General features: G+C 39.9%; 2 protein-coding genes across 2 annotated transcripts; both read left to right on the top strand.

Annotated features, from left to right (window-relative positions):
• The first annotated feature begins 2,671 nt into the window (after positions 1-2,671).
• Positions 2,672-19,168, top strand: LOC118222885 (norrin-like). Its single transcript, XM_035408795.1, has 3 exons — positions 2,672-2,934; positions 9,723-10,096; positions 17,500-19,168. The coding sequence occupies exons 2-3, from the start codon at positions 9,905-9,907 to the stop codon at positions 17,722-17,724; spliced, it is 417 nt and encodes a 138-aa protein (XP_035264686.1). The 5' UTR covers positions 2,672-2,934; positions 9,723-9,904; the 3' UTR covers positions 17,725-19,168.
• An 8,518-nt stretch (positions 19,169-27,686) lies between these two features.
• Positions 27,687-67,357, top strand: LOC118222203 (amine oxidase [flavin-containing]-like). The gene is made up of 15 exons (XM_035407601.1): positions 27,687-27,966; positions 48,136-48,230; positions 48,707-48,844; positions 53,308-53,412; positions 56,411-56,502; positions 56,808-56,949; positions 59,606-59,755; positions 59,973-60,132; positions 61,705-61,801; positions 61,935-61,988; positions 62,877-62,934; positions 63,533-63,630; positions 64,171-64,282; positions 64,691-64,753; positions 65,169-67,357. The coding sequence occupies exons 1-15, from the start codon at positions 27,918-27,920 to the stop codon at positions 65,322-65,324; spliced, it is 1,569 nt and encodes a 522-aa protein (XP_035263492.1). The 5' UTR covers positions 27,687-27,917; the 3' UTR covers positions 65,325-67,357.
• The last annotated feature ends 4,732 nt before the right edge of the window (positions 67,358-72,089 follow it).

Below are 72,089 nucleotides of genomic sequence, written 5' to 3'. Positions count from 1 at the left end.
TTTTCATGACTACTTTCAATTACATAATATTAATATGTCCCAAACATTATAGTGCCCTGAAATAGGGGGCAATGCATAAAAATTGCTGTAATTTATACACAGTGAAACCAAGGTTTATAAATAATATCCATAAAATAAAAGCTGAGAGTGTGCACTTTAACCACATGTGAATTTTGTGATTATAAACTTAAAATTGCGGACTACAGACCTAAATATTTTTTATTTGGAACCTCACAAATAATAAAATAATGACCCATAACCCTTTGGAGTGGAACACATGTCAGAAAGGAAGTACTTTCAGGAAATATGTATTAAAATGAAACTGAATACTAATTCAATTAAACTGTATTTGCTTGATCCCTCCACTGTTGGGTGGTTAGAAACATTTTGTGGTTTTCAGATATATATCTAACTACCTGAAACATGCCCGCTTGACTCAACTATAGGATTGATATTACAATTACAATGGGAGGGGGGGGGTGTTTAGACATGTACAGTCTCAAAGTTGTGTGCCAATCCCTTTCCCAACTCACAATTCATATATAGTATTAAGATAAACATCGCAAGGTTTAAAAAATAGTTTCAATGATTCATTATAATTTTTTATTTGTGCAATATCCATTTATAAAGTTGTATTCATATGTGGTATTATAGCTCAAAGGAAAATAAAATGTTAATCCTCATGTTGAGTCATGTATTATTTTGTTAAACAGTAGTTTTAACTTTTAGAATAGAACATTCTAAAAGACAGAGAATTTACAGTTTGTGCTTTCCACTGTTTCACTGCTGTTTGCTGTAAATCTTACTGTCAGAAGATTGAGCAATGGGAGGTGTAAAGCAAAAGGTCAGACTAGGCCTTTCTGGTAATTGCATCAGGTAAACTTTTGACCCATCTAAGGTCAAGCTCATCCTTTATTTCCCAGATGATTTAATACCCCTGGCTTACTTAAAAAAAAATATTATCCGATTCTGCCACCGGGAAACACACATTATGAGACATTATGAGAAAATATCTGAAGGGCTGTGCATCCATAGTCCCTGTAAATGTCCCTGTAGATTTTATATCCCGTTCAGCCTTTTTTTGGATGATTATCAGTTGGCTGTGCATAGGGAAATGAAGTGCTATCAAAGCATGAAGTAGTGAGGGAAGAGTGAGGTTCACAAGCCCTATATTGGATGGAGCTACTGTACAATGAGCTGCCACTTGCTGACTTTTCATATGCAATCAATCAAAACGTTGTTCCCCATATTAAATTAAAATAATTGTTTAAAATCATTTGGTTAAACTTAGTTAAAATCAGTGTCATCCATTCATTATTGGTTTCTTAAACCCTCACACCCATCACTCGTGTTAGGTATTCACTTTAATTTCTATTTAACTTTCCATTAAGTCACCTTGCCATATTATGCAATCTGTGATAGTCAATAATGGCCGAAGCACATTTATTTAAATACATTATTTTGTCACTGAGCTTGCTCAGATATGTCCCACGTTTGTATTTTTGCATTGAAGTGTTGAAACAATGTTTCTCTAAACAGGCCTGGTTTCTAAATGCAGACAAATATGGTGATCGTGTAACCTTAATTTCCACACTTTTGTTGAAAGATTACTCACTTTGCATGGCTGCCAGTATTCCACGGAATTCAATTTTTTTTTTGTTCTGAAACTGACATAAAATGAAAGGCATGTCTTAATTTCAGTCTCATTGACCAAGAATGAATAATGAATTTGTTTCTTGTGAAAAAAAGAAGATATGTTTGTGAGAGGTAAGCTTGAGGATAAGAAACAATTAATAATCTCTCTCTAATAATAAAATATCAGCGACTCCCATTTTTGTGTGCCTCCAGTTAAAGGGCAGTCCACTGGTCTCTATGGCCACTTCCCTTGGCATATTAAAAACAGGGTCAAACAGGGAGGTGGAAAAAATGACTTATCTGCCCTTGCCATCAGTTTGTATGATATGTGCCACACTCTACTCTGTCTTCTGTCAAGCATACTTCATCAAATAATACTCAATTGACTGGGTTTATGGACCATGTTGGTGACTAGGTGACACAAAATGGTGTGTGTTTATCATTTAAATCTTCATGGAATTGTTGGTTCAGAGACAGAATAAGCCAGCGGGGGTGTTGTCACTAGACATTGTGAAGTAACTGAGGAAATCCAGAAACAGCACAGAACCATTTCCTTGTCATGAGTCAGAGAAGCTGTGTGTGTGTGTGTGTGTGTGTGTTTCACCAGTGATATGGACACAATATGGATTTTGACACATGGCTGTTGTTGAGGTAACCCAGTCCCCCATGCCCTCCACCCCAAAGAGGGTCCTGATGTTGGGGTGACCTATAACAGGAAGGTCAAGGAGCCAGTTGTTCTTAAATAAACTAATTCCGCTAACAGTTTTATAACTCTGACCTCGTAAAAGAGGGCTGAGCTTTTGTTCAGATAGCATGAGCAGCTCTATGGTTGGAATCCCCATTTGCTTTGGCAGGAGCGTGTCAGTGTGTGTACAGGATCAACTGGTGTGTGTGTGCGTGTGTGCGCATCTCTCCCCTTTAGTGATATATGACTACTGACGTTCCACATCTGACACCGATCCTCAAATGCGCTCAGATCCCAATCCACTCTGTCTTTCTTCTTTTTGCTTGGGATTCCTCCATAAAAGAAGAGGGTGTGTGAATGTCAGGCAAGAGGGGAGGGTAGGAGGGAGAACACAGACAGAGGGAGGGAGTAGAAGCTCACACACACCACCAGTGCGTGTGTGTGAGTGTGTGTGCGTAGATGTGTGCAAGAGAAAGGGGGGGGGAGAGAGAGAGTGAGGGAAAGAGAAAGGCTGAGAGCTGGGGCATAAAGGCAATTGTTGTGGCGGAAACTGCTCTGGTTAATGCTGTAAGGCTCGATAGCGGGATTACTTCAGTTCTACAGCCCAGAAGAAGGTAAGCGTTAACCAAGCTTTAAAGATGACCCAAGTGAACTGTTATTATTTCTCAGAGGATCACCGGCTAGTGCTGAATCAGATTGAATAAGAGAAACTATTGTAGAGGCTTTGTGTTTGAATGGCTTGTGATGTGACACGTGATTTGCCATCACACATAATTTCACGTATTTAGGCAACTTCCATCTTCATCAGGGATAAATACAAGATTAAATCAGGGAGATGATGTCTACGTTTATTTAATTTAATTGAATGTTTGAATAAGTTTATCTGGATCATGTTTAATATCAGAATTATATTTTTTTCATGAATGTACACATATCCGTGTGCAATCTACAATGTAGTTGTCCAATGGGTTTGAGGGCAAAATATTAAACCAAACATTATAGTTAATTGATATTATGAAAAAACATCACATACAGAAATGTATTTATCTCACAAAAAGCCTTTTGGTTAACACTGAGTAATTATAATTTGACACAAACAGACAGATTTTAATCTGAGTGGGTAATATATTTTGGGTTAATGGCATGTACAGATGATGGTGGGTGTGTGGAATGCGTTCTGTGGTAGGTGAAGTTGTGAGGTGGGCGCTAGTTTGTTTCTCACCAGGAAGAATGTCTAGAGTATGCTTTGCTGTAACTGGACCCCCATGAAAAGAATTTTTTGGAATATCATTTAATCATTTGGAGAGGGGAAAGAGGAAGAGACGTAGGGAGAAGAGGGAGGGGTACGATATTCAAGGATGTGACATCTGGTTACCTGTACCCCAGTGAGCAAAAGCCAGAATCTAGACATCTAGAGGGGTGGAATTCTAGGCTGAGAGATGTTTTGACAGAAACAGACTAGGATAAACTGAATATAGCTGGCTACGTCCTAGTCGGCTAGAAAACATTCACTTTATAACCATATTCATCCAGGTTTTCACCCGAATGCCTAAACTATGTTTCACCAAATTTTCACCTCAAAAATGTTGACTGGGACATATCTGTTAATCACTCATCTATGATCTCATCTTTAAGATTGTGCTGTTGGTTATGCAGCGGAGAGAACTTGTCAACAGGAAAATGTCACTCCTTCCCTTTCTAAAACGACCAGCAGCTTTTAAACAGGTTCAGAATGATGTTTAACTTACTGGTGTCAATACGTTTATGTAAAAAGGAAGCACAAAAATAAAAAAATGTTCATCATCAGGAAAAATATTCTGAAGGGGGTTTAAAAAAACAATAACCACATTCTGAAAAGATCCACATTCAACAATTCTAGCTAAAGAAATTCAAATAATCTGGCACACTGCCTTAATCAGTGAGAGGGTGTTTTGTGCTGATGGCAGTCTCACATACCAAATCACATACCTTTCAGTGTACAGGCGTACAGGTGTACCGGCTAATTAGAAGGCATATGCCAATCATGCCAATCAGAAAAAAAAAAACTAAATATTACATTTCTATTAAAAATGTTTTTGAGTGCAGTGGGCATAACGTATTTATAACAACCTCAGAAGAATAAACATAGAAGAAAGTGGAGAAGGATTAAACAGTACAATGAGACAGAATCTACAATCGCCATGGTCCCTGTTATGGCATCTTCGGCCCCCCCAAAGAGAGACAGAAAAACGGAAGGACGGATTGCCCACCGGAGGGGGACCGAATGCCCTCCTCTATCCCTGGAGCGCAAATTGCAAAGCTAACATTAGCTTAGCCCCAGGGCTCTGTGCAGGCAGCTGCCATTGGTCCCCATTGGCTGCCCTCAAATCCCACATGTTAGTCTGAGCTTTATCAGGGGGTGTGGATATATTTAGTGGCAGGCTTAGCCACACTGTGAGGTTTGAGGGGGGGAGGGGATGGGTGGCGTCAAAGTGTAGTGGCAGTGCCCCATTCCGGCATTGGCATGCCGCTCGGAAGTCTGGGGTAGGTGGGAGGAGGGTTGGGGGAACGTGTGGCCCTTGCAGGAATCTGACCTTTGATTTATTAAAAGCTGGTGAAACAATGGGGGGTGGGGGGGGGGTGGTTTAAATGAACAGAAACAATGACATCATACCCCTCATCCCGCCCACCCCCCCTCCACACACACCCACACACACACACAGGACTGGCAGATACATCGGCGTGACAACGGTGATTACATGCCGCCAAAGTGCTGTAAAAATCCCCCTGGCCAGTGGCACTGTTGTCAAGGGATCTGGGCCTAGTTGATGGGACACAGCCTGCAACAACTGGCAAATCAGCTGCCCCCTGGCGAGACAGGCTGCCTCCTTCTAAAGCGGATTGATGTCCCTGCTATAAGAGCTTCAAACAATTGCTCAACACGTAAATATACACAAACGTGCACATACAGTCACATTTACATTTGCACATACACACACACACACACACACACACAGGGAGCAAAAGCCAGAATCTAGATGTCTAGAAGGGTGGGAAGCTAGGATGAGAGATGTTTTGACATAAACAGGCTACGTTAACCCCAATTTAGCTCAGGTTCTACTCAGATATTAATTGGCTATGCACTGGTTGGCTAGAAAACTCTCACTTTTCAACCAAATGTTTCCGAGTATTCACCTGAATGCTTCGATGGCATTTCACCAAATTTTCACTGACTTTTCACCACAAAAATGTTCACTCAGCAGACACATACACCTTCCGGCACACACGCTCATATGCATGCATACACACAAACACACACACACACACAGAAATGTATACACAGGCAAACACGTAAGTACACGCACACACAGACACATGCATGAGCACACACACACACATGCACACAGAGGTACACGTGCATGCATTCTGGGGCCAGGCAGTTTACAGCAGCTTATGTTGTCATTTTAAAGATAGCTTCCATGTCTGTGAAAAGCCTGGGGCGGTGCAGACTGTAAGAGAACAAACATATGTACTTCATAAAGGTCCCGGACATAAGGAATGACAACTCACACACTTACTTTTGATTCTGTGATAGTTTTACTTTTCCATTAAATAAGCACAGCCTTATAGAAATACACTGCAATATATTGTCAATATTTGGAAAAATACAAACATATTTCACAGCAGTGAAATATCTAAAAGTGGTAATAATTTATATATTTGCCCATATATAGTGAACTGTTGCAATATCTTGATTGTTTATATATATATATATACGGTATACATACAATCGATATGCATTCAATTTCTGAAAGAGTAGAGAGAAAGCAGTCTGTAGATGCTCCTAATATGCTACCTTCAAGACAAGGGAAAGTGTAGCTCTGGAAACCTGGAGTTTCTACATTGTATTACATATTAGTATCACAGTGTCACACCTTTGTACTGTAATTATGATTTTTATAAGAGAAACATTTTGGTTGCTCCTATAAAAACATAAAATTAAGTTTATTCATTTTGAAGATGGAAAACACTTGCCTAAACAGCTTTCAATAGTCATAGCTAACAGAGAAATATGTCAACTTGGTTCATACCTGCCCTCAGGTATTGTAATGTGTTTTGACTCAAGTCCAACATTGTTCAGCCAAAGAACTTGGATTGGTTATACTGCTTTGTCAGAACTGGGGAAGTTTGTTGTATTGTGTTGGAGGGAATAAGTCACTGGCATGCTTTACTGGTGTGAAGTCCTCTGTTAATTTGTTTGTATTGGCATTGCTTTTTCCCTTGCCGAATACTGTTTTTTTGTAAAACGGTTACTCATGTCATACTTCATAATTTACACCTCTTGTGATGCTAGGTTAGGAGATCATGTCTTGGATGCAACACCTCTGAGGGCTTTTCAGGGGACACCATGCCGTTGCTGTCCACTTTCTATGAGCTCATCTTGGCCTCTTTCACTTGGCCAGAAGTTCCTTTTGCAGTGGCCCAGCCAGTATGCCTGTGTTTTAGCTTTAGAGCCTTTTGTTGTTTATTCTCTTCATGAAGAAGACCTATTCATGCTAAAAGTGATATTGAATCACCTGAAAGAAAAATGAAAAGAATTCCTTCCCCACTCCAAAAAACCCAGCAGTCTCTGTGCCTGCTGAAGGCATGTGCTGCAGCAGGTTGGGTGTGGGGCGGAGAGCGTTGCACGCTAATCAAAGGCGCAAGGGGGGTGAGGGGGTTGTGCCGGCTGAGGGTGGGGGGGGGGGGGGGGGGGGGGTGAGGGGGGTTTAGGGCAGGGAGCCTTGTGGCTCCAACCTGTAGCTGCTCTTGAATTTCAGGAATTTCGCAATCCTAATGGCGCAGACAGCCAGGCCCCTCTCAGGTCCTCCGCCAGTCTGAGAGGATCAGGCATGCTAAAAAAAAAAGCGCCATGCCACCCGCCATCGTTCATGAGTGCTTCGTTTTCCTGGGCTTGTCTGCTGCATGTCCAGGCCCCCCTCAGGCTGAGGTGCCTATGATTGAGGGACCATGGCCAAGCTGCTCTGGAGGGCTCTGGAACATCCAACACAAACATTGTCACATTCTTTTGGTTGATTATTTGTCAGGCCTTCTAAGCTATGCAGATGGGCAAACTGTGTTTGCACACTGTTGATCTTCAATCAAACATCAAGCAACCTTGGATTTAGAAGGCCTTTATGCCAAATCTCATTTTAATGACACAAGCACAACGAATGAACGATGATGAAGAAACCAATTTCTTAAATGAAGCAAAAGAGGCAAAAAGAAACACTACTTGCTGCATGCTTGGGTTTCAGAAAGTTCCAGCCATGATTGCTTTGGTCAGTGCCAGAGTTTGACTTTGGTTACTGCTATTAAATCACTCTCTGATTCATGACATTTTAATACATTGACTCAAGTTGCGGCATTGCTTGTCTGCAGAATGCCTCCAATTCAATGTAGGTTGATCCATTCCTTGCATGTTGTTTTTGGCCATGGCTGTAATTATAAGACTGCTAATGAAGATTAATTAAGGGAAGCTGAATGGCTGAGTAGCACCCCTCCGCTGGGCTCGGGTTGCATTTGAATTCCATGACAGTGTGCGGTACTACTCAAACGATCCAACAAACAAACCTTTTGTTCAAAAACAAGCCAGCGCAAATCGTACCAGGATTAAGGAAACGAAACAAAGTTGTTGTCTCAGATGTGATACTGATAGAAGAGGCAGCTGCTTTTGTGGCCACAGCAGGCGTTATTAATCTGCAAGGGACTGTGGGATGGGTCTGGAGCCGGCGGTGGGGGTGGGGGGGCTGCTGTAGGCGACAGTGGTCTTCCTGGGCCAACAGCAATTCCACGGGCTCAGCTGACCTCGTTGGCACGCCTGGTTGTGCTGCGATGTCACTCACTGTGATTCTGTGGCACTAGCTGGACCATACTTTGGGATAATGGGACTTGAATTCAATGGTTCTTGAATAAAAAATTTTTTTACAACCCTGTGTTTTTCATGAGGGGGCTATTATACTATTCTCTCATCAGCCAAGACACATTTTAATAATTATTATCTCTATACGACAGTACTGAAACATGAAAGTTAGACAGTATATACACGACTGTATATGTCCCCAGGACATATAAAAGAGAGGCCACAGGACAGTAAATGTCCATTGGTCAATTTACAAAAGGACAACAAAGCAGCCCCTGTTTTTAATGTTTTGCACCCATTGTTACACCACACACGCACTCTAATCTGGTAAAATACTTAAGGGAATATTTATTTTCATAATAAAATGAATACTCTCCTTTCGAGCAAGAGGAATGGCCAGGTTAAATGTTTCCCTCTCATGAAAAACTATAAAGAAATAAACTGGGTGGAAAGGTTTAAATTAACCTTACATATTTGTATTTTCAGGACAAATTGCGAAATTCATGCATTTTTAAAGGAAGAAAAATGAAAGTCAAAGTTGAACAAAATGCAGTATACTTTTTAAAATAAATGATCATTTCCTCTCTTTGAACCCGGTCAGTTCCTGTTCTGGGGTCCAGTTTCACCCAGTCTCAAGACCAAAACTTCTGGCCTTTATTCCCAGTGGTATTAAAAGGTTATTAGCAACGTTGCTTCAGCGGATTCTACTGCTGCATGCAAAATATTTTCTTAACACGGATACCATTGTCAGGAGGAAAATAAAGCTGAATAAAAAATAGAAGAATTATGTAAATAAAAAAATGTGCTCCACCTGGCAGCTGATTCGTTGTCATGAGAGAACTTGTTCAGAGACCTATTCCTTTTTATGAAAAATTAATTCCTGGGGAAATGCTTTGCTCCAGGCTGTTTATTAATGTATTGGATTTCTCCTCAGTGTATTAAAAAACATAGCTTTTTTTGCTTTGAGATTGTTAGAATAACAGCATTGCCAGCATGCCTAATACATCATGGCCCACGTGTTCCTGGTTGAAGACAAGGGAGCCGTCTTCTTGAAGGACTGGCAGCAGTGTAGAGGACTGTCCCAGGTCCTATGCTGCCAATCCTCTCTCTGGAAATAAATTTCTCCTCAAAAAAATACCAGCTGCTATTATAAACCTGTTAGCTAAAGAGGACAAAATGGAATTTATATTATTATTGGTATTAAAATCCCACCTTTTCGTTGGTGCAAGTCAGGCTGTCACACTCCAGACCTTAGAGGCAGTGATTTCTGCTGGTTTTTGGTGTGTTTCAACACTTAAGAGTGTAATTTAAGTCAGCGGTTGGCTAAACAGTCCACATGCTTTAATTCCAAGGTTATTTTATCTGCTGACTGAAAGTAAACCACAAAAAGCAGCAGAAGTCGTGGCCCTCCAGGACTGGGGTTTGAGATCCCTGCTGTAGGTGGGAAGGTGTGAAGAGTTGTCTGTGTTCCCCCCCCTCCCCCCCCACCCCCGTTAACCTGACTTCATTACTCCCCTGCAGAGCCAGAGGAGAGGGATGGAGATTCCCACTGAGGGCACTCAAAACGCCTCCTGGTTTATCAGTCTCACCCACAGACCTGAGAGGAGAGCTCAGCACGACTTCATCTAAAGAAGGAGTACATCTGTGAGTTGTCTGAACCTCCTTTTGGACACTGTCAACCTCCGTTCCATCCAGGGGTCAAAATGAGGAATTGCAGCCCTCTGGGCAAACCTGGAATGGTGCTTTTACTGGTCACCTGCCCCCTGCTGGCCATGCTGCAAGGTGCAACCAGTAAAACTGAGAGTGGCCATCTTGGAGACACTGACCCGGACAGGTGCATGAGGCACCATTTTGTGGAGACCATCACCCACCCCATCTACAAGTGCAACTCTAAGGTACTGTGAGCCACCATCAACACCACTACAACAAGTTGACCTTAACTTATATATCAAACGTTAACTACATCACAGGTGTGCATAAATACTAGAATTGTATTCTAGTTCCACAAACGTTTTGTCTCTATTGATGAGAGTGACAGAAGGATATGCTTTACACACCTGTATCATGGACAATGTTGCCCTTGGAGTATGGCTGTTGTATGGGTAAAAGACAGAGCGTTTGTTTAGTTCGTATCTGTCATTACATGTTTGCATTTCTGTGGTTGCAGCACATTCCAATAGATTCCAGTACAAAACAAACATAAGATCAGGGGATGCTAAAACATTTTGTGCTGTGAACACCAACCCTACCTGCTTAGGTTCAACTCTTCTGTCAACATCCCCGCTGATATGTGGCTTGTTCTAATCCAGAGGAAATAAAGTCCATTTATCTTTTCTCCTAATGCATTCCCATTGAGATTAATTCTCACTCCACACCATGACTGGAACACATGTTCTATGGTTCCCCGAGTATCACTAACATCACAACAATTCTGCAGGACATACCTCACTTACTAGTGAATTACCTCTGAAACAATGCTATGCTCTACCTCAACCTGTCCACTAATGAAATGTTTGCAAAAGACAAGCCAAGTTCTCCAGGCAAATTCCAAGACATATAAAACACATGTTTTTCACGTGTTTACTTTTGTCCATCGATTCTAATGATCACGAGTTCTGCTTCCAGAAACAATTTGGCAGGTCCCACACAGGATGCAACCCAAAATAAGCCCTGCTCTGAAAGTCGAGATGTCTCCATGGCGATCTGGGTTCTCCCAGCTCTCCAAGGTGTGAGCCCAGCTAATTTGTCTCTTTTGTCATTCGAACAATAGCGTGCTTGAATCAGGCTCACTAAAAAAGGGAACGCTTCCAGTTTTGGAGGAGGATGGATGTGTGAACGCTAGCTGGACATAGCCCTGGATCACCAGTAGACCCGTCAGTTTGGGAGACAATTCACAGGCAGTGGCGTTTGTTTTCCAGACTCCTGCTGTCCCACTAGGCAGGAGGCTCATAGTCAAAGAGGACTACTTCTCTCCACACAATGTCATCCCAAAAGGAGTTGACAAAGGATACACCCCCATACTGACAGAACCCATCGCCATTTCACAAGTTCAGCGTCATCTACCCAGTAACATGCATAGCAATGACTGGCTGGGGACACCACGTGCAAAATGTGATGCTGGCTCCCATTGGCTCTTATCATTTAGTAAGAAGAAGCCTAAACTAATAAAGGCTGCGGTCCATTAGTTATGCTTGCACTGTTAAGTATCCACACTAGTTGGAGAAGGACACATGTAGTTTGTCTGGGCTCCTGATAGGGTAAGGTGAGTCGTTTATGCATGAGATACACATGTCCTGCCGACAAAATCCCTCCCTCCCTGTACGATTCTTAGGCCAGCTGTGTTACCCTGCTGTGCTGTCAATCACAATCAGCACTGGTATTGTTCAGATTGGATGCCAGACTGTGGGGCCCATCCACTCAATCTGTTATCACGTTTTTTTAAAGCTCTACCTCTGTGTCCTCTGTCCATGTCGGGAGAGAGTGGACAAAGCACAAGAATTGCAGCCTTACCATGTGTACCATGTGTACTTGTATACATGGCTTGCTGCTTAGATTGCATTGAAACACTGATTTTACGTGAGGTCTGTTACATGCAATATTTGTTGTAGGAACTGTTGGGGGGGCTTCCATGTGAGTTTCCATACACCACCCCGCTATGTGCTCCACCTGCACACAAGTGCTCCCACCTATAAATAGAGCCCCCCAGCTACATCTGCTGCCCAGCTGTTGTTGCCCTGCCATGTTCTCCTGCATCTCCATCTCCCCACCAACCCTGCTGCCACAAGTGAGGGAGGGTAACAGAGAGAGAGAGAGAGAGACAGAGAAGAAAAGAAAGACCCAGATAGCCAGCGACTCCGGGCCAGATCTGCACCGATTCTGGCCCGAAGTCTGCACAGCTGGGCCGGACTCGGCGCAGATCTGGCCTGGAGTCGCTGGCTATGTGGGGAGAAAGGCACAGATACTTATTAACCCCTTCGCGCAAGCCCCCTAGTGGTCGGCATGCCAGCGTGCCCAGATTACTGAACTCAGACATTCAGTGCTACTGCAACCAAAGTACGAGTTAAAAACAGAAACGCGTTGTTTTAGTTTCATAAGTAGACGATACATGACAACTATACCAAATACAGAGTTTCACAGCGTCACCATTGTCGCTCTGGTTTTTCATTTAACACGCCCCCCTCCCTGCAGTCTCGTCTACAACTACACCCCCCACCCATGACATAATCGACAATGTTGTCTTTCTTGGCAATCATAAAAATATTCTTTCACCGCTAAAAAAATTGTATTCCGTCATAGCAGCAAAATAAATCGGACAATAGCCCTAAGATTTGTCAATACAGCAGTGAAAATGCTGCTCACTGAATAACGAAATAAACGAGAAAAAGTTTTTGTTTCTGGACCCTTAGATATTTTAGACCACTGTACTGATGGAAAGCTTGTAATTCCCACTTGAAAATTATGCAACAGTGAGTTTCTTGAGACAAAACAGTTGATTTGCAGTGAAATACGTGAATGTTGTGATATACAGCAATGCATAATTTAGAAATTTTGGATAGATTTGGAGACACTGGGTACACTGCTTAGTTTTTGCTTCAAAAGTCTATAGTAGTTCTACATATCCACCCTTAAATTTTATGAACTTGTGGTCAAGACGTTTTTGATCCAGCACATGTATAGTTTAACCTGCTGTATATATGCAATTTCTCAGTATTTCATTGCAAACTAAAAAAGTGCAAATTAATTTTTGATTTTTTGTCTAGACAATTGAATTTGTGGCACTTCATTGCTTCCGAAATTATGAATATAAGTTAATCTGTGTTAGTATTGTATTGTACATTGTGCTTCATTTAAGCCATTTTTCATGTGCGCTAAGGGGTTAACCTTTATTTATACAGGGATGCATACTCTTTTGCAACAACACCCTGTGATTGCCCCCTGTGATTCAAACCCAGGACCTTCTTGCCGTGAGGTGACAGTGCTATCCAATGCACCACTGTGCTGCCCCAAAAAAGATATAGTGTTATATACCACACACCTCTAAAATGAGCTGTATAGCTATAGCTTTGTGCCTACCTCAGTAAGGCTTTCTAATGAAACAACTGAGAAGCAAATGTTTTTATTGCACTGAACTACATTGAATCCACTTGAGACTGAAAAGGTCATTTAATTGTGAATGGCATAAACTGTGCTGATATTTTTAATAGTCATAATAGTCACGTTTGATTTTTACTATTTTTAAATTGAAAATCCAAAGAAACCTGTTTTTAATTATATCACTTACCAACACTGCCTGCTGATTTTAAAACATTTTTTATAAACTTAAATTGGTAACTACACATAGCTATTTTCATTAATTGATTATTTGATTGATATGGCTTGCTATATTTATTGATTCATTTCATAAAATATGAATTCATACAGGGCATAGCGACAGTCCAAGTTCACCATTTCAACTGTTTAAAATGTGTGTGTGTGTGTGTGTGTGTGTGTGTCAGAGGTGGAAAGTTCAGAGGTCACAAAATATAAGTCCTGCCATGTGTCTCTTTCACCGATGACCTCAGCCAGCTGATTTCACAAATCAGTTCTACCTCCTGGCTGAACAATTAGGTGGAAATTAACAAACCCAGGTGACTGGGACAAAATACTGGGGAGGGCTTTTAGTTTTTGAACCTCTTGTGTTTGTGTGTGTGTGTGTCTGTGCGTGCCCATGTGTGTGAGTGTGTGTGTGTGTGTGTTATGTCTCCAAATATTTTATGATTGTCTATTATGCCTGTGAGCTTATTTGTGCTTTGGCAATGTAAGATTTCTATTGTCATGCCAATAGAGCTATTTTAATTAGAATTTGATGGAGGGGTGTGGGGTAAATGTCTGTAAATGTATTTACATAGTTTATTAGGCCTATAAATACATCTATGTTTTGGAATATAAGATTATGCTTATAATCTACAATACTTTGACATAAAAGAGGGAGAGTAGGAGATAAAGAGAATGAGGGACTGAGAGCGAGAGAGAGAGCTGAGTCACTCTGGGGACCCCACACGTCACAGATGTCACCGTCACCTTGCCTCTTCTCGCGGCGCACGCGTCTGACGTCTGGCTCTCTGGACGCGCCCGGCCCCCTAGTGCCGCTGTCCTGGCCCTCGGGGGATCAGATATGACCCCGCGCCCGCTCCCAGCAGCTGACGGACGCGGCTCATCGCTCCTTTTAACACGGCGCCCCCGGGACGCGGCGCCTGCCGCCTGCCCGTCACAACACCTTCTCATTCAGAGCCGGGGACAAGGCTTTTATCCGCATCTGTCCACCTGGGGAATACTGCACGTGTCCGTCCGCCCACACAGGAATATCTGGCCCGGTGGTCCTCTGAACTGTTCAACAAGATTCCTTTTGACGAGTCGTTTCAACACCTTACACATACTTTGTACTACACGCCTCGCATTATGGGATGATAAGCTTTTAAAATGATCAGAATTGTTTATAGCGTACGTTTTACACACTTTATACTTCTACAATGCAATTCTCCAGCTGAAAGCTTTGATAGTCAGATTATGTTACCATGCCAATTTACACTGGATATTGTTTACATTTATGTGGATATGTAGGCATTTAGCGGGGGGACATCTCCAGAGTGACTGTCATGTTTTTACACATGGCTGGAAACTTTTCTGAAGCAATTCCATTCAAGTACCATGCTCAAGGGTACAAAGGCAGTGACCCTGGGAATCAAACCTGAGTTGCAAGCCCAGCTCCCTAACCCTTTTACTACTTGGCTGACCTTCATCAGCATCCCATGAAAAAATGACAGCGACAACGGCCGACACAAGTTTCCATGACTCAGCTTTCCCCTCCATATCCTAACCTTATAGCCATTATGAGCTTAAAGGCTAAACTGATCCCACACGTAGGTCAGCACTCTTCACTTTATGAATGTGTCTGAAGCTGTAGCCCAGTGAGCTGTCTGTGCTCAAGCCCAGCCTTCCCATCCCATAGCACTGTACATGTGCAAAGTTAGAGTGTGCACCACCCTGAGCTTTCCACCGGAACCTATCTGTTTCATCCGCTGATAAGGCTCACAACGGGGCCACAGGAAGTGCCTTCTCTGCTCACTGTGGGAACTTGCTCTGCGTTGTGCGCACATATCCTCACACAAAAATATTTATCCATGACTAATTTTGGCTACGTATTAACTATGTGTTAACATTTGAATACTTGTGCTTTTATTTGTCAACCCTTGTGTTCTGTTTACTTATTAGCACTTATAAAACTGTTATCCTGGGTCAAATATACCCAGGGCATTATTGGGATTTAAAGGTAGAAATACAATTTCTTTATTACTCAATTCCAAACAGTATAAACAATATATATGATTAATGGTTGCCATTTACCTCCGCTAGATCACACTTAACAATGAAAGTGTCATTCATTTGTGATAACAATGTGATTTATATTTTTAAAATCCTCTATAATGAATGCATGGAGGGCATAAAACATGCTTATCTGTGGAAAATGTAAATGATGAAACACGGTTTTCATGCAATAGATTATATATATTATATATATACTTTTGAAATTATATATTATATTTATGTTTTACTCATTATATTATATTCAAAGAAACCATATAAACAAACAGCCATAAAGCAAAACCCTAGCTGGATAGCTAGAGGTAACGTTACTTACAGGTCCAACAGAAAGTGAGCCAACTCCGCATCACATTTCATTCCCTTGGAGAACTTCAGCTGATGTCACCAAGGAAAAGAAATTCCAAGGTTAACTCCAGTTTGTGAATGAGCCCTATCTGGGCAATTACAGCAGCGAGCTAGCTAGCAACATAGACTCTGCTGATCCCAAACCACAGGCTCTGTAGCCACACATACCCCTTCCCACACAGAATAGAGCGCCATGTCCAGAAGCATCCCAAATAGAATAACAAATACAGATAAAGGTGCCTAAATTCCATTGCTAGTGTATCATAGATATGGTTTTGCATGGTTATTTTAGAATATTTTCACAGTAAAAATCCTGCATAGTATGCCTTTAATTTAGGTATGGGTGCCATGTGTTTGAAAAGTGTAGCTGTAAAAATAATATTTTTAATGTTGCTCATTTATAAAACAATAAATAATATTTATTGTACATCTGTGCTAACAAAGTCAATGCCTTCTTAAAATATGCACAGTAATGATATATTGGATATTTCCTTGCTCTACTCTGATAGCATTTGGATTTTATTTCCCGTTTTGTAAGGGGCTGGGAGCTTATCCCACTATAATTTCTTATCTAGCAGTAATGACAGAAGGCTAAACATCAGATCAGTGTTAATTAAATATTTATTAAATTTGGAATATTTTCACAATAAACTGTTAAATATCTTTGGAAATCGCAATCCCTTTATAATTACCTCAGAACACTGGGGATCAACAATAGTGGATTGCTTTTTCATGCTAGTTGTTTACAAATAATTTACACATAAATTTAAATACTGTACTCCATAATTTACTTATTATATTCTTTGTTTATTGCGGGAAATAATTACACAATGTGCCCAGATCAGTCTTTCAAAATAATGTCCCCCCTCTTGTATTCAGGAGATGTAAAATCTACATTTTAGTGTCTCAAACAACATTTTTAACATTGGCTACAAAATAAATTAGGAATAAGACATCTGTAGAATTTAAATAAATACTCTTATAATTATTATTCAGCATTAACCAAGTTTTATACTTCAAACATGGGTCAGAATGTTCAGATATACATTTGCATAATTAATAGTGCAGCTAGTAGGGATGTAAATGAATAGGTGTACCTATTATCCTGTCGCTGGTAGGAGGTACATGCATTGCACTGCTCCTGGATATAGTCATAGCTCTTAATGTTTAATTTTACTTGCCAGTGACTAAGACTTCATCGATGGTGAGGGCCACGTTTGGCCCCAGGACCATCAACTTGATAGCTCTGCTGTATGGTACAGTGTTACAGGCTAGAAAGGATTGCAATGTTGGTTTAAATTGGTATACACTGAAAAACAGATAACCCTGCATGTGTCTGACATCCTCAGGTGGTCCTACTGTACTGTATAGTGCTGTAAATTAAGGATTGTACGTTCAGTTTTTTGATGCAGACTAAAAAGATTAATAATCCTGCATTCCTGTGGCACACCAATTCCAGTGCTTGGCAGTGCTGTGGGTTATTGAGGAATGTAAATCTACTTTGGGTATAAATTTAAGAGATTGATGATCTCTCGTTTCTCTGACACCTCCCCCCAACCCCCCACATCCCCCCCCCCCCCCCACACCCTAGATGGTCCTGCTGGCACGTTGCGAGGGCCAGTGCAGCCACACGTCCCGCTCCGACCCCCTCATCTCCTTCAGCTCGGTCCTGAAGCAGCCCTTCAAGAGCACCTGCTTCTGCTGCCGCCCCCACACCTCCAAGCTGAAGGCCGTACGGCTGCGCTGCTCCGGCGGGACCCGCATCACCGCCACCTACCGCTACATCCTGGCGTGCAGCTGCGAGGAGTGCAGCTGAGCCCTGAGGAGGGGGCGGGACTTCCTGTCCCCACAGGAAGTGCTGAATCCCAGCACGGGAGGGACCCTTTTATGACTACCAGCAGTGGGGGGCAGGACTTCCTTTCCCAACAGGTAGTACCAAATCCTGACACGTAGGGACTTTTTCATGAAAGATGTAAAGAAAATATTACAAACTGACTAAACTCTGCCAGAGAGGGCGTCTGGACTTCCTTGCCCAACAGTGCTCAATCTCAATAAAAAGGGTGCCCTTTTGCAGAAAATCTCTCTTTTTCAACAAAAAAAAAATATTTAAAAAACTGGGAAAGAACGAGGGAAGTAACAAGGAGCTGAATACTCATAAAACCTAAATCAGAAACAGGACTCTGCCAGCAGTGCTAAAACAATGCAGGTCGTCAAACATCTATGACAATAAACTGCCCCCCCTTCAAACAGGATTTCCATTATATGCCGAAATACATGGAATATACAACCACACCTGTAGTGATGTTTGACATGCTCCATTGCTTTGGTCTGTGTAATTAAAAGATGGCTACAATATTGCAGGCTGAATACCTTTTGGAAGCACATCACGCCGGAATACTTTTATGCCATTCCTCTGTGTGGGCTACACGTTGCCCAAAGCGCGGCTCTGTGCATGGGACCTGCTAGCTCTGCAGGGTCAGGACTCCCGTTGCATTGCGGGTACTGGGCCCCTAAGGGACTGCACAAAGTGGCTATCTACAGTGCAAACAATGGAAAAGGACGATGGACCGCTAACTCCAGATGGAACATATGACCAGTGTAATGTCTTGAATGTGCATTTCATTTACAGCTAATATTTTCATTGTCATTTTATTATTAATAATATTATTAGCTTTGTAATTATTGTTATTGGTATTTTTATTAATTTACCGATGGGACAGTCGCAGCAGAACTGTGATGTGAAGAGTTTTGATATGCTGGAGTGAGCTCTTTATTTCCTCTCAGGTGTGAGCCCCCATGATGAGTAGAGACCTGTTGAGGACACATCAGGGGGACTACACCTTATCCATACCGTTTATACCAAGACATCACATAGAAAATCACTTCTGAACATTTGTGTTCCAAACTGTCAAATAAAGGCTTACAAATTGTGAGCCTTTACAAAAGAAAAGCTGTCAGGAGAGTTGAATTCAATTTGACAATTTGTCCTGCCAGTATGAACAAAGAGTGGTTCGAATTGTTTAAACGAGGTCTGCACATTTTCACTGAGATAATTGCGACCAATCAGAGTTCAGTTTGGTAGCGACACATGAATTCTAAAATGCCTCATTTGCCTTCTCTACTTTGAGACTGAATGTATACGCTAATAATTTAAAACATTGGACACATTGTCCACTGATAAGCACTGCAATTCCAGAAAAGGGTTTCATTTTATTTGCAGAATCCAAAAATCCAGACTCAATGTGAATCGGTTTTTGACAATAAACATTCTCCCTTTGTTTAAAGATTGAGCCCATTGTGTCTGCAGTCTTGTTAAATGCACTTACAGTTACTTTGCTACAATGTAGTTTTGAAATGGCATGTAATTTAGTCATCAGCTCATTTGAAAGCACGGCAGAACATACACATAATGCCTGTCAGATGCGACAAAGGGAAAGCATTCTGTGTTTTCATTCATCTCCTGACATGCAGTAAAGTGGCTCAGCATGAGTCATTTTGTTACATTGCCTTTTACCACTGTCATACAAAAACGCACAACAACAAGTCACATGGACACAACCGTGCACACACTTTCACTACCTTGCTTGTGGATTGCATACACAAAAAAGCACCCTTCTCTCCATTTTTTTCTATTCCACTTCTTCAGCACCTCCCTTTCTACTGTGATTCCTCCATTCTTCATTTTTATAACCTTTAGGCACAAGATTCCAGGTTCTAGTACAATTATATAGCCCACACAAAACACAATCACAAAACTCCAAGCAAAATCAATATGATAACAGCATGAGTTTTCACAATGAAAGTCCTAATCATTACCAAAATCATTCCCATTGAACATATAACCATATAGGAATTAGGTAAAGATTCTAAGAAGTCATCCATGTTCCCTCATCCCCAAGCTTCCACAGTCTTCACTAGTATACAGCGTACTGACAAGTGTGAAAGGGTCAGGGTACACTGCACATTTCTCCAACCCATCTCACTGGTTTTGTGCTTCTGTGAAAGATTTAAAAGAAAAACATTGATAACCAAAAAAGTCTCTGTTAAATCAACTCTGACTGTGTTTGTACAAGTCAAGTAGGGATAACATGTACTCTATTCAAGCTAAATGTACTCCAACAGAGTTGTTTTGACACTGAACAGTTTGATATGTGGACACAGAAACCATTGAGAGTATTGTGGCCAGGGCTTTTGTCATTTATACTTTTGGTTGTGGCTGAATACTGTCAAATGTAATGTTTTCCATAATTTCTTCATGTAAGTGCTTCATGGCAATGAATTTGATTTTGACATTGCCATGAAAAGGTATTTGCCCCCTTCTTGATTTCCTCTATTATTGCATATTTCGTCATACCTAATCAGATCCGTAGACAAAGCGTAATCTTAGACAAAAGGAAACTGAGTAAATCCAAAACACATTTTAAAAATGTAATGAAAAAAGTTACCAAACACCCATATCACCCATGTGAAAAAGTAATGGCCCTTTAAGTTACTCAATCAACCAGTTTTAATTGATAATTAGATTCAGCTGATTAAACACAGCCTGGCTTGATTGCAGCCAACCTTGTTGCATCCAAACCTTACTCATATTGAACGCCTTACTCATAAGAGTGATTTAGTCACCACAAGGCTTTCACAAGCGCACTATGGCACGATGAAAGGAAATTCCACAAGAGATGAGGAAAAAAAAAATATATATATATCAGTTTGGAAAGGGTTACAAAGCCATTTCTAAGGCTCTGGGACTCCATAAAACCACAATGAGAGCCATTATCTCACATTTGGAACAGTGGTGAATCTTCCCAGGAGTGGCCGGCGTGCAAAAATTTCTCCAAAGGTGGAGCGGCAGGAAGTCATAAAAGATTCTAGAACATCCAAATAACTGCATGCCTCTCTAGCCTCAGCTGAGGCCAGTGCTCATGACTCCACAATAAGAAAGAGACCAGGTAAAGATAGGAGAATAGCAAGGCAAAAACACTGTTAACCAAGAGAAACATTAATGGTTGTCTTGCATTTGTAAAAAAAAGGACGTGATGGGATAATATTCTATGATCAGATAAGTCAAAAGTGAAACTTTCTGGACGATTTGGATCCCATTATGTCTGGTGTAAAACAAATACAGCATTTCACAGTAAGAACATCATACTGACGGTCAAACATGGTGGTGGTAGTGTGAACCCAGCACAGACGTAGTGGCAGACCTGAAACAAGCAGGGGAACCTTTGGGAAACGTTTGGTTGCAGTTATTGCTGCTACAGGTGGTGAAATCAGTTATTACGTTTGAGGGGGAAATTACTTTTTCACACGGGTGATATGGGTGAAATAATAATTTTAAAACTGTTTGGTTTGTCTAATATTGAATTTTGTCTAAATATCTAAAACCATTCAGTGTGACAAATATGCAATAACAGAGAAAATCAGGAAGAGGGCGAATACTTTTTCACGGCACCGTATAAGCTTTGACCAATAGCTCCCTCTATTGTCTATCTAATGAAATGTGCCTCAAAATAGAGCTGCTGCGCAACAAGGTATGTAAAATTGTGTTTTATTCACCTCCAAACAAATACAGGTATGTATTCTGGTGAAAATTCTGCAGTATTGTAATTTTAGGGCACCAGAGGTGACAGAATATTTCAGTACATTAATATGTAGGTTGGAGTCATATGTAATCCTATAATTCTAAATTCCCAATATGCCAGAATGATATTGTAGTCACTGAGAGCCAAGACCTGATTCTGGATGTCAGCTCATTTCGCTTGTAGAAAGCCAGTCCAAAGGAGTAACATTATTGCCATATCGCACAGATAGTAAATAAAAAAGGAACACATACGCACACATACACACACAAGAATTTATTGTTACACTTGTGAGGACTTCCCATTGACTACATTCATTATGTAACCTCTAACCCTAACCCTAACCCCAACCACTACATGCCTAACCTTAACCCTAACCTTAACCTAATTGTAACCCTAACCCTAAGTCCTAACCCTAAAATAGCCTCTTGAACTTGTGGGGACCAGCAAAAGGTCTCTACCTTGTGTAATTTTCCTCACCTTTCTATCCTTGTGGGGACATTTGGTTCTCACAAAGATAGTAATACATGTCCACACACACACACACACACACACACACACAAATCTTTTCCTCTTGTCATCTTGATCCAAAAGCAACTTGTTATTGTAGGGAGTATAATTCTACCTACAATAACACTAAAACATGAGTTTAAGTAAAACAAATCAAAGACCTGGCTTTTCTTAAAATAGCCTCATTTGGCTTGAATTACAATTAAACAAATTATTAGAAATGTATCTCATCATTTTCCAAATGGGGAGTGGGAGGGAGGTGGAGAGGTAGTTAAATTGACTGAAATCCTATCTACCTTAAACTTTTTTTAAACTGCAAGTAGCCTAAAACCATTGGTAGTGTAAGTAAAATAGACACTAAAGCTGTAAGAAATACGGCAAAAAAGAAGGTCTTTGACTTAGATGTGTGGGACCAAGTAAACATACTGTAATGTGGCAAAATTGTAAGAAATTGCAAAGAAGCTTAGGATTTCCAGATGCAGTGTTCACTAAACACTCAGAAGGGTCCAGCTGACGGGCAGTAATGTTAACAGGAGAAGACCAGGAAGATCATGAGGCAGTAGACAAATATCTTGTGTCTAGCAAAATAATTCATTGTAAAATTGTACCACAACTACTATGATTTGCTGGTCTAAAATGATGTGCACCTGCTTTTCCCCAATCTTTTTGGTCCAGCGTTGATGGTGCTTGGCCCACTGGAGTCTTTTTTTCCTTGTTAACAACACCTGTCACAACAAATAACTGTCCAAGAACAAAAACACAGCATGCTACACATTTCTCTGGTCTGTTACAAAAAATGGTCAATTAAAATTGATTTTCACTAGTATCCTTCTGGACATGTAGGTTCTGCGATTAATTGTGTTAGTTAGGATCACTGGATATGGATGTAAATAGCCTTAAATTAAAGCAGATAGTCTGCACTTTAACATCATATTGATTGTTTAATTTAATTGTTTTACAAATACTGGACTGGTATGTGTAAGGAATAAACCATGACGGGCTGTACCGTAATTGGATAATAATATATGATGCATCACCACCCACAAAGTACATTATTTTCCAATGACGGAACAGCCCAACAGTTTCCAACAATGAGTATATATTAGTTATTTTTATCTTTATTGATTTTTATCGACTTTGCTTCGGTCACATCACAACCACCGTTGTCGGCTACATTATTTTCCAATAGAGGGACTGCCTGATGTGGTTTATTCCTTGCATGCACTCAGTGGCCACTTTATTAGGTATGTGGAATCACTGGCATGGATTCAACAAAGTGCTGGAAACAAAGTGCATTCTTGGGCATTTTAGTCCATGCTGACTCAGTGCATCGCACAGTTTCTGCAAAATTTTCAGCCACACATTCATGCTGTGAACCTCCCATTCCATCTCAGCCCAACAGTGCTCTATTGGATTGAGATCTGACGCTCAATTCGCATTAAGGGACCTAATGTATGCCAATAGAACATTTCCCACACCATTACACCACAGCCACCAGCCTGCACCATTGACACAAGGATGGTAGGGTCAGAATCTATCTGGTATAGACAGTATGAATCTATGGATTCATGTAGTCTACATCAGATTCTGACCCTACCATCTGAATGTCGCAGCAGAAATTGAGATTCTTCAAACAAGGTAATCTTTTTCCATTCTTCAGTCGTCCAGCTTTGGTGATCACGTGACCGCTGTAGCCTCAACTTACTGTTCTTAGCTGACAGGAGTGGAATGTGGTGCGGTCTTCATACTGCTGCGGCCCATCGGCTTCAAGGTTCGACGTGTTATGATTCATGCCCTTATATGCATTTGTGGTCTTTCTGTTAGCTTCAATGAGTCTAAGATAAGATATGATATACTTTATTAAACCCCGTGGGGTAATTTGTCCTCTGCATTGACCCATCCTTACTTACCTTACGCTGCGCCGTGGACAGCCACAGCGCAGCGCCCGGAAACCAACTCCAGTTCTGAGGCAAGTGCCTTGGTCAAGGCCACCTGCAGTAGCGCACCTAACATGCATGTCTTTGAGTGTGGGAGGAAACCGGAGTACCCAGAGTAAACCCACGCAAACATGGGGAGAACATGCAAAAGAGTCTGCCCATTCTAATCTGACCTCTCTCATTAACAAAAATGGTTAAGCATTTAAATTTTAACAAAGTAGAATATATGTTCTTGAATTTAAGATCCGTTTTTTTAGAGGATATTATATATATACAACTTTGTTAAAATGTAAATGCTAAACCTGTTTTTTTTCTGTCAGGTCTCAGGAGGACACAAGAGCATTTTAAGCAAGAGAATTTTAAATTCTGAATCAGGTGCTTACAGACACTTATATGAACACAGCAATGTCAAAAATAACACAAAGATTCCTAGCATTCAAACTAAATTAATTTATGAAATTAATTTAAGCCCATTATATTCACATAATGCTCAATACCATTAGGTGTAACCAGTTCTCCTCAGCTGTAATAAAATATTTTTTATTTGCAATGCAAAACTGCATGTTTTCTCAACATTGTGGATCGTGGATACATGTACTCTTCGTTCTCTGCACTGACACTTGGAGCATATTCATGGCATAGATCACACACATGCAATTTACTCAGGCTGGATAGCTGTAATGGATTCTGTTCAATTAAAATTTTATGCCCAAACAAATGCATGCGGTTACACTGTGCAATTACTTAAATCAACAAAGTTTAATCTAGAAAACCTATGCGTTTTTGAATAAAACTAATTCATGTTTTATATTAATCTTTAATGTCTTTATTGTCTTCAAAAAGTAAAGCTGTTTTGTGACAGTGATGTTCACACTGCAGCTGGACATTGCTGTATGCACATGTGAAGCAGTGTTCATTCATGTAAAAGGGACATGCACTGTCTCAACAGATGCGTCAAAAACACTCTGAGTGTGCTACAAATAATTTTATATTCTTGGCATTTACTGAAGGCAGGGTATAAAGTGAGGCAAAAAAATTAAGTTAGGACTAAACAAAATTAAGTTAGGACATTTTGTCTTGACTAAAATGAATGGAGAAGGCATGGCTAAAACATGACTTAAACTAAAATGCATTTTATTCTGAAAACTTAAGACCATGACTAAATCAAAAACTGGTGGCAAAAATAACACTGAAGCAGACTAAAAAGACTGCTCAGTATTATGATGCAAGCAAACCGACCAGCTCTCATAACAATGTTTTCGAGCTTCCTCCTTTCCACCCAGTAGAGGGTGTTCTAAGCCTCTAAAACAGGGGTGCCGCTGCCAAACTCCGGTCCTGCAGGACTAAATTACTGAATGTTGCTGTTATTTCCTTTAAATCTTTGTGTACCAAGTCAAAGTTTATTACATAAAAGTAAAATATGTAACTTGTCCTTTTAATTTTACATGCAAGATTAAATCACTCATTTCACTGAGAAAAAAGGTGCTGGTGAGCCAGAGGCATGCACTGTGGCTCTCTAGTGATAGGGGCATGCGATCATTGACGCTCGTCCCACCCACCAATCATTATCCACTATTTTATATATGATTCAAAATATAATATAGGAAAAAATTGTCTCTAAATGCTTGTGTAAAATATGCCAATGCAATTTAATACAAAATAGATTTGCTTTCTCAGAGGTGAAATTTGGATTTGGATTTTCACCTGGATTTGCTAAGTAGCACAATTCATCAGTCAGGAGGGAGAACTATTTTGTAAAATTAGCTGGCTCATGAGTGGAAGAGACACATAGCAGGACTTTAACTTTTTGACCCTTGGACTTTGCACCTGCATTTATCATGTCTTGGCACGCACACATGGTTGCCACGTCAATAACAGTAACACGTTTGACTTTTGTGAATGTAAAGTTTGCTTTTGCTTTTCGAACCCACAACCTTCTTGCTGTGAGGCTACCTGCACTGCACACTGTACCACCATGCTGCCCAATATAGCGATATATATATATATATATATATATATATTTAAAAATTTTGTAACTGAGATGGTAGTGTTTTCATTTGTAAGGCTTTGTAGCTGGAGTGCGTGCCTGATAATGGAAGTAACTATTAATGTTAACTTTATGTTAGCCTAGCTATCTGAAATCATAAAGTCAATGAATGGATGAGCGAATTAGTAAACTTTTATGTCTTAGGAATTTATTTTCTTTTGAAATAAGATTGCTTACGAGTTTGCTTTGTAAGCAAATACCTAATAGCAAAGTGTTTATGAAAAACAATTTTGGAAGTGGGAATTGTGTGATATAACGTTATTGTCCAGTTAAGTGAGTGTTTTACAACTGCAATGCTTCTGATGACCCATGTTTATCAGACTTGTGTGATGAAATAAATGTGGCATCAATCTCACTTGGCTTTCAGTAATTTTCTTTGTTGTATTCAGTGTTTAAAGGAAAGAGGCATTATTGCATGTACCTTGAAGAAACAATGCCAAAAATGTCTTTGAAACTTGAAGGTTTTGTCATGACCTTTAGTTTACAGGTGCTTCTTGGGCATCAACCTAGAGAGTAGTAGGTGATCTTCCCCCAGGTCAAATAATCCCTAATTCCCCAGTGCTGTGATGAGGACACTGTGGAGATGTAGGAGATGTCGTCTTTCAGATGAGATGTTAAAAAGAGGTCCCAATTCACTGTGGTCATTAAACATTAAATGACACTCATCCCAAGGAGTAGGTGATTCCCCAGTGGCCTGGCTAAATTCACAACCTGGCTCTCTCATACCTGCCACCTCATCCTCTGGTTTAATTGTTTTGTCCCCCTCAGCTGATTGTTCTCTCCCTGTCCACCTCAGTTATTCTCTCCCTGTCCACCTCAGCTGATGTGTGGTGAGCGTTCTGTTACAAAATGGCTGCTGTGCATCATTCGGGTGGGTGTTAAACAGTGTTGGTGGTTGAGGTGGGTTTTCCCCTTGTCACTGTAAAGCGCTTTGAGTGTGAGAAAAGTGCTATACAAATGCAATGGTTATTGTTATGATTATTATAATAACAAATTACATTAAATGGTCAACTGCATAGTATTCAGCAATATTTCCTGTAATTTGATATTTAATTTAGAAACAGCTGATTACTGAAATTCTACAGTAACATACAGCTACATCATAGCAATCCAAGGTCTTGTTTACTGTGAAATCGCAGTATATAGTTGTCATTTAATTGTATTTTTCTTTGAATATGTTACAGTAAAGTACTGTGAATATGTTAACAGTAAATTACTGTGAAACTTATGATAAAAGACTACTGCAACTAGCAGCCAGTGTTTTAATGTAAATTTACAGCCATTTATATATTTTGGTACACAAGATACACAAGAACAGTATTCAGCTGTCATTTATCAATAATTTATTAAATGTTACTTTGTAAATATATGGTTAATTACGTATGCAACAGTTGGCATGAAATCCAGAAACTGTTAAGTCCATCCTTGCTGAGGGACACCCATGGCCTGGGGACTATCTAAGAGGGTCGCCTGATGGATTCATGTTTACCATCAAAGCAAACAATAAAATAATTAGCCTACTCTGATTCCAATATTCAGTTCAGAATCCCGTAGGCTGCAAAAATAAATAAGTCATTGAAAGTCATAGGATAAATCATATTTCACAGCAACTATTATGGCACCGTAGCCTAAATCGTATTTCTCAGAATTCCATTTAGAAGGTTGCAAAAAAGTGGAACCTAAACAGTAGTCTGACGTCTCTGTTTTTTCTGCAACATTTGTAGGTGGTAGATAAATAAATACCTGGAAATGCGTGATGCAGCAGCTTAAGGAACGACCTCAAGACATCTCGAAATTCTGAGTAGGCTACAAACCGAAGGCGGAGCTCTGAAGTAGGGTTGTCTCTGCGCTTCTGTTACATACGGACTCAAACGTTTCCCTTTCAAGCGAGCGAGCGAGCGAGCAAACAACGGACTGGGAAGTGAAAGGGAATACAAAAATGACAACGAACCAGTACGACGTAATTGTCATCGGAGCAGGCATCTCAGGTTAGTGCAATTGAGAGGACGCGAAGACTTAAATTACTCTCAAATTTGTCTGCGAACTACAATATTGTACTAGTTAAGAGCAACTTGGTTTATTGTATTATTTTCAAATATTAAGCAGAGGATAGCGCTCTACCCGGTGGGTGGTCGGTGGCTTTACATAAGTAGAGCAATCCGCTGTAAAGGCGACATAAGCTGCTATATGATACCGTACTGCTAATATATTATACCATTAGCTTATAAATATGAAAACACCTTCGCAGAATCAAATGTGCATTTGACCTTACATTGACAAAATGTATAGATTAAGTTACTTCATGCAGTGTTCAGGCATTCCACTCCAATTCACCATAAAGTGTGTGTCACGTGACCACAAAGTAGTCCGAGCTTCTGTCAAGAAACCGAAGGGTGAAAAGTAAATACAGTCAACACGTTCCGTGATAACGAAATACATGAACCACGCTCTGCATGGCCTATTTGCAATTAGTAGAATTCAGCGCTAAGTTTACCCTTGTATATGAAACCAGGCATACTGTTTGCTTGAAAAAATAAAAAGGTCCGACTTCCTTGTCACACATACACGCATCAGCTCTTATTTTGTAACATGTAGCCTAGAAATGTGTTTGCATTCAAGCCTGTAGTATAGCAATTTCATGAAAATTAATCGTGTTGGATATCGATGTACCACTGCTAAGGTAATCTGAAATGAATAAACTAAAATGAAGACAAAGGGGAAGAGAGTAGTCCTGAATATATCATATATATTCCACCCGAATGTAGTGTTTGTGTGTGTTATGTGTGAACTGTGATTGTCTCAGTCCACCATGCATGGCCCTGTTTTTTTGTCACAAGGACTGAATGTTGTGTGCTGAACCATGACTGAAATGAATTGTGTGTGTACTGCCCAATTAGTTCCTAGCCTAACAATGGCTGACACTCCAGCCAATGAGAATAGTTTTACTATTTACAGGCAGAGATTGCCATATATGTAGAATGTGTTCCATTCCACAAAATAAGCAACATTATGTATCAGGAATGGGGCACAAAAAGAAATGGAAGATGACCTGAATACAATTTACTACTGGGACAATGGTGCCATGGAACTGATAAAGTGCAAGCCACAAAATACAGTGTGAGAGATCTTGTTGATAAAAATGTTCACCTCTGAGGTCTCCACCAGTATAGGTGGAGAGACTGATATGAATTTAAATAGAAGACCTGAGTTTTTTTTTTTTTTAATGAGAATTGGAAATGTGGAAATTAACGTGAACAGTTATGCACATTCTTCTTTAGTTTCAGCAATGGTTTCATCAAAGTCACATAGCAGTGATTAGCGAGCAGGTTTGTTCAAAGTCTCCTTGGAAAGTTGCGATAACAGCTTCCCTGAGAGCAGGCCCTGTATGTCTGTGTAGAAGACGTATGCTGACCCCTGCTCTACCCTTTACAGAAATAGACTATACTGCAATATTTTGTAAATATGCAGACATCGTGGAAAAAATAATGCTAATTGTATTTTGCATCAATGTGAAATTTTCTGAAAGATATATTGCAATATCTGAGAATGGCAATAATTATTACATTTACCCATACATTGTGAAGTTTTGCAACACTGTGAACATTTATTTTATTGAATATATTTACTTCCGTAAAATCTTTCTCTGTCTCATTAGCGGTGACTTGAGAATGTTTTCCTACATAATTCTGCTTTCTTAAACGCTGCAGTGCTCCTCAATAGAGCTCATTAGAATGCAGTCTCACCACCACCCCTCACCCCCCCTCCCCCCCTTTCAAGTCTGGTACATAATGAAAACCGTCTCACGCCTGCTAATCAGAATTTCCGCCTGATCACACACCAGGCATTGATAGTAGTGCTCACTGCCCTGCTGGGCAGGTCACCTTACACAACTAAAGGGCCAAGGTGAAAAACAGGAAGTTGAAGCTGTGTCAGTGTTTGTGTTTGTTGACGCAAACAACTGCAAGTACATCTGCATGTAATTTAATTTGATATTCTCACTACTGATTGACCTCACAGAACCTTCACATCACTTATTTTGTGTGCTTCTAGATAAATTAGACTGTAATGGTATTAAAAATGTATGGTGTGAAAGATTTGCAGACAAATTTAAAATACTACAGCACCTGCAGTGAATATTATTTATTACTGATATTAGTCAGGTGATAACTGATACATCTAAAATTAATATTTGGAACATCAGGAACTATTGGGAACCCCCTCTACACACACACACACACACACACACACACACACTGTCGACTCTTCAGTTGGCACTTCACTATGTGTAATGTGAGTGTCATGTTGGAGGTTAGGGGATATGGTTGACTGGGGGAAAAGGTAGCTCTTATCATTTACAGAGGAAATTTGTATCATTTATATTGATGTTCCTCTCTGGAATGACTCAATGATTATAGCATGGAATGATATTAAACATTATTTTAAAATAGTGTTACAGTGAACATATTGTTGTGCACAAGTACAATAACAAAGGAGGTGAGCTGAATAAAGCCAACAGGAAAAGTACAATCAGTGCTTTAAATTCATTCAGAGCTGTTAACCATTTTGAATGCAAAGAAAAATATAGCCAGGTACAATGCTGAAATCCTGTCATTTTGCATAAATACACCTTTGTTGTTGAAATTATAATACCTCTAGTCATCCACTTCAGTTTCAACAGAAATACATATTTTCCTGTTATTGTCACCACAGCTACACTGTTTAAAGACAGGCCTATTTTTTTTTTTTTAATTAAGACCCATATTGAGATAGAGCAAGAGAGAGAGAACATCATATAATATTATTATTTATATATTTACATTTTAAAAATATGCATGGGTACATATGCAAAACTGTTCTGCTCGTGCTTGAGAAATGTGACCTTACAAGGATGGAGCAAGGAAGAGATGTCTTACTGAGAGAGAGGATGTTACTAGGAGGGAAAAATAGGCTTAGACTGAGTGATGTTAACTTACCTGGACAGAAGAGTAAAAGAGAGAGAATAAGACATGATGGACGGCATTTATAATATAATGTAATAGTCATATCATAAGGACAGGGAGTGAGAATAAGACATAATAGTCATTTCTAAAGACAGAGAGTGAGAGTGAGAGATCAAGGTCATATCATAAGAACAGAGAGTGAGAATAAGAGATGCATGTTATATCAAATGGACAGAGAGTGAGAATAAGAGATCAATGTCATATCATAAGGACAGAGAGCGAGAGTAAGAGATAAATTTCATATCATAAGGACAGAGAGCGTGTATAAGAGAATAAATGTCATATCATATGGACGGAGAGTGAGAATAAGATAGATGTCACCTTGCAAAGACAAAGAGTGAGAATAATGTCACTTTACCTGGAGGACACAGTACCCAGATTCCCAAGGCGTTTGTGGATGTAATTGTTACATTAGCTGCGACCTACTGAAAATATTCTTTCTGCAGGGCAGCAAACAGAGTGCTGTTGCCTCATTCAACATCGAGCTCTGCAAATAACAACCACTGATGGCAAATCACAGGTAGTAATCCCTCAGTGCTGCGCTGTTGCCATGACACACCCCATAGGGTCTGAAGAGCTTAGCTTGAAGAAGAACCATTCTGGCTTAAAATGATTTTGACTGAGTTACATGTCATTTCTTGGTCAAAAAATAGGAACAATTGATCATATAATTAGACAGAAGATGATCGCTAAGCAACAAGATTACAGAGGTAATCTGGTAACCTGGTTATTTTATGGCTTCTTTGCTGCCTGGTCTAAACCCAGTTAAGGACAGCTCAAAGGTCATATAAAACTGTTAAAATTGCTCAAAGATTATTGTAAAATGAAAGGTTTTCATTACAGAAAGATTGAAACCTTAGGCATTTTAAATGGTGTTTAATATTTATTTTTAAAATTAATTTTACTCAGCATGTTTGACTTTTTAAGTTAGTTCAGTTTTAATGTTAAATGTGTTCAGCTAATTTGCTTGCTGTGTTGACATAGCCTCATCTTCTGGATGCTCCAAGTGATTAATGGAAAAGAAGCAGCTACCTGGTCCCAGGCATTTATAATAAGGACACACCAGATTGGCCCATATGGTCCTATTTGCTTTATAAAACCTTACCTGGGTGTTAAGAAACAAGCAAAAGCAGCTTGCCTCATCTATTTGGATGTTACCACAACTCACATCGTGGTCAATGTTTATGCACAGTCTTTTTTTCATAATCTGAGGATGACTAGACTGTTGACATGTCAAAGCTGTTTGAATTAAAATTTAGTGCAACTAGGTTAAATTTTTCTGAATAAATGAGCACAATCCAAAAACTGTCATGTGGTGACTCTCCCCTGCGCTAACACGCAGATGATGTGTCCTCTTTTGAATATTATATTTTTGTGGTCTAACATCCAAACGCCCTAAAATACATATTTATAAACCCCAACACACACATTTCATGGATGCCACATTTTTGTTGTTTTACCAGCACAAACCTCTGATGTGTCACCTTAGTAAATATGGTAAATGCTATTTGTTTTGTTAGTAAATCCTTAATAAATATGGCCCTAAGTTTCATTGACAGCTACCTTCTTGTATTCCATAATGGGAGGAAAATACAATGATTGGAAATAAATAAGCAAAGGAATAAAATCACTAAAATACTTAGAGAACATGAGTGAGACATAGTTGATCCAGTTTAACTTTCTTTATGTAATTGGAGTGGTGTAAAATTCTTTATAAATACATATGAACCACTGACTGACTGATCACTAATTTGCCTGGCAACTGTCTTATTTTAGCCTGTTGGATAGGCAGAGTGGCTGACCTATTAATACATCTGGCAAATATGGTGGTTCCACCTTGTTGGCTCAGAATATCATTTTGGATTCTTGTTCCGGGTTTAATGGTTTTTGAGAACAGTGACTGTTCGTGAATCTGGGGTCCTGGGCTGTTTCACACCATGCTGTTGACACTGGTTGGCAACCCTTCATGTTTTCCTGTGCAGCCTTTTGATCTGAAAAGAGGCGTTGGCATTCAGGGCCTGGACAAGAGCCAGGACAAACACTGAAACACACAAAGAGATTTTAGAAGGGCTTCACAGTTCACACATTACAGTAAGTAACTTCCGTCTCTGCAAGATAGATATTCTGCATTACTCAGGAGGCACCTGCAGTATGACAGTGAGCCCTGGTTGGTGTGTTAATTTTTATAACCGTTTCTCATCACCTATCTTTATTCTCTAATCCGTAGCCCCCGATTGTATTCATAGCCCCGTGTCATCACTGAAACATCACAAATTTGGGAGAGGACCGCACAATGTCATCTGCAATCCACCTGTGGAGATGCGCAGTCATTGCATGGATGATTACTTTTCGTTCGCAGCTAGCGCTGGCAGGCTTCAGGAGCCGAGAGCCAATGAGATGAGGATAGGCTGGCTGACTGGCGTTTTTCTGTCTAAAAACATATCAATTTGACCAAATTTCAATTTTAAGAATATACGAGCTGACAACTCAACTCAACTTAATTTCAATAAGGTGTCTGGAACTTGTTTATGGACTTACTGTTTTGTAAATGTGTAGTATTATTTGCAACTTAATTGTAACTTAATGTTGTGAGTAAATAGGAAGATTGATCAGACTGGGACCTGACTCAGAAAAACATGATGCCAGGGGGACATTACTCATACAGTAAACTGCCCACTCCACATCACATGTTATTCAGAAAAATGTAACTGCATGAAGTGTTATGAATCATAAAAGCAAAAAATGTGACACTGTTCCAATGCTTTCACATTTATCTGTACATACACAGTGAGCTCCGTAATGTTTGGGATAAATGTTTGGGATCTGGCTCTGTACTCCACAATTTTATATTTGCAATCAATTGTAATCAATCACGTGTGGTTAAAGTGCAGATTCTCTGCTTTTATTTAACGTATTTATATACACTTTATACATTCACAAAGTAGAAATTACAGCAGGTTTTATGCATAGCTCCCCTTCCCCATTTCTGAGCAACATAATGTTTGGGACATATTAAAGTTATGTAAATGAAAGTACTCATGTTTAGTACTTTGTCACATATCATTTGCATGCATTGCCTGCTTGAGGTCTGTGCCCCATAGACATCACCAGGTGCTGAGTACAGTCTCTTCTCTGGTGATGCTCTGTCAGGCCTTTACTGCAGCCATTTTCAGCTCCTGCTCATTTTGTGGGCAATTTATTTTTTCAGCATATAAAATGCATGTTCATTTGTATTCAGATCATGTGACTGACTTTGCATTGACTAGAATTTGAAAGTTTTTGGCTTTTGGTTTTTATTGCTCAGAAACATGCTTGCTTTTGCAGTATGTTGGAGATTGTCTTACTTTAGGATGAAGGGACGTCCAATGAGTTTGGAGGTATTTTGCTGAAGTTGAGCTGACAAGATGCTTCTGTTCACTTTAGAGTTGATTTTGCTACTGCTAACAGCAGATATATCATCAATGAAGACAAGTGAGCCAGTACCTGTGGCAGCCATAGATGCACAAACGATTAACAACCCACCACCATTTTTCACAGATGAGGGGAGAGCTTTGGATCTTGGGCAGTTCCTTTTGGCCTCCACTCTTTTCTTTTGCCATCACTCTGATACAAGTGAATCTTGGTCATATCTGTCCACCTCACCTTTTTCCAGAACTCTGCAGCCTCTTTTTGGTACTTTTTGGTGCAAACTGTGTCCTGGCAAGCCTGTCTTTGTGGCTAGCTAGCGATTTGCATCTTGCAGTGTAGCCACTGTAGTCCTGCTTGTGAAGTCTTCATGTGGATAGTAGTCAGTGAAACACCTGAGCCTACCTCCAGAAGAGTGTTTCTGATCTCTCTTGCCTGACTGCATTTGCATGCGTAACTGCTACTACTCAGAACTGCCCTCACCCTCCACCGCCCCAGCACCGCTTGCTGTTTGGATCTGCTTCTAGATACTGGGAAGTTTTCTGGTATTCCTCCAAAATTCTGTTTACTTATCCATGTAAACATTTAAATAGGAGAGTTGACTGAAGAGTTGACTTCAGTCCTGACTGAAATAATTCTAAAGGGAAGGCAGGGCTGCTGGGTGGCCCATCTTATTAAGGCACTTTTATAGTACATGGATAGGCCCTGTGATCTGGTTTTGAAATTTGACTGTGCCAGTAGTGACTGTGGCTAGCAGCCCTTCACATTGGTGTATAATTGTCTGGCATTGCCAAGGCAGAAAGGGATTTCATTCAGCAGCATGACCATGTCTCATCACTCACCATGACCACCTCTTGTTAATCAGGTGCCCACACCTTTGCCTGGACTAGCTGCACAGGAAATGTCCACCTCTGACCCTGTAGTTACTTAACTGGTGGCGTAAAAAGCAGAACATTTTTCGGAGAAAATGGCATGTTCCTCGGCTCTCCCAGATTGACAGAGAAAGCAGCAGCTGATCATTGTGAATCCATCCAAATACCAATGGCATTCCAAACTAGAAAAAAAAATATGGGTAAAACAAAAATGTACATAAGAAGGGGGAAAGCTAGCACCCTGTCATTTTACCTTGACTTATGTTCGGCCATGAATCTGTCCCTTTACTGTGCTTTCACAACCAACAGCTGTCTCTCTAAGCCAGGATATCTCCCAAGGCAAATTATTCCAGATGTAGCTGTCCTGGGTTAAAAACCTGGGTTAAATGGTGCGATGTGAGCTATCCATAATGTAATACATACTGTAGATTGTGGCATCTGATAATAAGCCACAGAAACCACCATACCCTGATTTATTTTTTTATTATTTTATGCTTGTTCAGTTCCTTGTCTGTAATTTTGGTGGAAATTCAGTGAATAAATCTACACAAAAAACAGAGTCTTACTGCATGGCCTATTTTTATTTATTTATTGTAAAATGAGCAGATTACCAGTCTGCAGAACCCATTGAGTCAGGAGCTTGAACATAGTCTACTTCTATGCATGTCAGGTCATGTTTCAATTGTTTATTTACTTGGAACCAAATCAGTTTAAGAAAATAAAAGTTATTTTCTGTGAGTCAGACAGTCACACAGTCAGAAAACACTGCACATTCTGAGTTAAAGCACATTCTGACAGCTCACAGCATGTATTGCACGTTGTAGTAAATTCTTGTCTTATAGCCCGCAGCACTTGACTGACCTCACAGTATTTCAGCAACGTTCTGCATAGGACTTTATGTTGGGTTGCCAGTACCAGCAAGCCTCTGGTTTTTTGTTTCTTCCCATAGTCAATCTTCATTTTGCTTTGTCAGTAAAGAGACTATGCAGAGAGATGGGGGGGGGGGGGGGACGCTTGATTTCATTTTTCAAAATACTTTTGTGTGTATTCTGGTGCTGAACTAAATTATTCAGTCTAGGAATTTAAGGATGAGAACCTTTGTGTTATGTCCATTATTTTAAAGACAGATAACTAAAACAGAATACATTTCTTTCTTTTAATGAGGAGAGGAAAGGCAATTAGATGGCAATTGTTGCTGTCACTTCTGCCCAGTAACCCTGTCTTCATGTGTGCAGTTGCCACAGAAACCACCACAGTCCCCTGTCTAGTTTTCCACTGGCAGGCTCAAAGCATTGAGATTGGTGGGGGCATTTAATTGACTTGCCTTAATGACTGTGCACAGCTATTTGTCTGCCACTGACTGGCATTGTGATTTGTTGCTGTGGGCTGGGTTATGTGGCAGTGCTTGAAATGGTAGGGGTCTCTAGCACTGTAAGCCTTTGGCCTAAGCCCAATGCTGTATTTTCTGCTTTGAGTGTGTGTATGCAGACAACAGAACCTCTGTCCATAGTATAGGTCCAGTTTGGATTACAAACTGTGATTGTAGAGATTATAGATCAATTATATATTATGTACTTACAATTATGCATTTACTAGTAATTATATTGCAGTAATTAATGAATAATTACATAATAACTGGAGAGTTTATACTATTTATAAACGCACGTGAATAAATTCAGTTCTGCTTACTAACTAACAATGACATAATATTAGTGAAGTTATTGAAGAGATTGCAGATGTACAGGTAAAAAAAATAATACAATTTTTATTTTTGGATTTTGGGATATTTTCAGGAGGTGACTGTATTTTCGAAATATCCATTACAAATATGACATTAATTAAGCCAGCATAAATATCTGAACATGCCTGAAGTAGAAAAAAAACAACTTTTTTTCCATATATGTGGAAATGCTTTATCAAACCGGCACGTTTTCAAGTATTTTTGTGTGCTTTTAATTGAAGGCTGAAAGAATTTAAAAGTTTCACATAAGAAATGAAGTATCTCCTTTTTTTGCCTTTTTTAAGATTTCTGTTCTGTGACTAGGTTTGATAATAGGTTGCTGGGGAAGATTTTTATTCCTATGCAATTTTTAAAGAAAGAAAAAATTAAAAAGGCAATGAAATCAGGTCTGGATCAGCCTTTAGGCACTGGACTGAAAGACGCTTTTGCAAGAGCTGCAACATTTAGAGAGACATGGAGAAAGAGCTACATGAACGTGGAAACAATGAGCTTCTATCAGCGAGGCCTTTTGATCTTGGGCCTCGCTGACAGAAGTTTTATTTGAAGAAACCCTTCAGTTCCCAGTGGTATGCAATCTGTTTTGAGGATGTCTTCATGGCTGACGGAAATACTGTTTTGGTAAATCTGCCTAAACTAGGCTAAAAAGTAAGTCATGGACTGCTTTAGCACATCAGAACTGTCAACTTTTCCTGCATTCTGATTATATACCACAAAGGCGATGTTTGTAGTTGAACTTTTCTTCTCAGAATTTTCACCAGTATGTCATCAGATCTAAGCACTGTAAATTAACAAAGTCGCCTGGCGCTGAATTCCTTTTCGACCATTTGACTTTTGCTCACCATTGCCCATACACTTTCACTGAAGACCCTAGCAATGGCTACTTTGCCATTTTTGAATGTTTTGCTCCATTTAAAGACAGAGAATCAAGAGAGAAAATGTATGTTTAAAATTAAATAATGGACCAAGCATATACAATGTAACCTCTAAGGGTTTAGGCAGAAGTTATGCATAATGAGCTGTAAGGACTGGGTAACTACTACAGTGAGTGTTCAGCTCTTCACATCTGCATTTTGTAATCATATATTCAAAGTTCACATGTATTACATTTCAAGACTTACTTGTTTGCTTTTTACATAGGTCCTTTGGGCAATATTTGTCAGTAAGCTTATGTATTATCATCAACCCATATTTCTTATATAAAGAGTTCGCCTTTTTAGTACGACTAATCTGTATTCTATTGTAGTGAATTTTCGGAAATGCTTGTAAGAACAAGATTAAGCTCCTTGATTGCAGCAATGTTGGTGAACCCATGACCTACATTGTTTTGTCTATAAAATGGAAAAACAAGGCTTTTTGTTCTAATTGTGTGTTGACTTGGAAAAAAAACTGGCATAAATTTACACAGATGCCCTATAGCAGTGGAATTAATTATTGTCCTTGAATAGCTGCAGGATGTGCAGTTTTTCATAATTAGTTAGCACTATTTTGATCAGTTAAAGCAGCTGATGAACTAACTCACCTTGTTTGACCTATTGAGTCTGAACTAAAAAAGCTAAAAAGTAGCTGTACAAAATAAGTATTGTACCTTACTGAACCTGTGTTTAGCAGTTGTCTATGACCATGAAATGCACTTTTTTGTACGTCGCTTTGGATAAAAGCGTCTGCCAAATAAATGAAATGTAAATGTAAATGTAACTGGTTACTGATTTCAAACACGCACCAGTCCTCCTCTATCTCTCAAGGGCAAGAGTGAATATCACTTTTTCTTTGGTGTGCAAGTGTAAGATGTTTTTTTACTTTTTTAGACCACAAACCCCGATGACCTTCTTATCAGCCATTGTACAACCCTTAGGAGGCCAGAAAGGTCTGTAGAATGTAAAATGCAATTCTTCATTGCATAAAACTGTCTGGGCCAATCAAAAACATAAATGAAACTGAAATAATATTTTCTTTTTAAAATGTGCAATGCTAAATATTAAAGTGAGACTTATCTGAATGGTTGGGTCAGAACAGAAGAAGTCTGTAAAATAGGAATGTGAAACATATGCACTGGAACCACTGGCATGTCCTGATATACATTCACATTCAAAGGATTCTGAGCTTACTTTGGGCCCTGTAAGGTTTGTTCAGACTGATGTTCTCTTGATGAAAAGTCAGCACAGGCGTCATGATCCCATTCTGGCAGAAATGTCTGGCTCTCTCTTACGGACTGGTTTGTGAAGTTCCATTCCATGTATAGAAGTGTGTATCCGTCATTGGTATGAACCTGTGTTTATAGGTAACTGAGATTTAAGAGAAGCTACCAGATCCTCTGCTGTCATAATGAGCTTCACTGTAAATATGCCACGTGCAACAGATGCAAAACCATGCCTTTAGGACAACAGTAATATGCAGTAGAAATGTGCAGTATTCAACTGCCATTTGCGGATTTTAGGCTTTCCTTAAGGAAGCTTCTATTAATAAGACTGTCTCTCCTCCTGCAAAACAGGCCTAAATAGAGTGATCACACTCACTCTGGCAGGTGAACGGAGCAGTCTATGCCAGGGAGAGTGTTTTTGTTGAAGAGAAATAAAGCGGTCAGTCAGAGCACTGCAGTCTGTATGTTCAGTGGATACACAGAGACTCCATTGACCAAATGCTGGCTGCTGTCAGCACTTGCCTGACAAAAACTCTTTCCTTTTATATTCAACACTTGTCATTACTTGTGCCAGTATTTGGAGCCTTCCACCAGAATCTACATACATTCGTAACTTGGACTTTTGTTACATGTAATTTAATTTGAAATGTGCATTTTTTTTAAAGAACAGGGGAACAGCTTCGTTAGGTCTGTTTTCTCACATTTAGACTTGGTTCAGCTTTCAGTGTGTTAAGTCACCACACTAACTGAAGTTTTTGTTTTGTGCCTTTTACTTGTGTACTGCAAAAAGTCGCACAAGTCAGGCATTTTATGAGTACTTGTAGGCACTATTACTGATAGCTATAATTTTGACAATAGACTGATCATATTTCCTAAACTTCACTTTCCTGATTAATATACTTTTGGTTGATAAATCTTTGGTGTTTTTTTCTGCTCACCATTTCTGATATTTGTAGCTTGCATGAAAAAGGTTTAAATAGGCTACATCAAAAGATTACATGAACTCTTACTCACATTTGGGGTATTCTCTTCCTTGAAAGTTTTATTACTTACCTTCTGTAGGGAAGACGGGACCTCCAAATTATGGAACCAGAGGCCCAGTTTGGTTAAAGAATGCACAAATATAATATTTATTTAGATTTTAAGTTTGAATGCAAACAGTGACTTTTAATTGAAATAATTTATAGACAATTTTGAGGCCTGATGGTTGAAATCTGTATTTTTAGAAGCAGTTCCAGTTTCATTTGGAATCCAACAGTGCAATTTGGTTTTGTTACATGGAAAATATTTAGCCTGAAAGTGGAGATTGTAACTGGCTGGATTTAACCATTGTTAGCCTAAAAATATCACATAGAAGCAGAAGTAAACATCCATGTTTTTTATAGGTATTCCATTGCTGAGCTGGATTACCTCCTGACATATGAATGTTGATCCCTTTACAAAGAAACTAAAAACATGAATCTTTTGACAATAATATCACAGTTCTTAGCCCTGCTTCCAAAAACATAAGGCAACTCTTTAATATGTACATTTCATCGCTTTCAGATAAGACAGTCCTTGTCTTACTTTTCAGATAAGACTGACCTTGTCTGTACCTCTACCTGCCCACACCTCACCTAATCAGTGCAGTCGTGCCCCCTTCTCTGAACCATTCCCCCTTCCCTCTTAAGCCGCGTTTCCACCAAAATTACCCGGAACTTTCAGTCCCAGGAACTACTTTACCAGGAACTAAAAGGTTCCTTCAGCCCATGGTTGTCTGCGTTTCCACCGCGGTCTAAAGTCCCGCGAAGATTAGGCAAATTAGCCCACTGACGTATGAAAAAGCGACGTTGTCGTCCGTCCATCTGTCCTATGATTTCTTCTGTAACCCCATACTACCACCGAAGTAGCCTACATTATTTTCTAATAACCGGGACAGCCCGGAGGGGTTTATTCCACCTTATATACAACTTATATACAATGGGCTACCAACAATGACTGTATATGGTTACTTTTGTATTTATTGATTTTTATCGATTTAATCACCTGGAATTGAAATATTCTTCTGCAGCCGTTTGGGCATATTTTACCATATAGGCTAATCGCAAAATGACAAGAATAGAACGAAAACTCGGACTTGCGTGAACATTTAAATTAGTAGTGGTACAGCCACCGTTTGCTTTCCTTCGAAGTTACTGCTAGCCGAGCAGCGAAGTGTGCCCTCCAGATGCGAACCATGCACCATAAATTAGTCCATAGTCTTCCTGGTCTTTTCGTGGAATTGAAGAATGGCAGTAAAATGGAGTAAAATTACGGCAGTCTGAAAAAGCTAAAGGGACGATTACTAGAATTAACCTGCTATTTTACCCTGACAAAAAGTGCGGAAGGTGATTTCCAGTTTGCTTTTACTGTATCACCAATGTTAATTACGCAGAACTACCGCATACCTCACATAACTGTATCAAACGTTTTGAGTCAATTACAACGGGCTAACAAAGAAAATCCGGAAGAAAATATTCAGCAACCGAATTAATCCGTTTGAATGTTTTGGTAGCCTACGTAATATGCTGTCCCTGCACGAATGCTTAGCATTTTATAAAACGAACACTAAAGCAAGAAAAGAACAGAAGAGCACACATTATAATTCCAAGACGTTGGCAGGCTATAACCAAAACTAGGCTACTGCGCCGCATAACATACAAGTTTGATTTGAAGTTATTATGAAAATACATTGGTTTGCGGCTGCATATTTTCAAACATGGTGGTTAATGGCGGAAAATAAATACAAAAAAATGCTGCGAGTACTCGACCAATCAGAAATGTTCAGCGCTGCAAGCTCCACCCAAAAGGTTCCTGTACTTTCTGAAAGTACTACCCCCCGAGCAGGAACTTTTTGGGGGGTAAAATAAAGCCCCAGGAACTACATTTAGACCCTAGTTCCTGCGGTGGAAACGCACTGAGTTCCTCAAAAGGTTCCTAGTTCCGGGGTAAAGTTCCTGCGGTGGAAACGCGGCTTTAGAACAACTTTAGTTTTAGGAGTCAGTTGTTGATTGCTTAACTTCAGCCGGTTAATATCTGTTGCGAGGGACATTCAGGGGATGATATCTGCTGTTATCATCTGAGGAATCTGAACCTTGCATCTGGACTTGGTGTTTATTGGTGTTTGGTGTGCGCAGGGTTTTAATGTTTTTGTCTTACTGCTCATCTGGCTTTGTTGAATATTCTGCAGTTTGTTGGTTTTTTGTACTTTTTCTTTGTTTTCTTGGGACTGACTTTGGAGGTACAAGTTGCGGTTTGGTATTTAATTTCATTCATTTCTTTTGTGACTGTAGGTGTGAGACATTCATTATTTGTTAAGGTAGTTTGAACCTTCATCTTTAGATTAGAATTTGAATGATTTGTTGTGACTTTAAAAAATTTTAATCGGGTTGGGAGTTGTACATTTTTATAAAGGTTGATCCAACAGGTTGCTCTGCCTATAAACAAATTTGGTGATTTAATTGATAATACATATTTAATATAATTAATAATAATTACCAAAGTACAAAGGTGTTAGTCTTTAAAATAGCTGGATTCAGAACATAAACATGTTTTAGTTAATCATCACTGTCCCAACATAATGATGTATCATGATTGATGGGAGGTGGATGCGGTGGAGTTGGCATTTTAACACACTGTTCTAGGAGTCGTGTCAGAGGCTTGTAGTGGTGGCTTTAGATAATGACAGTAATGGGCAGTAATTGTCAACACTGGTGTGAAATATAATGCCCAATTAAAGCAGGTGCCAGTGCACTCCCGACCCACAGCTGCCCCTGTGACTTAGCTGTACTGCCACCATCTGGCGCTCATTCATAATAAAGTCTCTACAGCTTGAACCCACAGCAGCCATTGGTCACCAGCTGTGCATTTCTGATTTCAGCCAAACTACATGGCGTTTGTCCTTTTGGAGGTGTTGCCAGACGCCTGGTTTTCAAATTATTTGTGCAGGTCCTGTTTGTGATCCTGACTGGACAATGTAATGTTGGGTCAGAGTAACTGATGGAAGAATTTTCCTGGCTGTTGAACTGTTATGAATTTGCATGTCAGTGATTCCCCGGTAAAACACAGGGTCACCACAGCCCTCCATCCAACCCCCCATCATCCCCCCCCCCCCCCCCCCCCCCCGTTTGCATGTTTTCACTAATGATTTATCTGGCATCCCTACTAGCTCCAGAAAGATTAAATACCTCCTTCCAGACCGAATAGAGCTGCCCACCACCTCAGAAGTGCCTGGAAAGAAAAGCATAGATAAATAACAGGACAAAGAGCTGATAAAACCTTTTCCTTATGGCCAAGAGTAGATGTGCATAAGTTAGATTGCCTTTTCTGCAGAGTGGTATGCTATAAAATTGTTTTCCATGGTTGAGTAATGAACATTCCCTTTCAGAGTGAAGTTCTTCCTCCTGTGCTTCCACTTGTCTTTTTCTGAAATCAGATGGAAAAAAAAGAAAACTGCCAGAACTGCCTCTAGAAGAGGGGCTGTTTGGGAGTATTTGAGGGGCGAGAAGAATTCAGCTGCTCTGTTTTCTCAGTGCTCAGTTCCCATGAAAGAGATGTTCCTGATGCTAGATTCCCTCTCCAGTAGTGGGGTGACTGGTGTTCTCTTCTAAATTAACATCTCCGGACGGATTCCCATGCGTAGCATGACACAGCCCATGGCACGAAGCCAGACCATTTATAAAGCCCACTGATGAGCCGATGCGTGGGGGACGCGTAGCTGCAATCACAGTGTCAAAGTACAAAGCCTTCAGCTATCTTAGAAATCTTCGGTTTCTCTCTTGCTCTCAGTAACCTGAGTTTTGTTTTCGCCTCCACCAAATGGGCCTACTAATGTTTTTGAGTGTATTTAAGTCTTCAGTGAATATATTTGTGATTATAAATCTACAGCAGAGTGCATATGCACTGCCCTCTTCCAAACAAAAGCACCCAGTGTTGAGTCAAGGTTAAATGAGTCTTGTACAGTAGGGAGGCAGTTAAGCACCAGTAGAGTAGATTGGGGCTGCTCCCTGACCAGTTGCTGACCTCAGTGATAAAGGGGCCTATGTTTGCAATGCTCAAGGATTTCAGATCCTGCAAACTGCAAGAGGACATCACGGTCACAGAGGACTGTCAAACATTTTATTGAGATAATGCAACCCTTCACAATATATGGACAAATATAAAAATTATCGCCACTTTCAGGTATTTATTTATTTATTTAAATATACTATTGTGAACTATATTTATTAGTATATTGTTTTTTTAAATTCCATATATGCTTGCAGTGCTCAGATCCTGCAAACTGCAAGAGGACGTCACTGTCATAGAGGACTGTCAAATATTTTATTGAGATATTGCAACCCTTCACAGTTATGGACAAATATGAAGTTTTTGACACTTTCAGATATTTATTTATTTATTTATTTATTTATTTATTTAAATATGCTATTGTGAAATACTGTATATTTATGGGTGTATTTTTTTTTTTAATTCCATATATGGACAATATATTGCATTTGCATAAGGATGCCGATGGCAGTTTGTTCCACTTACCATAGATAGGAAAGTTTCTACAACTGGCCTTTACCCTCACAACCTGCCATCTCTCTATGCTGTAACATTTTACTGCCTGCTTCTTACTATTCACAGTGAAATGAGCCATGATTATTGCAAGGCATTTCAATGATAAGTCAATGGAAAGGAAAGAGAGAAGGGTTCATCTGTTCCTTTGAGTATTACTGTTATTATGGCTCAGGGTTGAAGGCTAACCTTTTAACTAGATATGCTGTTCCATGTCCAAGTGCAAAAGCCAGAAAAAACAAGCTCTAATTTAGCCTATTTTTATTTTTACACGTAGGTCAGACACATTTGAATTAGCCAGGATTTTATTTGCACAGCTTCAGAATGAAATCAAATACACAGTAATTAGAGCCATAATATGTTCAGTTTTATTGCTGTGTTGGATTTCACTCGTTAATTAAATTGGGTACTGCCATGCTTGCCTCATATTTCACACAAGATATTTCTGGAGTTGTGACATCCCATTCATACTTATCACAGACAGCAGACCAGTGAGAGGAAGTTATTGTGCACTGCGTTCATGCTGACTTCATCACCTGCTTGTGTCGACACTTCTTGGTTTTTCTCAGGGATAGTTATTAGTGAAAGGACAATTTTATGTCACCAGTGTACTCTGTGATTGTTAACCGGGGAGCTTCACCAATCACTGCGCATGTTAGTAATAACCAATAGAACAACGTCAAGAGTGATTGGTGGATACCAGCTGCATTACATTTCATGGCACTTATGACAGGAAGTAAATGGACTGCATTTATATAGCGCTTTTATCCAAAGCGCTTTACAATTGATGCCTCTCATTCGCCAGAGCAGTTAGGGGTTAGGTGTCTTGCTCAAGGACACTTCGACACGCCCAGGGCGGGGTTTGAACCGGCAACCCTCCGACTGCCAGACAATCGGTCTTACCTCCTGAGCTATGTCGCCCCTAAAGTAGAACTTTACTGTCCTAGCAGAATGCTGTCCTGCTAAGGTTTTGAGGGGTGTGATATACCCATATTTTTGAAGAAAATATTGAATTTCTGTTAAAATAATGCTGAGCAAACTATGAAACGTGACAGAAGACTTTATGTTTAAATGGAAGTATATGAGATTATAACAAATAATATGAAATAGAATGTTGTTCAGCTTTTTGTTGGTTATTTTCTAATTAGCTGTATTTCATTTCATTCAATTTATTTGACAGGGACAAATAACAATTTTGAACATACATTTCAGCAATAGAAATTTGATGCATTGGACCAGATATAGCTAAGAGCTCATTTTCATCTGCAGTCCCTGGGCAGGTGTACAACAATAAAACAGTCAGGACAATCACAGTATACAAAAGAGTCAGAACAGTCACAAATAAAACAGTCAAAAAAGTCAGGACAATCACAGTATACAAAATACACTATAAAATTCATCAAATAATACATTACGATACAGTTGCATGATGTTACAATAGTAAAAACACAGAGGACTTTATCCTCATGTGGACAGGAGTGGAACATCCAGTAATGGTGAAAAGGAAAAAAGGAAGTACGTGAGTTCAATTACAATCCGTGTGTGCGCGTGTGCGAGTTGCTTTGAGTTCATGTTGGCAGGTTTGGTTTGCCTTAATCCATGCTTTGACTTGAAATGTAAAAGCTTGCAAGTTACTGTTGTTTTTAATGTCCGACGGAAGTGAATTCCAAAGAGAAATTGCTTTATTTGAAAAAGAGGATTGTCCGAATTTAGTGCGACGCCTGGGAGTGACACAATCACCTCTAGTTGAGGTTCGAGTGACCCTGGTGTTATGGTCTGCACAGAGCATGATGAAATCTTTAAGTGGTGGGGGAGCCAAGTCATGTATGATTTTAAACACAAGACAGACATTAGAGTATTTTCTGATGTTGTCGAGATTAAATAGGTTGTATTTGGAGAGGATAGGGCAGTGATGGTATTGCGATGGCTTTTTGTCCAGTATCTTAACAGCTTGTTTGTAAAGCGTTTGAAGAGGTCTTATTGCAGTTTACAGTAGGCCATATGTGCAAAGACCATGGCATGCATATAGATTTTGGATGCGTCCGTTGATAAATAGTTCCTTATGTATCTGAAATTCGACAAACTAAATTTGATTGTGTTGGTCATCTTCTTTATGTGCACTTTAAAAGTCAGCGTAGAATCTACAATAATTTCTAGATATTTGAATTCTCTGACGATTTTGATTTTTTCACCTTATATAAAAAAGTCTGGGGGGGCTTGTTTGTTTTGTTCAATGGAGAAGTACATTCCGATGGTTTTCCCCACATTTAGAGTCAGACAAGAATGATCAAGCCATTGTGCCACTTTATCCATGACTTTCGTTAGTTTATTTGCCACTTGATTTGCATTTTCACCATGTGCATAAAGAACTGTATCATCGGCTTACATTTGGATGTTCACTCCCTCACGATGTAGAGGGAGGTCATTTATATAGAGGCTGAATAGCAGAGGACCCAGAATAGATCCCTGCGGCACCCCCATTGTGCATTTTCTGGGTGAGGATAATTCATAGTGGCTACATAGTTAATTTACCAGTTAAGCAATCGGTTGCAAAGTTGGATAACTATTCAATATTATAATGAAACTCTGAGTCTGTGATACGGACAAAACATACATTTTTAGCCAACCTGTAATTTGGTAACTCGATAGGTAGTTTTACATCTGTTTTACACAGGTGGACATTCGGCCTAACTCGTAATCAAACCAGGTTATTAGACAGGTAAACGTGTCGAATATCAGCTATCCACATGTGACTTGCCAGCTTGGCTCAGATGCTGCCTTCATAGGCTGCTCTGTTTGGAGAGATTAACTTGATGCATACAAAGACAACTGTTTCTGAAGGCAACATTGGCTATTTGCGCAACGGAACACAGCTGTAGGGCACTTTCATGTGACAAAACATTAAGTGAATGACCTCATTCTCTTCAGATGGTAAAATAAAAAACACAGGGCCAAGTTATATTAAATAATTTAGGAAACACTGGGTAGCATTGCTTTGGAATAGAGCTCATTTAATTTGTGTGAGCTAAGATAGCCAATATTGTTTATTGTAACATGACCTCATTTTGATATCAGCTCTTTTAACGACAGGCCTAGATTTGTTAACATGAGGTCAGAAGGTACAGAAGTTAATGTTCTTAAGGGCTGAGAGCCCGTGGTCATTATGGTTATTTTGGTAGGAAACCCTGAAAAATCTCTCAGTGCTGTTTAGGTATGGGGCATGCTGGCCCACCAAGCCATAACTTGGCGGGATGGTATACCTGCCATCCCAATTCATCCTTCACTGTTGTGGTTGTTCTATTAGTGCTTACCGACATACTCTGGCATTGTTGGAGCTCCTCTCTTTTCTATGAGTAAGATGATGCTACCAAATTTTACAACTGTCCTGTTCCAATTTTATCATCTCTGCTTTGTCTCTGAGACAGGGCTGTCTGCAGCCAAACTTCTAGTGGAGTCAGGCCTGAGCCCTGTGGTTCTGGAGGCTCGGAGCCGTGTAGGAGGAAGAACCCTTACTGTGCGGGTAAGATAATAAAAGAATTAAAATAAATTATTTATCATGAGTATTGGCTATGGTGTCTTGTTAGTCATGATGAAAGTAGAGCACCAGCAACACTCCTAGCAGTGCAGATATTCATGATATAACTCTGAATGAGTTCCATATCGCTAATCTATCCACAGATTTCCTTGTAGATTCAAAAAAGTGTGACAAAACCATTTTAAATGTTAAACAATAATGGATTGTAAGGTGTATTCTAAAAGCTAGAGTTATCTAAGCAATGATCATTGCTGAAGTTAGCAATCATTCTTGCAGAATTATATTCGTTTCATCCTTGGAAAAAGGTAGTATAAAGATGACTTTTTAGGCCATATTTCTGGCTCTTGATTTCAATAATGTCCCCCATGGTCAAAAATCAAATGATAACCATACCAATACAGTCTGTGTTTTCGTCAAGCTACTCTGATTGGCTGTCCTTCTTTCTGTGAAACCAATTATAGAACAAGGAGACTAATTATGTTGACCTGGGAGGAGCCTACATCGGCCCCACCCAGAACCGGATCTTACGGCTAGCCAAGGAGTTTGGGGTGGAAACATACAAGGTGAACGAAGAGGAGAAACTGGTGCACCATGTTAAGGTGGGTAGACTATTTTCCACTTGCTGTGTGTGCTACAGCCTGACTGAGGCATGAAAAATGCTCAATATCCTTCCCTCACTCACCACTGTCTCACAACCACCTTGTGGACAACTGAATGAATGATAGAGACTGACAGTCAATTTTCAAGTATTAGTCAGTAAGTTTTTCAAAATTACATTTTGCTTCAGCTGACCACTCACTTTTTTTTCAATGCCTCCATCTGTTCAAATGTACTATTGTATTTAGTTAAAGATATTTTTAAGTATGTTAGTTGTCCTTCTTTGAACAACGTCCAGAGCTTCTATGTCTTTCTTGTAGTACGATGCCCTGAAATGCATATAATACTCCATGTGTGGCCTGGCAAAAACATTGTATAACATCAATTTTACTTATTTTGATGTATTCCTATAAATATTTGTTCACACTCACACATACACACACACAATAAGCAACAACAGCAACAGCAACAATACAGTTTTAACAATATCTACAATGCAGAACAGTATTTATTACACAGACTAGCAATGCTTTACAGTCCTGGTGTTTATTATGATTAGCATGGTATACAACATGCAAGATATATTTTTTTCATATCATACCATCACCAGATCATGCACTCCCAGTCAAATCAGATAATCTAATGCATTTTAAATTATTATTTATTATTAGATTTTTCTATTTGTATTTCTCCTTTTCTTATTTTCCTGTCTCCTTCTGAAAAAAAAATTTAATTAATTTTTTCGCATTATATCTTAATCAAGTCAAGAATTTAAAGTCATTGAGAGAAAGCAACTCAGCACAGTGCAGTTGCACTCTCTCTCACTCTCAAATTTATTCACCTCCCCTCCCATCCAGTTGACCTCAGTGTTTCCAGAATGCACTCAGATGACTCTTCCGACCTTTGCAGCTTCCCCATTGGGCATGTCTGCCACTGTATGACAAAAACAACAGCAGCGACAAAGGACTTCCCACTGACAATGCAAAAGGCCTAAGGGGGGGTAGCTTTATTCAGATTATTTCAGACTGCTTGAAAACATTGAGCAAGAGTAAGAGTGTTTCTAATGTGGTAAAGTTGAGGCTCAGTTTGTGCTGCAGAGAGCCTTGGGGTAGGTGCCATTTCTGTTTCTGTATATGCAACAACGTTTACCCCCCTAGGTTATTTTCAGAGGGTTGCTGACAGTACTAGTATTGACAGGACCTATTTTGAGAGGCAAACCGGAATTAATCTTATTGCTTTGGGCCACACAGCCACATTAAGTAGATGGAAGAGGGGATTTGGAGACCTGTTCAGAAAAGTAAAGGATTGATGCATTAATACACACAGACAATATCATATCAGTTATGCTATTTTCCCACATCACACCTTTCAGTAACTTTTGCAAAGCAAAGGAAAACACCTTTTTATCAACCCATGAATGAACAAATAAAAAAACTACAATGTTCCTTTTAAGCAGTGTTTTCTGAATGTTTTTTTCTGCACAATATTTTTTGTATGGCCAGCAAACTTTTATGTTGGAACAAATCACAACACTTTCATGCATTTTGTTGTTTTTGGATTAAGTGCATTTAAGGACATAACCTGTTAAATGAATAGAATCTTGGATTAGATTTTCTGACTTTTTGATGAGGGACCCCACCCCCACCCGCACCCCCACTGTTTCCATTGCAGCATACATACACACCCACAAATACACACACCACACACACACCTCCACTCCTGTGTTGAGCAGGGGAAATTCTCCCCTTAGAATAAATCGAGCATCGTGTTAATCTTGGCAGGCCTGGCAGAAAGTCAAGCCGCTCCGGGCAAATCAGCTGATGCTCAGATGAGTGATGTTCACCTATCACAGTACATTCACATAACAGGGCAGTCTACTTAAACAGCCTCCCTCTACTCATTCGGCTGCTCTTCCTGCATGCAAGCCTGCTGCACGTTGCTTTGTAAATCCCCTCCACCACCCCAGCTCCATCCCTATGTGTTAAGAATTTGTATTGCTCCATCCCTATGTGTTAAAAAAATGGCATTGCTGCTGGATCAGTTCTGTGTTTACACCTCTCGGGGGGTTTGGCTGCTGGCCTCCCGGCCTTATCCACGCGGGCTGCGTGGTTAGTGGGAGAGCTCCCAGAACAGAGCCATACCACCAAACATACCTGTATTGCCTTTATTGTTAATAAGAATCTTACTTTGATGACAGTGTTCCTGACAGAACCAGGAATTATGAGGTTTCCTTGCTGCAGAAAGCGTTCGCCACAAATGATTTAGCTGGAAGACAAGTGAAAATAAAAAAGTAGGTCAGCAGTGGCACTTATGGTGTGTCATTTGATGGAATACTAATATGTGATCTGTATGAATAAGGTGTACCAATGCCTGATCAACAACTCATTAAATTTCATTTTAAAAACCTGTTTGTCTCAGATGACAGAAACTCTATTTACCTGTTATAACAGTATTTTCGTCATGTATTAGATGACGTTATGTCAAAAAGGAAACAGATACTGCATGTCTTTATCCACAATCGAGTTATCAGATATAATCAGCTTTCACGTGATCAGTTCTAAAAGCCAGACCCAATTCTCCAATCAGCAAAGAATAATTTGCATGTCTTGTAGGCATAATATTAACCTGAGTAACCTGTATTAATTGTGCAATTATTTCTGAGAGTAGTGTGCTTTCCACACAGCCCAGAAAGTGTAGCGCAGAAATTTCCTCTGTTTAGGCTACTGTCGTTTGATCCGCTTATAAATTAGTTAGGATGTATCATGAATACTACTGAGGGGGGGAGTAATGTTTCATGAATCCGGGATGGATGAAACTGCAGTTAACGGCCAATCATATTTGAACTAATCAAAACGCATTGTTCTCCACACCAAAACAGAATGATTGGTTTGGATTGAGTGGCAGCATATAATAGGGCTGCACATTGTTTGTCTTGTGAATTCTCATTCTTCCATCACTAATGAATGTGCCCCAAGCCTCCAATGAGAGCAGCTTTGTGTAAATTTAACTTTATGTGAGGTAAATGGTCAAACTTTACACTTATAAATGCTTGGCACAGGCCGTGTCCTCGTTTGCACTCCTGGGTTGAATGAGATGAATTAATGTGTTTTTCAGCAGAGGAGCTGTGCTGCTAAGTTGCTCCCTCTCATGTATGATCCAGGAAAAGCAGGACCTCAGGGAATCTTAGCAATTTTGTAGTCTGCTGAAGCCGTTGCATACTCTGTTTATTTTACCTCCATCTTTCCTAAATTAACCAGCAGAATTTGTATGGATGATACTGCTGAATCTAAGGGTGCCTTAGTTATTGCTCTGAAGGTGAATGTTAGGTGAAGACAAAAAGTACTATGAATTATAAATGTAATGTCACATCAGGCTGTCGGAAATTGATATGTCTCTTCTTCCTCACTTTTCTGATGTGCTTTGCATATCCATCAAGTAGAAGCAACATTAAAATTAGGAAATGTTAATGTGGAAAAAGATGAATTAATTTAATTGGCTTTGGCTAGCTCATTTATCAAGGCGACAAGGATCACTATTCTCCTCTATCCTTCACAAATAACTTAATAACTTAAGTCTTTCATTAGGAATTAAAAGAATGCATACATGAGCATCATTTTAAATCCCACACAGCATGCTTCAAGCTTTGGGTTAGTTCATACTTGAAATAGTGCGCTCGCCTGTAAGTCACCTGTTAAGTAGACCAGCACTGTCAGGGGTTTGGGGGGTTAGGACCCAGGTGCAGAGTGAAAAATTTAGGAGGCTCAAAAGGGTATGTTTTAAATAAAGATTGTACTCTCAAAAGTAAACAGATAACCAAAGGCCACAAGGGGCAAATCCCAAAAACACAAATTCTTAACAACAGAAAACATCATGAGGAGCTCAAAACACTAGAAAAAACAAGAACAAGAAAACAAGCCAGGAAACTCAAAATACTTGAAAACACACAGAACACCAGGAACACACCACAAGGGCAGAACACAGTCAGGGCAGAAAACAAGTAGGAACCAGCACCTGAGTCAGGCCAACCAAGAACTTAAATAGACAGGTGCTAACAAGACACAGGAGGACACAATGCAAAATTAATCCAGAGAGGGAAGGGACAACGAGACATAGACAAAAACAATGATTGAATAAGTGAACACAATAATACAATTAAACACGGGAAAGCAATGAGGGAAACAAACTGAAATACAAAACAGAAGTGCCACCATCTGGTGGCCCAAAAAAGGAATAACCGTAACAAAAATACAGAACCATGACATAAACCATTGTGTAACGGTATTCAGTTTATTCTGTAGACAAAATAACTTAACTTACATTTTAATGAAATTCAAAGATCATTAAAATATTTTAAAATGATGTAATCGTCCATCCACATAAATATTTGTGAAAGAGAAAATGTGTATTTATCCTTTATGTGCATTACCTTAAACCATTTTTTGACATTTTGCCTTCTCTGTTTTAGGGGAAATCATATGCATTCAAGGGGCCTTTCCCACCCATGTGGAACCCTCTGGCCTTAATGGACTACAACAATTTGTGGAGGAAGATGGATGAAATGGGAATGGAGGTGAGCAGCTTCTGCTCCCTACTGTTGCTCTATTAGAGCATTTGAATTGTAGGAACTGTGATGAAACCTATTGGGATCACTCATAAGTCGCTTTTCCACCGCATCGTACCGGCTCAACTCAATTCTTTTGGTTTTCCATCGGGCAAAAGTTGTGGATAGTACCTGGTACCTGGTACTTTTTTTTTTGGTATCACCTCCATAGAGGTTCCAAGCAAGCTGAGGCAATACCAAAAGGTGACGTGAAAACACTGCAGACCACTGATTGGTCAGAAACGGCAGTTTCATGCGGCGTCGCTATGACGAACAGCTACATTGACGGGGGTACTATCTGCAGTGGAAAACGAAGTACCTGGTACCAACAGCGAGTAGAGTTGAGTAGAGTACAGTGAAGTTGAGCCGGTACCATGCGGTGGAAAAGCGGCTATAGAGCATATGTAGGACTTGGAGAGGCTAGAGGAGCCTGAAGTTGCAGAAACCAATTTAGTGTCCAGTGCATCACAACTCTCAATTTCCCTATAGGCTATAATGGAGAAACTAATGCCTTTTTCTTTCCAACTAAGGGGTTTACAGTTATATGACTCAACATATGACTCTGATTTATGGAAAGCACTAGTGGTTGATGCACAGTTGAAGAATAGCCTACAAGGAGCACCACCATAAAGTAGTTTGAACCTCCATGGTTACTGAACTGTGTATGGATCACAGAACTGTATGGACCAAGCTAGTACTAGTCAGTGCTGATGAGCATAGAACAGATTTTCATGTAGCTGCCCTGTCATGTGAGCTCAGGACTCGCCCTGGGTGAAACTGAATTAAACTGATTTTGTGAGGAGCTTGTATAGGAACTTATTAGAATGGTAGCCTACAGGCTAGTTATTGTAGTTATAGTCATTGTGAGTACATGATGCTTGATCACCAAGAAGAGTTGCAGTATATATTATAATATTGCTCTGGCTATACTGTCAAGCTGATGCATCGTCTAGTTGTATTTAGATACATTTAGAATGTAAAGTTCTGGTCTTCAAGAGACCACCACAATGCATTGAGATGGAGGCTGTAAAAACATGTGACAAAAATAAAAAAAATTGCAACAATTTAAATATTTATTGACGGGTTGCATTTTTGTGGTTTCTACCTGTAATGAAGGCAATAACTTTGCCCGGTCACCAGGCAATTCAGCAATACACTCTTTATTTGATCAAATAGGAGAAACCGTTCAAGCACTCATCACAGAGCTCGAGAAAAGAATCTCAAACTTCTATTTACACCTCTATCCTTTATATCTCTGTATGACGGTCGCCCCCGCCCACACCCGTTTCTGTTTCTCTGAGAAACTTTGTTGCTTCACCCAGAAACCATGACCAAACGGCTAGTTCACTGGCGCTTTTGCGGCGTGGGTGAGTGTTCCTTCTTATTTTGTTTTGCACAGCTTGTGCGCTTTTGACATTATGCACAGAATATGCAGTTTTTACATGCTATTGATCAAGAAATTACATTTTGCCCACAATGGTTATATATCCTGTAACCTTATACCTGGTTATATGCTTATAGCAGATGTACTAGTTTTGTTATAAACACATTAAAATACATTTTAGATAGTTAATATCATAAGCAAGCTTAATTTCTATCACAACACATTTGTAAATGCCAGAATTGGGGTGAGGGGAGTGGGAAATATAGCCGATATTGAAGGTTTTGAACATTGTAAGGGGGTTATTCTACAGGTATAGTGGTATAAAAAAATTAAAAAATTTGTCACTCAAAACTTTGCCAAAAAATTGCCAGAAGCCAAAACATTTTCCATTCTTCCCATTTTAAAGAGATCACATAATGGTCTATGTAGTTCATCTGCCAGGTAATCATCATCACATGTTCAATACAACAAACCAGAGCCTAGTGTTGATTCTCTGATGAGTGAAACATCTTGAATATAATTTTGTTACCAAATTGTGTCTAGTAAAATCACTCATTGATTCCTATTTTTATGTGTATTATGGGTATAACTAGGTTGAAAATATGACTGTAAAACCATGTGGTAGAAAAAGGCATTAGTTTCTCCGTTATAGTCTAAGGGGAAATTTAGAGGTGCGGTGCACTGGACGCCATATTGTTTTCTGAAACTTTGGAAATGGAAACAAGTAGTTTCATCAGTTCCATATCATAGTGTTCAGTGCATAGACATGCATATGCAACTAGACAGAAAAGCACACCTTCAGCTGACCTACTGTATGCTTGTGAAGCCCCAGAAGTAAACCTGTACTGCGCATGTTGAGTGCAAAAATTGGAGCTCCCATTAAAGTGAATGGGGAATATCGGACTTTTGAAGGCAAAATAGAACTTCCAAGATGGTATTTTGAAACATGATTAATGATTGTTATATTTCATATGAAAAGCAGAAAATATGTAATATGTAATGAAATATGTTAATTTTAATAAATATTTTCCTAAAGCTTCTGGACGAAAACATAATGATGTTATGATCCCAAAATGTCAGGTTTCCTTAGGTTGTTAAATCAGCTTGGTTTTCTACTTTAAGTTAAATCGGCAGCTAGCTCTTTTGCCCTCAATATGCACAGGAGAGGCTCTTTCCCGTTATTTCCTAGGCTTCACTGCCTTGCCCCTCCCACCCTCTCCAGTTCCCTTTAACGTACATCTCATTGTGGATTAAACATAAAGGCTAATCCTCAACTGAATCATAATTGTTTAAAAGTATTTTTAAACATAGAATTAGTCTGTCTGCAATGTTGCTTGTTTGAGTAATTTACAACAGAGGATTCACATTAAATAATTCAAATAAGCAATATTTAATAATTAATTTTTTTTAAATAAAGCCAAAAACTGCCCCCTTGGTTGTTCTGAGTGGAGCTGAATGGATTATAGCAGCAAGATGTCAGTAATTGGCTGAATGAGCGATTAGCTGAGTAAATTGGGACATTATGGTGCTGGTGATTGGCTGAATAAGTTCAATAGGGGTTTTCAAAGTGAGTTTCCAATGCAGATTCCACGAGAAGCCCCTTGGAAGGCTCCTCATGCAGAAGAATGGGATCAGATGACCATGAAGGAGCTCTTTGACAAGATATGTTGGACATGGTACCCAGTCAAGCTAGCTCCTGTCTTCTCTGTGCTGGTATTTTGACAGCTAGATCCCGCCATTTCATGCTAGCATTTTGAAGTTAACTGCACAACTTATTTTACATTTATTTTTTATTTGCAACCTTTACCAAATAGTACCAATGGGAAGTGAGGAACTTGTTTTCGTGAAGTCCCATCTGATGGTGAAACTGAAACCGGACGTTTGTTGCTCTCTTCGAAGAATACTGTATACGAGTCAGTTTTTTGCAGTGTTCGGTCTGAGGCTGGTTCTTCCCTTCTCCACTTTCTTCTTCTCTCACTAGTGGTGCCCGTCGGTTCGCGACCCTCTTTGTCAATGTGAACGTAACCTCTGAACCGCATGAGGTCTCTGCTCTCTGGTTCCTGTGGTACATCAAGCAGTGCGGTGGCACCATGAGGATCTTCTCCACCTCCAACGGAGGACAGGTAAGCCACATATACCAGGTCAGTACAGAACCAGGACACTGGATCAGACTAGAACAAATAGATTGCATCAGTTCATTTTATAGATTGGGCTCTGTACATAACCTAGAGGCTGGATCAGTATCATAATCTAAAATCATTATACCATTGTATTTAATACTTCATCACTAGTTAGTATGCATTCCGTTGGCATACACGCAGTACATAAAGCCACTGGGCATGATTGCTATTATTATGTGCGTTATGTGGGGATGCATATCAAAAAGGAATCTCTCACAAATAGCACTTGTTCAACAAATGATAATTGATATGTCACTCATTGTACATAATATTTGTGTATGTGGTATACAGTCAACAGGAGTAGCAGGAGGCAGATACTGGGTGTGAGAGTGAGAAAGGTGGTTCTGTTCTACCTCAGGTTCTTTAGACTCAGACATTCAGCTCCTGTCTTCTTTCCATCCTTTCTGCTTCTGAACTACAGGAGGTTCTAGTAACTGGTTTGTCAGAAAAGACAATCTAATACTTTGTTGTCTAATCTCAGTTTTTTTGTTTTGTTATTGCTCTTTTTTTGCTTTAACCCCTGTTTGATGTGCCGGGAACTGCACATTTTGTTTTGCTTAACATTTTCACATTTGTCCTTTTAAATAAAACCCAATGAACTAATACGTTGGAAGAAAACAGAAAACCACTTGGCTCTTGAATGACCTGAAGACTGGGCTACTATGTGTCAAATAACTATCTTCATCTACATATGAGTCCACCTGTTTCCAAGTTTGGGAAACTATTTCCCAATTTAGCCTTTTTCCTTAGCTAGGAGATGGCCACATTTTGGGGGTCTATAGGGAGGGTCATAACACCAGCACCTTTCATAAATATCTGTAATACAATCATGTATGAAGCAAGACAATATATGAAGCATATATGAAGTAAAACCTTAAAAAGACCAGGAAGCAAAGTTAATGTAGAGCAGAGTATCTGTCAGTATTTAGATTCTATGGTGCAATGGCCCTCGGAGCTGGAACAGCTAAGAGAAGCCAAGTCGGGGGTCTGAGCTGCCAGTGCAAATCACTCCAATCCACCCTCTCTAATTTGGGTAATCAAACTTTCCCCAGTAGTCTTTCTGAGATCAGTATATAGTTCGGAATCCTGGGTGACCAGCTGCCATGGAAACAGAGAAAGAGGGATTCTGGGTAATTAGTGGACTTTGTTATGGGGTTCAAAGTAATTTCCTGTAGTCACCATCCCCCTGCCTCTCACCCCAGATGGAGATGATAATGATAGTTTGGATAATCTCAAGCAGTTGTTTAGAAGCAAGCCTCACAGAAAACTGTCTTGCTGTGCTTTTGCCTAATAGTACAATGAACACAACTGGTCTGTGGATGCCATATATGTCTTTGCAACAACCTTTGCAGCTTTCTAAAAGCATGTTTCAACCTGTATAATCACAATTATGGAATGCTACAGTTAATGTTTCCACACATTTTCATGATCCATAGGAAGTTCAATAGTTCAGTTGTAGAAATTAATGGTTTTGTGGTATTGGTTTAACTGCATGTGTGTGCCATTTGGTTTTGATCTTAATTCTAATTAAAATAACAAAAACAAGCATATTTGCATGAGGTTTTTTCCCTAGCGTGGAGGAATTGCTTCAACAATGGTTGAAAATTTTCCACTGAACTTTGGACTTTTTTGAACTTTGAACTGAACTTTGAATTTTGCAAGTTTCTGTCTACTTGGCTTCTTAGATAAGTGCTACCAAGCATTCATATAGGGTTCTGTTTCGATAACATACCAATATACACAATGATACTAATAGTATCGAACTCCCTCTCCATGTGCCAAAATGCTGGAGCATTCCCAAAGCATAGTCACTAACTCAAGCTGATATTTCTACAGTCAAGCAGGACATGGCCAATCAGTGTGGAGGAAAATGCACATGTTGTCATTATACGGAGGCTATGTGATGTACATGCGATCTAGACTAGTACTGTGCTGTGGATTAAGGTGCCCTGAACTACTTGTCATTATATTAAAAATGTATTATGTGCCAGCAGAGACATCTGTAGGTTTGCGACTAAATTGCACCTTGCAGGAAGTGGACGGTCCTAATGTTAAGCAAAGCCCAGGATTCTGGTCATGTCCTTTGCCCTCTGACCATGACCTAAAGAGCCAGTAGGCTCATTCTGTGGGAGTAGAGCAGGGATCTCCTGAAGGGCTGCAGCATCTTCTGGTATTTTATGTGTTTCATCATTTAAGTAATCAATAGTTTCAGGATTTCTTCCTTTGCCTAATTGTGCTGTGCTCATTGTTGCCACTTCTGCTATCAGTTAAGGACAGCATGTACTCTCCTCTGAAATGGATGCTGCTTGTGTTCACACTGCAGTCCACATATTGCACTCAGACAGATGTGTCATGGGAAGACACTTCACAGGAGCTTGAGCAAGCAGACTGTGGGTGTCCAAATGACTAGTGGGGGTCGCTGGTGAGTGCTTTGTGCAATGGACCAGCTGAATGAGCCAACCAGCAGCCCTTAAATGCTGACTTTTAAGTTATGCATTGGGTAGGGTGCAAACTCTGAGCAGTGATTGGTGGTTTGGGCAATTGGATGCTACCCTCACCCTCTTCCTGCTGAAGATAGCTGTCTTTGTGTTCTCGGCAGGAGCGGAAGTTTAAGGGTGGCTCGGGGCAGATCAGTGAGCACATGGCCAGGAGGCTTGGAGACAGGGTGAAGCTGGAGAGAGCGGTCTACAGCATCGACCAGAGTGGAAACAGTGTGGTGGTCAAGACGCTCAACCAAGAGACGTATCTGGTGAGATTCCCTCCCTTTGACTCTCCTTCCCCACCTCGCTCCCTTGCTGTACTGTTATTACCAATCAAGCTGTCTAATCAAGAGACATACCGCAATACAGCAGAAAATATAAGAACACCAGCTTTTTTCACACATAGATCGGATGGCCCAATGCATTATGGGGATGGATATTTGTTTTGGATGACCTAATTAAGTCCCTCCTTCTGTTGAATTTCAGGCCAAATACGTCATCATCGCCACAGCACCGTCGCTGAATCTAAAGATGCATTTTAACCCCCCACTACCCCCAATGAGAAACCAGCTGATCCACCGTGTTCCTGTTGGCTCCGTCATCAAGTGCATGGTCTACTACAAGGAGAACTTCTGGAGGAAAAAAGGTAGTGGCTAGTGAATTATAAGGGTTAGAGTAGGTTTTTTGGAAAAGGTTCTGGGGCCCCTATATGCTGTTTTTATTACAGCAAATCTTTTCATCAACCTACATTGAAAACAGGAGCTTCAGATCTTTCACATTTTTTTCCCTTGACTCTTAATTGTGTTGCAGGTCAATATGGCCCATTTTATTGTTTAATTTACCTGTACTGGATAACTTGTCACTTTCTTAGTGAAGTTTCATTACTCCTTTGAAGTCATAAATTTTTTTGGAGTGTTCTCACCCACAGCTGTGCACACTGAATACAAATCTGATATTGCAGATCAGTTTGGGTCAATTGTGGTTGCCGTTATAAAATGCAAAACATACATTTTATTACTGAAAATGGTTACATCAGGTTGGTTGAACAGTAGGTTGTGCAGTGCTCCAGGACTGATTTGAAAGTCCCTTGGTTATATATACAGTGAGTTAGTCCCTCTTAGATTACAGGTTCTGTTCCTCGGAGGAGCACTGCCATTGTATACTTGAAACATGGTATTTAACCTAAATTGCTTCTATCAATATCCAGCTGTGTGCATACTGAATGTAAAAAAGGAAGGTGTTCTATAAATGAGCATCTGCTAAATGTTTGAATCTAAATGAAACAGGAAGTGAGTCTCTGCACCACAACCAAAGCACACTGCAACTTAACATTAATTTACAACATTGTACTTCAAATGACATTCATAAAAGACCCGTTCTCAATTTATTTTACATTTCACCCTGTTGTCTCCATCAAAGAAGTGGTGTTATATGGTGATTGAAACCTTACGTGCCCTGACTCTTAAACATCACCACAGGTGTGCAGGTTAATTAGAGACAAAATGGCTGTTTCTCTCAAGAGGGGCAAGCATGGACAATTCCTCTTTAATATTTAGCCCCATCTTTTGTGAAATTGAGACCTTTTATGAATGCAGTTTCTGTGTTCTTTTGATTTACATTTAGACAATTTTTACAATTTTCGTTGAAATTGCTGAAAAATCTTGCCAACTGTTGTGGTCAAAAGACATTATTCAAGAAACACCATTTCTTTAGCTAGACCTGTACCCCAGAAATGAAAGGGTGCAGCTTTTTTGACCCATATCAGGTTCTTCCTTCAACCTGAATCCATTCAGTACTTTTTCACCATTACATGGCATACTTTCTCCAGTTTGATGTATGTATTCTCAGAATGCTGTTGGTATAATTAAGGTGGTTGTTTGATGTGTAGTTTTGTCAGGTTATTGTCTCAGTGTGGTGATCCATTTTTTTTAAGACATGTTGGATGTTGGATGTGGTGGGGTCTGTCACAGAGATATAACATATAAATTTTAGAGTTGGAGCCATTTTAACTTATTTGGTTCTTACAGCACCACCTATTGGCAGAGAGGTGTCAAATCTTGATTCCTCACAATCACATCCTTTACTTGTATACCAAATTTCATATGGGTCATGAGTTACAGCTGAGCTACACACCCACAACAATTGATGGATATGTGATGGCCATTTTCTTTTGAAAAGTCAACAATTTTTTGATAATTATTGAGGCGAGTTCTCTCAGGTTACTGTGGAAGCATGGTGATTGAAGAGGAAGAGTCTCCCATTGGCCTGACCTTGGATGACACGAAACCTGATGGAACCTTTCCTGCAATCATGGGGTAAATAATGCAGTCCAGTTGAGGGGGGTGGAACATTAAGCACATGCTGCAAATATGACATCATATTGACATCACGATAGTCATGTGACATCACGGCCTGAGTGAACTGAAAATACCTGTTCCCATTTTGTAGTTTCATCCTCTCCAGAAAAGCCAGGAGGCTAACGTCACTGACTAAGGATGAAAGGTGAGTTAATTTCCAATAGGAATACTGGTGGAGGTTGTAAGATTATAACAAAGGAGTGCATCTGAGGCATGGATTTCTCTGGAAGTGTGTGAGACACTACTGGAGTGGAGCACACAGGTGAGTAATTGCAAAAGGATTAGAGCCCTGAATTGAGGTTTAATGTTTGCTAGTGGTAACAATATTTCCGCTTTGTTGTTCACCTCCCTCTCCACTGGCAACCTGTATTATTATTATTATCCCCCTAAATGCTGGTTTTTATATTGTCCCAGTAGTTCTTTCATCATCAGGTTGCGCCAAATGAAATAGTTACAACCAAAAATAAGATTTTAACATTTTTTTTAAATAATTGAGTAATATACAACCTCTGAGGCATAACTCTTGCTGCACAAGTTGCTTTTGACTACACATGGCAGATACCCCATACTAGCCACTGTAAAGCCAGGAGATCATCAAAAATATCTGTAAATATGTAAAAGATCCTTCACTGCACACAAAGACTTGCCGTGGGCCAATTGAAAATGTACACTAAAATTGAAATACTTAAAAAAAACCCAGAAGGCTAAATCTCAGTTTAAAGTAGGCTAACTGGTCTGTTCAGCACAGTGGTAGTGTAACTGCATGTTAGACTGGCAGAGCATGTGCTCTGCCTGTGGTACTAAAGTGGCACTGAGCAAGAGGCAAGAGTGAGAAGAGTGCCGCTCTTACATCATTCTCATCCACTCTGCACTCCATGAACAAATTGCATCTGCTCTGCTAACATGCTGGTGGTGTTTTGCAACGTGCAGTTCACTGGAGCGAGCTTGTTAGGAGAATCAAAAGAGAATCAGAAGTGTGGATTTCTGGGTAATAAAAACTGTAGCCTTATCCAAAATGTCTCTGTTCCCTCAGGAAAAGGAAGATCTGTGAGATCTATGCCCGGGTCCTGGAGACAGAGGAGGCCTTGCACGTAAGTGCTGAGGGTCTTATCGCTGCCGTCAATGTTAGCAGTCAGGCTTATACTGTAGCATTAGCATAGTATATTATTAGAGCTCACTGTGGGACCAGCTTTTTTTAGAACCGTTGCATAGCCACTCAATCAAGCGATTGATAGGATTCCACCCAACTGTGTAACAAATTAACTTATTCTTAGACAGAATTTACATTTTTGTGCTAATTTGAAATAAACACATAATAAGACAAAAAGGGTATTTCTGATCTTCTTGTATGACACACACACACATACACATTATGTAGACCTGGTGACCTTGTACCTCTATTAGTTCATATTTTGAGAAAATAATAAATCCAGTAAGCCAATCAGTAAATCAACCAGTCAATCAATCAATAAATACATCAATGTATTTTATATTTATCATCAGAAGTTTGTAGAAAGACTGTCAGCAGTGTTGATTAGTGATACAATTAAATACATATTCCTTTTGAGAGTGATTACCATTTAAAAGTAAATTGTAAACTCTTCATGACTGCTTTCGTTCTCTCTCTCTCTCTCTCTCTCTCTCTCTCTCTCTCTCACTCACTCTCCCTCGCTCCCTCCCTCCACGCAGCCAGTGCATTATGAGGAGAAGAACTGGTGTGAAGAACAGTATTCTGGGGGCTGCTACACAGCATACTACCCCCCTGGCATCCTTACACAGTATGGCAAGTGAGTTCAACCTGCTTTATTAATGAGTGCTACATGCTGTGAGGCACATTCATTGTATAGTTGTCTTCATTATGTAGCTTTTAGTTGGTTATTGGTTTGCATGACTATGGCCATAGTTGCATATGCTGTTCAACAATTTAAATTGAAATTCTACAGTACAGGTCAGACCTGGGTCAGATGCCTTATTTTAATAACACTTTAGCTGCTGATAAGAACTTTTAAACAAGCCATGAGTATTTATTTCGATAGGTCTCTTAAGAGAGTCATCTGGAATTTTGCTGGTGTCTAATAGCCATTGTTGTTTGTCCCTTGACTGCTTGTTTTGTGCTAAACACAGTTTTTGTCATGTCTAGCGCAACCTAATAATGAACAGATGACATAGTTGTTTTAACTAACAAGGGTGTATTGTTTATTCTGTATGGAAAATAATTGTTGACCCAGTTCTGGTATAAATGATGCCTGATGATGCTACCAACCTGCTATCTCCTACCCTGAGTGACAACCCCTCCGCACTCTACGCCCTTTGACCTCTGACCTCAGGGTTCTGCGGGAGCCATTGGGTAAACTGTACTTTGCGGGTACTGAGACAGCCACTGAGTGGAGCGGGTACATGGAAGGGGCAGTGCAGGCAGGCGAAAGGGCTGCCCGAGAGGTGAGAGGTCACATTGCAACACACTGATTGGTTGAATATAGGCACACTAGCAACAGCCAAACAAAACAGTCCTTTCATTGTCATGTACAGCAAATGAGAAACCTTTCAGATAGTAAATACTTTGTTCCTATTTGGTCTCCACTGCACCAATGAGATGAAAGCTGCAGGCTGCTGGAGAGGTGAGAGGTCATGTCACAACACACTGATTGACTGCCTTGGCACACTCTCAGCAGCCAATCATAACAGTCCTACATGGTCTTTTAGAGCGCATAGAGAATCTTGTGTAGAGTAAATTTACACAGATTGTACAGATTTAATCTCCACTGAACAACAGAAATCAAAGCTGCATGCTGTAAACATATATGACAGATTGTTCAATGAAACACTCGCTTGCTTTGGGCCTTTCAGATTCTCTGCACAATGGGCCGGATCAGTCAGGCTGAAGTGTGGCAGACAGAGCCTGAGTCGCTGGTGTGTATATGAGTGTTTGTCACTGAATGGCACCCTGATCTCTGTGGTTAAACTGCTAAGATGGCACTCATGATGTAAAAATGGCTAATGATTGTCAGACCTCAACATCTTGTGTTTTAAAGCAGATACTTTATATATAGTAACAGTTGGGATGCCTTGCGTTATTTGTTTCTCAGCTAGGAAAGATAACTGGTGCAGACTGTAATCAGCCAATAGCAAGAGTATCTCTGCTAGCACCCATGGAAATAGCAAGGGTATCTCTGCTAGCGCCCATGGAAATAGCAAGAAAGCACACAGTTGCAGTTAAGAAAGCATGTAGTCGTGTGTGTATACAGCATAGACTTACATGTATAAATGGAAGCTGCTGTGTATTCATTACTCTGGGAAGTAACTGCTTGCTGTATGCCATTTCCAGGATGTCCCAGCACGACCCTTTGTCACCACATTTTGGGAGAGGAATCTGCCTTCCGTCCCAGGGTTCCTGAAGCTCATGGGTCTGTCCTCCTTCCTATCCGTGGCCACAGTGCTCGGCTTCATGGCCCACAAAAAAGGCCTCCTTCACCAGATCTAAAAGCTGCACCCATCTACCCCAGACCTCCACCAGTACTGCTCTGCCCTCCCCTTACAATCTCCTAATCCAGGTTATAAGGCTGGCTGGGAAGGGGTCAGACTAAGACCAAGGTCCTGCATAATCATAATAGCCAAAATAAAATTATCACATTCTCAGCTCCACAATCTTAAGTCACACTTAGGATACTGTAATCATTGCAAAAGTTACTCAGAAAAGGAAACTTTGTGTCAGCTTGTAGTTCAGAAATAACAAACCTGCTTACTTGTGCTACTAGGGTTGTTAACAGTAGCATAAGTACAGTTGAGGCCAAAAGTTTACATACACCTAGGCTAAAGATATTCAAACTCAGTTTTTCACTTAGGGCATCTACTTTGTTCACATCAGAGGTAATTTTAAAACAATCAATTAGAGACAGATTTATTTCAGCTTTAATTCACTATATCAGAATTCCAGTGGGCCAAACGTTTACATACACCAAATTGACTGTCTCTTTAAACGGTCTGGAAGATTCCAGAAATGGATGTAATGAATTTTTATAAGCTTCCAATTGGCCAATTGTCATAATTAGGAGTTAATTGGGAGTTGGCACCTATGGCTGTATTTAAGGGCCTACCTTTAGAGCCAGTGCCTTTTTGCCTTTGATGCCATGGAAAAATCCATGCAACTCAGCCAAGACCTAAGAAAAGAATTGTGGACCTCCAGAAGTTCAGTTCCTCCTTATGAACAATTTCTAAACAACTGAAGGTACCATGAGCATCTGTACAAACAATTGTATGCACATATAACAAACTTGGGACCACATAGACACTGCATCGTTCAGGAAGGAGGCACAAATGAACTCCCAGGGCTGAACAAACTTTGGTCCAAAAGGTTCAAATGAACCCCAAGACAGAAACAAAGGAACTGGTGAAGGAGTTGGGTTGGAGGCATCAGGTACCAAAGTATCTACATCCACCAAAAGGCTGTCGGGCAAGGAAGAAGCCCCTATTCCAAGACCGGCATTAAAAAAAGCTAGAATGAAGTTTGCAGGTGATCACCAGGATGAAGACATAGCCATTTGGAAGAGTGTTCTCTGGTCTGATGAAACAAAAATTTAACTGTTTGGCCATAATGACCAGAGCTATGTATGGAGGAAAAAGGGTGAGGCTTTTAATCCGAAGAACACCATCCCAACTGTGAAGCATGGGTGTGGCAGCGTCATGTTGTGGGCGTGTTTAATTGTAAAAGGGACTGGTGCACTTTAGAAAATAGATGGCATCATGAGGAAGGGGGATTATCTAGAATTACTGAAGTAACACCTCTACACATCAGTTATAAAGTTAAAACTTGGTTGCAACTGGGTCTTCCAGCATCCTAAGCATACCTCCAATGTTGTAACAAAATGGCGTAAAGACAAAAAGTGAAAGCATTGGAGTGGCCATCACAAAGCCCTGACCTGAATCCCATAGAAAGTGTGTGGACTGAACTGAAATATCGTGTCCGAGTAAGGAGGCCCACAAACCTGACTGAGTTACACCAGTTCTGTCAGGAGGAATGGGCAAAAATTCCGCCAAAGTATTGTGAGAAGCTTGTGGAAGGCTACCTGTAAGGGAAAAATGAAAAATTACTTTTCACATATATTTACTTGCTTTTATATAATCTTAAGAAATCATTTAAATTGCTTTTCTATCTAACTGAGAAGTATTGGGAGTGCATAGCCCCTCCCGCGCGTGTTTCTGTTTTCCACATAAACCTGTCTCTGTACTGTATCATTGTGTTTAGTTACTGTGACATGTTAGCCTTGAAGAAGTCCTACAAACAAGTCCGTATCTCAGAAACCCGATGTGTTTTAACCAATCAGAGACGAGCTGCAAACCTGCACTACGTGCAGTTTGAGACAGACAGGGTTTGGGAAAATTCCAGAACCCGCCTTTCACCCACTTTCAACTGTATAAAATGAAGGACTTTTCACCTGTTCAGAGAGTGTTCATACAGACGTGTTGTGGCGCTGTGTGGATTCTCCTATTCGGCCGAATAAAGGTATCTGAACTGAATATTGTGTGTAACTCTGTTGGACTCTTCTCACCGACCGGGGAAAATTAAGGTAATTTCCACCACATACCCCAAGCATTTGATTCAAGTTAAGCAATTAAAAGGTAATGCCACCAAATACCAACAAAGTGTATGTAAACTTTTGACCCACTGATAATATTACATAAAAGCTGAAATAAATCTCTTAGCTATTATTTTGAAATGACCTCTTATGGAAATAAAGTAGATACCCTAATTGACTTAACACAGGAAATGTATGGTAACATGGAATGTGTGGATTTGTGGAAAATTGAGTTTGAATGTCTTTAGCCAAGGTGTATGTAAACATTTGGCCTCAACTGTAAGAAAGGGTTTGCACCAAATGAATCAAATGTGCTGAAGTGAACCAATGAAGGACAAATATGAATAGGCCAGGCCAGACACACTCCATCCACTACCCGTAATTTTTTATACAAACTGCACCTTAAATCGACCATTCACGAGCAATTGTAATGCACTGCTCACATGGTGTGATCTACCATTCCAATCCTATCCATTTTAGGTGTCGTGTTCTCTTGTAACTGGAAAGTGATAACTCCTGAGAAGGGCCACCAGTTTGTCTCCATCATGTGATCTGCAGGGATTTAAATTTGTTTTTCAATGGTTATCCTCTTGGGGACCCCATAGGCAATCCAATGTCACAGTCAAGTGACTATTCATACAAGGTAGTTTCTAATTGAGACATTTATGATTAGTTGATCTGATATGGGGAGAGTCAGGAAGGAAAACAAACATAAATGGAAGTTTAAATTCTATGAAATGCATGCCTTCGAGTCTGCTGGCTTTCGTCGATACTCAGAACTTGAGTAGCACTGCAATCGATCAGTTAAAGCAGTTGATTCTACAGATAACTCTGGTCACCTGGTTTCTTGAGTCTGAATTGGTTGCTGATATTAAGGAAAAAAACAAAAGATTACATTGATGCATGTTACCCCAGCAGTCTTTTCACATTTTTTGTGCTCATGCCCACAGAGATTGAAAGACCATCCCACAAAATTTGACGTCTGAACTTCAGAAAGCGGAGAGGGCTGAGAACTTTAATTCTCCCAGCTGTGCTAGATATTTAGCCAAATTTGATTGTGGTTCAGTAGGTTATTATTCCACATAGCAGGGTAGATTGCCTGCAATGGATAACAAAATATCAGTTTGTTTTGTGACTCATATCAACCAGGCACATTTAGCCATTTAAGACAGGTTTATTTATTTGCTTGTTCAGGAACATTGCTCAAACAAACATCACTCTAAGCAAATAAGCATGGCAGCTACCATTTTCTCTGTGTGTGAATATGCATGATTTAATTTACTCAACTAACCATTTTAGCAACAAGTTTGATTTCAGATGTTATAGTGGGAAATAATTATTTTTCAATGTGAGCACTGAACATTGACAAACAATAACTCAGATATTGTTATTGTTTGTGATGCAGTGAACTGGCAACAGAATATAGGTTGTTACAGTATAGCTACAGTATACAAGGCAAATTAGTGCTGAAGGTTATCTTCAGGCATCACACACATTGGAATTCTGGAATTGCAGTAGTCTAAATTGTTATGTTTGTGAGATGTTTATTTTGAGCTAATGTTGCTGATTACATATTAATACAGTGTCTCGACACAAGTCGCAATGCCAAGTTCATGTTTGTACGGGCTGTAGCCTGCTTGAAACTTACAAGATATTTTTCAGCTTTAAATGGGCTGGTCACGTGTAAGATCTCTGATTGGCTACGGGGCTATTTGTGGGCTAGGCAAAATATAATGATTGTGATAGGGCTATTTCATCAATGGTTGACATCAACTTTGATGACAGAGAAGCAGATAGGCTGCTCCAATTTTCTTAACACCTCCTCGTTCTGTCTTTCCCAGAACTTGTCTTCTTCCCTTCCCTTTCACATACTTCTGGGTAGGACACGAGTGGTAGTGGGAGAGTGGAGGAAAGGAGGTGAGGAGCGAAAAGTAATGGGATGTGCCCTGTGTCTCTGTCAGGCTGAATTGTGAAAATGGAAAAATGAATGAAGTAAAAATGGCCTCCAAAGATGCTTTACATTGGGGAGGCAAGCTAAATTTTAAGTCTTATTTTCATGGATGAAGCTAATGAAAGCATTTTGAATGTATTTACCTGATATGCTGTATTTTATCAAAAATAGCACTACACTTGAATATGTATTTAAATGTATTTTATTGTATTGATATAAAAACATTAATGTTGGCTCTTTGAAATTTACTTTTAATTAGCAAATGTGACATTGGAAACCAGTTTCAAGTCATGAATTTTCTTCAATTAATCTCTGAAAGTTTAATTCAGTAGGATGATCTGCCCTCTGAGGAGATTTCAAGGATTAGCTTTGCATTGGTCAGGAGTGGACATTAGGATGCAGGGTCATCTTCTCACCAGTAGATGGCGCGTCTGGTCTAATTCTGCCAAATGGCATTTCTGCCGCACACCATTACGTCATTGGTATTGCAGAGGAAACAGTGGAAACAAGAGTATTTGTCCATGTTGTATACTTCAGTGCAACACATACATGCCTTGCACTTTTATATCTGAAGCATATATTGTATTAGTGATTTGTTTTAAATTTTGCATCAGGTAATGCTATCAAGAGAATATTGATATATGAAAAGGGAACTTCCAAAAATGTTAAAAATTCAGCACTGTCGTCCTGTTGTTGTGCTGTTGTGTTATCCTCACAAAAAGTCTTCAGAAATAAAGCTCTTTGACATATACTGTACTGTACTGTTTTATAGTATGTTTATTTTAGTAAAAAGCAAGTAAACCGTGGTCATGTTTTTTTTTTTTTGTTTCTGTTATATATGAAAATCCCATTGATGGAGGCTATGTATGGAGGTGCGCATATTGCTACATCATAAAAAGAAGATAAATAAATCAATCAATCAATAAATAAATAGGGGAATAAATAAGTGGGAAGGTGTCGAAAGGATCTATATGCAAACCAATTGAATTGTTGTTTTTTCCCAAGGTCCGTTTTGTAAAGCTGGTCAAAGATGTCTGTGAGTGACAGGCAGCAGTGGTGGATGTCTACACAGTCAAATAATACAAAGTTTATATGGGTTCAGGGGGAATCCGATGCATTGTAAAATGCAGTCACATGCACTCTATCACAGTAAAATCCACCCTACCTACCAGAATTTAACACTGAACCCTTACATCTAATCTGGCCATTGACCAAAGAAGAAGAGTACAGGGTGCTGGTTGGTCCATTTTCATAAAGGTTCTTTCCACTGTTTTTGAACTGTTTATTATTGCACAATTTTGCATGGCCTATCGAAGTTGAAGTCTTGTTCAACTGTAATGTTTACCTCTGTAAATTCTGGATAACATGGGCTGGACTGCTCATCATTAGTAAGCAGTGTTGTCTGCTACCACTACTTTCAACTCTGCAGTCCACTGTCTGCTATGCAGCCTGTGGACTGCAGAGGATAGAGGATAGAGGATCCTACCTATGACGCTGGATGCAGCAGATCACGAGAGCCTGATCAACCATAGAGTTGCTATTGTGCAGTAAAGTCGGGAACATCTTGCTTATTTTAAACCCGCTGTCCCTGGCTAACGCAAAGGCCAATTATGCACTAATTATGCACCAAAGGGATAATTATGCCAGCCACAGTTAGCACTGGCATGATTAGGATACAATACAAGACCACCTGGTGTATCACTGAAGCAACAGCAATTCCTTTAGCTCAGGAATCTGCAATCCTGGTCCTGGAGAGCCTCAGACCCTGCTGATTTTGTTGTTGCTCAGTATTTCATAAGTTTAAGCAGTTGATTATACAGGGAACTCACCGCACTTGGTTATTTGGTTGTGAATTGGTTGCTGATTGTAATGTGAAAACAAAGCCAGGACTTCCTGTAGCTACCCAGAACCTGGGTTACAGAGTTCTCCCTCTGCTAGATACACCACCCGATTGCTTTCATTAAGGTTTAATGTTGTTCATTGAATGCTTTAACCTCATTTATACTCTGTCCATTAAGTGCATGACATCCTTAAGTGTTCTGGGGACATCACTAAGTTGTGCTGGGTATTGGCCAGTGAAAGGTGAAGGCACATGAGTGAGTTGGCCTGTTTACTGCTGCTCACCTGGTGTTTCTGACTCCAGTGTTTCAAGTGACATCTGGGGGCAGAAAAGGGCAGGGTTGTTTGTTATTGTCCTGTTCTGTAATTCTGTACAATAAAATAATAAAAGCAATTGATTGTAATTAAACTATGAAGATACCAGTCAGCCATTTTGAGGTGATGTTTTCATTGCTGTGTTTTAGACAAAGGATTTCCATACACCAATGTAAACAAACTTGTATTCCCACTTTTATATACTTGGGTCCTCACTAAGACTTAACACTAGAAAATAGGACAGCTCCCTGCTACCGGTTTCTGTTGGTCTCAAATGTTTACATCCCTGCTTGGCCCCTGCTCAGCCACTGAAGCCGTATCTGCAAACTTCTAACGTACACACAGATGCCATGCTTTTGCCTTTTCATTTTTGCCTTTATCGATTAGTGAAGCACCCTCTCCTCGGAGCTGACACTGGAAAAAGAAGAACCCTTTTCGGACTTCCGGCTGACGCAAAGCCCCTCACACACTCTCAGCAGGATCCCTCTCCTCCGTCGCTCTGTCTGAGTCTGATGTCTGATCTGACCTGCGCTTCGACACAGCTCCTGGGGCGCAGGCTTTGATTCTC

This window comes from Anguilla anguilla, chromosome 3 (assembly GCF_013347855.1).
Source record: "Anguilla anguilla isolate fAngAng1 chromosome 3, fAngAng1.pri, whole genome shotgun sequence".
In the NCBI taxonomy this organism is placed as follows: Eukaryota; Metazoa; Chordata; class Actinopteri; order Anguilliformes; family Anguillidae; genus Anguilla; species Anguilla anguilla.
This window is presented reverse-complemented; position numbering and strand designations above follow the sequence as displayed.

Coding starts and splice junctions, on each gene's coding strand:
- LOC118222885 (XM_035408795.1), top strand. CDS start 9,905: ATGAGGAATTGCAGCCCTCTGGGCAAACCTGGAATGGTGCTTTTACTG. Junction 10,097..17,499: donor TCTACAAGTGCAACTCTAAG/GTACTGTGAGCC, acceptor CCCACACCCTAG/ATGGTCCTGCTGGCACGTTG.
- LOC118222203 (XM_035407601.1), top strand. CDS start 27,918: ATGACAACGAACCAGTACGACGTAATTGTCATCGGAGCAGGCATCTCA. Junction 27,967..48,135: donor CATCGGAGCAGGCATCTCAG/GTTAGTGCAATT, acceptor TCTCTGAGACAG/GGCTGTCTGCAGCCAAACTT. Junction 61,989..62,876: donor TCACTGACTAAGGATGAAAG/GTGAGTTAATTT, acceptor CTGTTCCCTCAG/GAAAAGGAAGATCTGTGAGA.